Raw genomic sequence first — 71,592 nt, 5'->3', positions numbered from 1 at the left:
ATAACTTAACCTAAGAAAAACAACACATACATGGATATTCTTATTTTAAAAAATCACTTTCTAGCTACCATCCTTTTTAAGAACGTATCTGTGATCAGACTAGCTGTTTTCTTGTGTAAAAAATATCTGACATAAAAATTCCATATTATTTTACTAACATCACGAATTACAATTGCTGTTGTCAGAATATTGTGGTCGAGGAACGAGCTGTCAACAAAAATTTCTTTACGTTGAAATGCACAAATAAAATTCAGTTGCGCCGTGCTGTAGGAAAATTGATACATTGGGAATCCACTTTGATTTTATTTTCTGGCTATTCCAAAGCATATTTAGCAAATGAGAATTTATAGAATTTAAGCAAAGAAAAAGAGAAAAAACAAGGAAGCAGTACCTTTATCCCAAAACAATAATTTGTACCAGGTTACATGGTCAAAAGGAAACAAGGCTCAACTTTGGGTAAACTATGTACGCGGAGCACATACATCTGTTATTATTATGACAACCGAACAACTGAAACATCCCCCCCCCCCATTGAGTGTTTACTACACTCACATTGTAGATATGTATAATAAAAGTGCAATTCCTGGGAATAACTACTTTAGATCTACATAGTAACTTCAATTACTCGTGCAGACACCAACATTTTCAGTGTCACTAAACTAGAATTTTGAAGGTTTGATACCAAACTGAAATTTTGCTTCACTCTTTCTACACAACTTGATATTGATCCTTGAAACGCCTATGGCTTAGAAAGTCATTTTTTAAAAATATAGTTTCTGAAAGAAACACTGCTTACCAGTGGTTCCAAAACATAAATGGTTTCTTTATACGACAGCCATGCTTTGCTTTAATGGTGGACTAATCAACCTCCTCTTCGATGATGTCAGAGGCTGCTCATAATTTTAGCTCCACTGTCCTGGCAGCAATCCACAAGGAATTTCACTCACTTATTCATTTTTTTGAAGTTAAGAAAGTCCAAAATGCCACTCTAAATTACTGACACTATTAAACTTTTCATTTTATTAGGTTTTATAGACGATGACAAATTTTGACGTCTAGCTTCTAATACTGCTTTTTGTAAAAGACAAAAGGTAAGAAGAAAGACACTAATTGGCTGTTTTTATGACGTAACGATAGGATGAGAATTTCTAACCTCTTAAGATCAAAGGTGCCGCTAATCTACAACGCAACTCAGATTTTTATGATAAAATCACAAACAATTTTCACCTAAACAAAGGGATGTGCCAAGAAGACATTATGGTTGAATTTCTAAACTCAGAATTTTCGAAGAAATTGCTAAATAAAATTTTGAAGTTTCCTTAACAAGATTTCCTGTACCAAAAGTCCCTTGAAAATAAACTGAAAACCTCTGAAAACTGCAAAATATCTCTTACTACCTAAAATATATCAATATCATGGGCTAAATAAGCAAAATTCTGAAAAGTAATATTATTACATGTATTTTATGAAATCTTTACTTAAATATTACTCCTTTGACAAAATAAGTAAAATTTTGCGAATAAACTCTGCTGTACCACAATCATTTTCTACATATTTCAAAATCTCTACTTTTGTTAACAAAATGTGAATATATACATAGGATGTCCAAAAGATCTCGGACCATGATACATTATACCAAGGTATAATGTAACACTCTTAAAGGGCAAACATGACGAAAAGGTCCCCACCAACTTGACGAGCTCCTTCTCAAACAACGTGGCCTGTTTCGCAATAAAAATCCAGTAGTAATAGATGTTAAATGAGCGTTTTAAAACAATACACACGTATGGTATATATATATATATATATATCATCTAAACAATTTAGGGAAGGCAAAGAAAAAGTTAAGGGAAGCCAGTTTTCCCTAGCCACCCCTTGCTAGGGCTCTGGACTTTATTTCTTAGAGTTCGCTATTTGTTTATGCAAGTAGCTGCTAAATTTTCTCCTATTAGAGAGGGTATACTAATGGAACACCGTATCAAATTTGAGCCTATGTTTACACAAAACACACGTGTTTACTTTTTTGCTACGGAACATATTCCTGGATCGAATAAGGAACATCATGCATTGATTTGAGGTTGACTGCGTTCATGTACACTCATGTTCTAAATTATTGTCGCATATCTATAAATATGTTGTTCTAGGAATATAATTTGATAACGAATTTGTCCGGTATTTCTTATAATGTTAGTATGTGTATAATCGACAAAGGCATGTATGTGTTAAATTTCATGTCAAAAGAGCAGTAAATAAGAACAATAAAACGAAAATAAACCTTTTTTTTGTCTATTTAGCAACATTTTGTTTTACTCATTCTAATTTTCGCATTTATAATTCTTTTCCTATGAAATTTACCACAAATATACATTTCCCGATTACACACATAGTATCAGTATTAAAAGTACCCTGCAAAATCATTATCAAATTATATTCGTACAAGAAGACAGTTATAGATATGCGACAATAACTTTGGACATGAGTGTACAAGTGGTCAGCACAAAGTTCGCTTTGCACGGATTGAGATCGAATTAGGGACCCAGCATGTAGAAGAGGTGATCAGATTATTCCTGATGAGGTCACATGTGGTTCGAACCACCCCATAAAGTAAGCCTTAGAGTGGGAGCTGATGTGCTTAGCCCTTGATTATAAGCCTTATTTTGTGTCTACGTGGTTACGAACTATTCGTAAATTTTACGACTCAATTTTAGTCTTTTTATTATTTTTGTCTATATTATTAATTTTTAAATTTAAAAATGGGCTTGTTTATAGAATTATATCGACAATAATATTGGATGCCTTTGGAATACTTTATTGAACAAGTACATGGAAAAAGTTATGTATATAACTTGCTAGCTGTATACTTGAATTGAAAATATGACGTCATGAAGAAATAGTTACATTTATGTGGGTAAATTGTTTTATAGATATTACAATAATAGATAACTAAAGTAAAAGGACCAAGGCAACTAAAAACGTAGCACTTTGCATATAAACTTCAAATAAACTAATTACGTGCAAAGTTGAAAGGTTCTCATTCCAAACTTTTTCATATTTCCTCGTCACACACAGCTCTATTTTCAGCACAAATCGCCTTCCTCCAGTACTCACACAAGTGTGTTGTCATTCTCCTTTTCTCTGAGGGTCAGTAAAAGCAAGTTTTTCTTGTTCCTTGTGGTGGGTTTGCCATAGGGTTAGTGACGGGGATGCGCTTCATCAACAGTATCACTAAAGTCTTCATCAGAAAATATTCGTCTCATCCAACAACCTTATTTGATTATTTTTACGTTCTTCCTCACTGTCACCCATAGTTTCTCCACCAACGAAGACAAGAAATAGTTACATTACTATGACATAACTCTTTGCACTGTTTATAGTAAAAAAAAAAATACTCATTTAATGTTAAAAAGAAGAAAGTAGATTTGTTAAAATTTATGAAAAAGAAGCTAACGTGGTTAAAAACATTTCGTAAAAACTACGACAAGACCTTCAAAATATGTATGATAAAAACCGACTGACACGGCTGTAAAACCAAAACTAGCCTCTGCTGTGAGATCTAGGAAGGTATTGGGGAGGAGGGCGACCGTGCATTCTCGGTTCAGCGAATTCAAACAATTTTGGACATGCTGTTTCGTAAAATTTACGAATGGTTTGCAATCCAGGGTTAAGTAAGATTGCACTTAAAGTGTAGATTACGTGTTATATAGCTTTGACATTAAATTAAAATAATAAAACAATTCGAAGCATAACTGTTCTTCTACTCCTCAGCATTCTTAGAATATCCTGACAATAGCAAGTGAGCATGCGAAACACACGAGTAAAGATAAATTTATTTATCACATAAAACTAAAACGTAAATTTCAGCTATCTGTTGATGAAAAAATTCAAAAGTTCGTTTTTGTTCAAGAGTTGTACAGCGCTTACATCTGGTGCGGTGATCCCTGATTCAATTCCACAGCAAGTAAGTTTGTGGTAGACAATATCGTATCTGTGGGTTTTCTCAAGATTTTCCTTTTTCTTCCATATTTTTTATTTCACCAATTCTTTCATAATCAATCACTTTCAATAATCATCTGTGTACTTTACCCTAGAGGGCATAAGGGTAAACGTAAAAACTAAATATTTTATTTGAAGTAAGTTTCATTACGTAATAAAATTAAAAAAAATAAACAACGAAAATTGGTTTTCGTCTTGTACAAACTCCTATAGATGACTTATAATAAAAAGGCATTAAAGGAAAGAATTCCAAGCAGTGTTGAATTCAGACATTTTCACCCGCGGGGGAATATGAACTCGGGGCAGGGGAGTTTGGGTGAAGTAATTTCTACATTTGGTGATTGAAATTTTGAGAGTTTCTCCGGGAGGGAATAAATTTTCTTCGGGGGAGAAATTTCCCCCGGGCTACCTCCTGAATTCATCCCTGATTCCAAGCTTAACTGTTTTCCTTTACTCCTCAGCTTATTCTTATTGTTAGAACATTTTGTATAAACTTGTACCAAGCGAACATGAATCTACGAAACACGCGAGTCATGTTCAATTTATTAATCAGATAAAATTAAAACGTAAATAGAAAAATGAATTACGTACTCAGGTAAAGAAAAAGTAATTATGATTTATCTTAGTAAAATCGTTTAAATTTTAAATGATGCAAAGCACTTCATAAAAAAAAGATGTGCATTACTTCAATAATAATAATAATAATAAACAGTAAGTTCCTGGAGGATATTGTGCGCTTAAAGCTTTTGTTCTCGACTCATGTGTGACGTCAGATACAATCGTCGGACAAATTGTAAGCATACAGTATAATCAGTCAGTATGAAATATTCAAATTCACTAAATGAATTTGTTCTTTTATAAGGACCCTTAGTTCATCTCGCGAAGTGAATGAAGACATGACGAAGCACTGTACTCTGAGACAGGAAACGTATCTAAAGAAACACAAGATAACAAAGAATTCGAAACTTAACAGTTCTCCTCAAAATAGTCTTCCAACATCCATATTTGATACCGTGACGTACCAATAGAAGTGTGCAAAGCGGTCTACTACTGAGTCTCCTTACCGAAAACTTATTCTAAGGAGTGTGTTTTTTCAGTGATGAAATAAAAAAGAAATGATATTCTTAATTTTACGTTTCATGAATATATCACCTTGATTAAAATATATATACAAACGATCCTTTAACTTAGCATGCATAACTGTCATCGAGTGTCCACATCGGGAATCGAAGCCAGGACCAAGATGTTAAGATTTTTCTAAAATTGTTACGCGTGAACACGGTTTGATTCCCTACGGAAGCTCGTGTGTTTCGGAACACACAAAAGCTTTACTCTCAAAATAAAACTTTTTTTTTCTTTTTTAGTTTTCCGTCCCACGATTGTCCCTTTAAATAAAGAAGACGACGAATGATTAAGTTAGGATTTACGATTGACATTTCTAATTTAGGCTTTAAAATTGACATTTCTGGGCTTTTGACATCTACGGATATTTAGATCGGCACGTATGATGAATGACATCCCTCAACGAGCACAGGAAGCATAGAAGAAAACAATCTGTGACGTATATGCTAGGCACCATTCCGACATTTGTCTGGTTGAAATGAGGAAAACTCATTTAGGATGACTGGTCAAAAAAAAAAATCATATTTTTCGATCGAGTGCGTAATCGAACCCTGGACAGCCGTGTTGAGTTTTCTAAAAAAAAAAAAAAAAAAGTTACGCGTGACCAGCGTTCGATTCTCTACGGAACAGTGTTGAATTCAGGCATGCAAGAGGGGCTGAGCCCCCCTCAGAATATCTATACACATGCATTGAAATATTTGCTTTTTTCTGTTTAATTTTTTCGGAAATAAAAGTCTTAAAAGCAAAGATTCTTTCTTTAAGAAAATTAGTTTCTTCTTTTGTCCAACCTAATTGTTCCAATTAACAAACCGCGTTCTCGTATAAAGTCGAAGTTAAATAAAAACTTGGGAATTAGATACAGACGCAAACAAATGGTTTACAAAGTTAGTTAGAGAAAATGGCAATATATTGGTTAAATTTTTATTGCCCCCCTCAGGGGCAGATATAGCCTGAGGTCGGGGGGCCTAAGCCCCCCAGTTTTTTGAGTGACAAAAATAATTGAAGCTTTTATTTACACTTTTTTGAAAGTTTATAGTAAATTCATGACATACCTATCATAGTCTGTGTTCTGGTTGCCCCCCCAGTTTTTACCTTCTACATCCGACTCAGCACCCCCTTAAAGTTTTATTGCCCCGCCCCCTTGTATAAAAGTCTGAATTCAACACTGCTATGGAAGCTAATGTGTTTTGGATTCGACATCACATTAAACTTGTATCATTTACACGCAAAACCTTTACTATTATATATATATATATTTTTTTTTTAAAAATTGTCCTACGATTATGCCCCTTTAAATAAAGAATGATTAATTTAGGATTCACTATTAAGATTTCTGGTTTTCGTACAGAAAAAAACTTTTTATCTTGTCTGCAATTAGAAAGCTCTGTTTTCTTGTCTGAAATTTTTTTTGTAATCAACTAATAAGTCTTGGAGTGCGAAAGTCACATAATATAGGACACAATACACTAATTTGATGTTACACTACTGTGTTTTACCTTCCTTTGTGAACTGCTGTGCTAGTTTTGAAAAATGACCATCACATCAGAAAAAAATGTTCATATTAAAAACATTGAAGAAGTAATCTTTCTTAGAAATCATAGTTGACGAAAAGCAGATCTGTGGGGTTACATAAGAGAAAAACCTTTTTTAAAGAAAGAAATGAAAATCTTTTTTAAAAAAACAAAATAATACAAAATATTTATTGATGATGATAATATTTACACACAAGAGAAAAATCTTTTTTCTAAAAATACTAACAAGAAAAAAATCCTAAAGATTATACATAATACCACCTCATGCCCTTCACATCTGATGGATACAACAATACTACATGTGGGCAGTGTTCGGATTAACAGGGGAAAGATAGAGAAATCCCTCTCGAAATATATCATCCCCAGTTCGTATCACAGAAATAACATCCTTGCCTGGGAAAAATATTTTCCTCTTGTATATATACCGATATTATACAAGCATCCCCCTCTCGTCCGGAAGATTAATTCGTACACTGCATGTTGATATATGCAAAGGTTATAGCGTTCTTCAAAGTCACTTTTTGCCACAAGTTCACATGTGACAGTTTGGTTGTTGCTATGTGAGTATGTGCTTCGATCATATCGTTTGATGGGTTCTTTCTGTTTCAAAGTCACTTTTTGCCGAAAGTATTCCTTTCCACGTGACCAGACTCGGTTCAAGTTCCCATGGGGAAGCTGACTGTTACTATGATCATAGCGTTTCATGGCTATTTTTGTCAAAGTCACTTTTTGCCGGAAGCATTAGTTCCCACGGGAAAGTTGATTGTTGCTATGTCCGTATTGGGTCACGTTATGATGGGGGCTTAGAATACACCCTTTGGTTTTGTTTTGGGTGATAGTCGTGTAATGCACCCCTTAATGACTTCCGAAATTTTAGTTTTTTTCCCCTTTTTTTGCTTATTCTGATGGAAGCATTGGGTCGCGTCATGATGGGACTAGATGGGGGCTTAGAATCAAGGGCGCCGATCCTGGGGTGCCTGGCCCTCAAAGCTCATGTATGCCCACCGCATTGCAATTATGAATATACAATATTTGGCATAAATTATTTTTCTTAAAATCCTCATATATGATTTGTGTATTTGAATGCCCGCCAAATTTACAAAGAAATCGGCCCGGCGCCCTTGCTTACAATATACTCCTGTTTCGTTTTGGGTGATAGGTAATCGTATAATGCCTCCGAAATTTTGGTTTTTTTACGTACTCTGACGGAAGTAATGGGATTAGATGGACCTAGAATACACCCTTTTGTTTTGTTTTGGTGAAGGTATGACCTTGTAGAGACACCATGTCCGTGTCTTTACTTTTCATGTGGATTTATGTGGTCTTATTTCTTTTTTGGGGTAGAGTTATTTTCTTTATTCATTATCGGTGTAACTTAAGAAGCGAATCGTTGACTTGGCGCTGGCTGAGATCGAATAAGCAACATTATGCATTGATTTTACGTTGACTGTGATCATGTACAAGTGATCAGCACAAAGTTCACTTCGCACGGATTGGGATCGAATTAAGGATGCAGCATGCAGAAGAGGTGATCAGATTATTCTTGATAAGATCACATGTGGTTCTGATCCCCTCCCTTAAAGTAAGCCTTATAGTGGGAGCTGATGTGCTTAAGTAAGATTGCACTTAAAGTGTAGGTTACGTGCTATATAACTTTGGTACTGAATAATAATAATATAAATAAAAGGATTCGGATCTTAACTGTTCTTCTACTCCTCAGTATTATATTAGAATATCCTGACAATAACAAGCGAGCATGCGAGACACATGAGTAAAAATCAATTCATTAATCAAATAAAATTAAAACGTAAATTTCAGCTATTTGTTGACGAAAAAAAAATCAAAAATTTGTTTTTGTTCACGAGTTGTACAGTGCTTATCTCTGGCGCGGTGGTCCCTGACTCAATTCCACAGCAAATAAGTTCATGGTAGACAATATCGTGTCTCACCTGGCAGGTGCATTACCAAAACAAAAGGGGTATTCTAGGTCCATCTTATCCTATTACTACCGTCAGAATCCGCAAAAACACAAAATTTCGGAGGTCATTACCTCATTTGTACATTACCAAAACAAAACGGCGTATTCTAAGCCCCCATCATCACGTGACCCAATACTTCCACCAGAATACGCAATATTATATATATATATATTGGAAGTCATTGCTTGAGGGGTGCATTATACGACTACCTATCACCCCAAACCCAACATCTAGTTCGATCATCACGTGACCCAATACGAGCATAGCAACAATAAACTTTCCCATAGGAACTTGGACGGAATCTGATCACGGGGGAACCAATACTTCTTCCCCCGTGTCCCAGTGTCCTTGAAAAAAAAAATCGAACGATATGACAATCACACATACCCACATAGCAACAACCAAATTTTTACGTGTGAGCTCGTGACCCAATACTTCGGCAAAAAGTGACTGAAAAAACAACCCATTCATTGTTTGGAATATATCGACACTATAATCTCTACATTGCAGAAATTTCGAAGTAAGGCTAGTTTTAGACGGAAGCATTTATCGTAGCATTTCTTGTTCAGATGTGCTGCCAAACATCTCGTATAATATTCTACAGTATCAAAAATATATGTTGCTTTTACACGGTAGCATTTTGATAAGCATCTTTACTATACGTAGCAAACGAAGCACTGAAGAACGCAATTATGGCTTCAAAACTAAAGCGTGAGGTAGCTAAAGCTATAGTGGTTGTAACAACAGTTCTCGCCGGTTATGTTAAAAAGCGAAAACCACAAAGAAGTATGTGGGCAAAGAGCATCCCTACTCCAACTCATTTTTCTTTACCACAATTCAATTTCCCACACAAAACAAAGAGCATGGATATTTGGCACAAAAGCTTTCGCTTCCTTTTAACATACCACGGCGCTGCAATCGGACCAGAAATGCTGGGGAAAATGCTACAAAATAGAGCAGGTTCTATCGACAAGAAATGCCTTAGGATATACCATGGCATGAGAAATGCTATAGCATTTGCTACTTTACACGGTAGATATCGATGATACGATTTTTACTACGAGAAATGCTTGTCTAAAACTAACCCAATGCAAGTGAATCTTTTAGTAAAAATTTTGCCTCTGCTGAATTGATTGCTAAAAAGTTGCGTTGGGTTTAACGTTCCGTTCATCAGCAAGGCTAGAACCTACTGATTAACGTGGAGTCCGAACCATATGAGCTCCCGTCGGGAATCGAACGCGGGTCTCCCACGCCCTACATCTTACAAAACAACACATTTTAATAGAGTACAGTATTTTTGCCTTCAGGTGGTATGTCCATTCAGTGTTGATATAATTTTACTAACCCTGTACACACACACACACACACACTATATATATATATATATATGGGGTGTTTCAAAACAACACCGACAACGTTTGGGAGGTGATTCCTGACACCAAGATAAGACGAGCAGTATAGACCATCCTGGGTGCACAAATGCTTCCTTTCGGAGTTATAGGCTGCCGAAAACATGAAAAAATGAATTTTGAAGGTCCATACCTCCAAAACTTTGGGACCTACCGTAGTCGGGTCAAGACTTCACTTAGGAACTACTATGTGCCCTATCCAAGAATGCATGTTTCAGAATCCTAAGGCACTCACGAAGCAATTTTTATAGACGGAGTTTTGCTACGAGCATATAATTTGAAGTACTCTCAATAAAAATTGTTCTGGAAGTACCGCAGGATTCCTAAACTTGGATATATGAATAGGGCACATATTGGTTCCTAAGTGAAGTGTTGACCCAACTACGGAAGGTCCCATAGTTTTGGAGCTATGGGCGTATAAAGTTTGTTTCTTCGTGTTTTTGGCAGCCTATAACTCAGAAAGGAAGCATTTGTGCACCCAGGTTGGTCTATACTTTTTTGTCTTATCTTGGTGTCAGGAATCATCTCCCAACCGTTGCCCGTTTGTTTTGAAACACCCTATATTATATATATATATATATATATATATATATATATATATATATATATATATATATATATATATATATATATAGTGTGTGTGTGTGTGTGTGTACAGGGTTAGTCAAAATTATGGTAACACTGAATGGACATACCACCTAAAGGCAAAAATACTGTACTCTATTAAAATGTATTGTTTTGTAAAATGTATTGTATTGTTGCATTGTTTTGTTTTGTAACATTTTCAATCTCTTTCGTTTCAGTTGATACACAATGGCTGATCGATTAACACTGGAGCAAAGATGATTTGTAGCAAGCCTATTGAAATGTACGATTCACCTACTCTGGTCCGTGAAAAGTTCACACAACGATTTGCACGTAATGCACCAAGCCATTTAACAATGTACCGCACCTACAATAAGTTTGTGGTTACATGATCAGTAGCAAGCAACTATAGAGGAAAGGACGTCCAAGATCAGGACGATGTGAATAAAACATTAATGTTGTACAGCAAGCTATGTTGTATAGTCCTTCGAAATCAAACGTTCGATGCAGTTTGGAAACAAAAATATCTCAAGTAACAGTGTGGTGCATCTTGAAACTTGACCTTGGAATGAGACCTACCTACCACATGCAAGTCACTCAAACTTCAACATTGGCGCAGAAACGTAAGCAGGTGGAATGTTGTCAGATTTAGCTGAAATGGCCATATCCAGCAAGATGATGTGAATGTAATGGCATTCAGCGATGAAGCCACTTTACACACCGGTGGGTTTGTGAACCGACATAATACGATTTTCTGGGCCACCGAAAACTCACGGGTCATTCGGCAACATGAACGTTACTCCCCTAAAGTAAATGTGTGGTGCGCTGTGACCGCCGCTGGAGTTCTTGGACCCTACTTCTTTGACACACAAACAGTAACCGCAGACATGTACTTACGGATGTTAAAGCACTACACCCTTGATGACCTACCACTAGAAATCCGCCGTGCAAGATATTTCCAACAAGATGGCGCTCCACCGCACTGGGCATAACTGTTAGAGACTATTTCAATGATACGTTTCCTGGTCGATGGATTGGTCGTGATGGACCATTGCGCTGGCCTCTACAATCCCCTGATTTAACACCATGCGATTTCTCGTTATGGGGCATGGTAAAGGAGCGCGTTTACAGTACCGAAGTTCGCGACATTAATGACCTAAAAGACCGTATACGGGATGTAATATCATCCATTCACCGTTAAATGTAAGCACGTGCTTTAAATGAAACTGTTCGTCGTTCGTTTTTATGTTGAACGTAATGGTGAATAGGTTGAGGCGACATCTGAGTTCGCAGGTATTTAGCATCAGTACCAACCTAACCTGGCCTAGTCCATCAAAAATATAGAAACTTAGAATTTTAAGCAAAGAATTCTGCCCCCCATCCAAAAATCCTATCCTGACCTAATCTAAACTAACCCAACCTAACCTAAACCATCAAAAACCCAGAAAATACAGCAAGAAAGTTCGAACAGTAAGCAAAAAGTTCTGGCCCCCCAATATCAAAAATATGCCTACGAGGTATGGCAATTAAACAACGAGACTGCCCACCTCCTGTCGCGCAGGATCGTGGGGGGGGGGGGCGAGGTAGCTAATGATGTGTTGTTGATCTTGAACCTTCATGAGCAGCCACTGTTTGTTTCATGATTTTGAAAGCTTTTCTTTTCTTTGCAGGCTTGCATAAAAAGGACAGTGCCAGAATCATGGTGAACAGTAAAGTTGAGCAGCGCATTAACATCAAATTTCTGGTGAAATTAAACAAAACACCGACGGAATGTTGTGCAATGTTAAAAGAGTGTATGGTGATAATGCTATGTCACATGCCCAAGTTATCGAATGGCACAAACGATTTTCAGAAGGTAGGGAGGAGGTTGAAGACGATGAACAACCCGGCCGCCCTTTGAGTTCAAGAAAAGAAGAAAATATTCAAAAAATTAATGAACTTGTGCGGAAAGACAAACGTCTGAGCATTCGGATGATCACAGACATGACGAACATTAACAATGAGACAGTAAGACAAATTTTGCATGAAAATTTAAACATGACAAAAGTTTGTGCAAAAATTGTTCTGAAAAATCTCTCTCAGGAACAAAAAAACATTCGAAAGATCATTTGCTGTGACGTCACGGAGCGAATCAAAGCAGAACCAGACTTGCTACCACGTGTCATCACATGTGATGAAACACGGATTTTCCAGTATGGCCCCGAGACTAAGAGTCAATCCATGCACTGGAAGACTCCCACATCGCCAAGAATGAAAAAAACACAAATGATCAAGTCGAAAGTGAAGGCAATGCTCATGGTTTTCTTCGATATCAGGGGTATCATCATGACTGAATGGGTGCCTCAGGGTCAAACGGTGAATCAGACCTACTACAAAGAAGTCCTAATCAAGCTGAGGGAAAGAATAAGGAAGAAGAGACCGGATTTGTGGAAAAACGATGCATGGATGCTCCATCAAGACAATGCGCCTGCCCATAATGTCCTTCCTGTGAAGCAGTTTTTAGCAACCAAGCGCATTCCTGTGCTCAACCATCCTCCATATTCCTCAGACCTGGCTCCCTGTGACTTTTATCAATTCCCAAAAGTGAAAAGTGCATTGAAGGGAACACATTTTCAGTCTGTGGAAGAGGTGAAACGAAAAACGGCAGAATTGTTGAACAGTGTGACATCTGATGAGCCGCAGCATTGCTTTTAAAAATGGAAGGCACGTATTCAGCGGTGAATAGATAGGGGAGGGGAGTATATTGAAGGGATAACAGTCAATTGTAACTTTCTTTGCAATACATGACATTTATGGCACCAGTTTCGTTATTTAATTGCCACACCTAGTGTATATATATATATATATATATATATATATATATATATATATATATATATATATATATATATATATGCCTTTCTTAGCCCCGATAATATTTTTCTGGCTAAGCCCCTGGCGACAGCATGGGGTTTACACTAAATTACACGATTTTATGCCTAATAGTGCCATATATCATCTGGAGAGCGGCACAAAAAACCTTCAAATCATCCTTTAGGGGTCGTATTTACAAAATCTTGCCTTATTTGCAGCCTAGGATATAAAGATGTTATTAATACGAAATTTTAAAGTTATATGCTTAATTGTTTCAGAGACTCGAGAGCAGGAAAAAACTTAAGGCACTTTCTTACCTCTTAGAAGTCACATTTCGTAAAACTACATTATTTATTCGGCATGTTTAGGATATTTATACAAAATTTCAACAACTGACCTTGTTCTCAACTTCTTACATGCTCCCACCCGTGTCTTAAACACTTGTTGTTTACACCAAAACTACGCAGATAGTAAGTTGTTACCTTCAAGTTCATTTGATGGGAAATTGACCTGCCCTGGAGGGGAACTCTGTGTGTGAATTAGCTACAATGAAGGCACCAAGGGCCAATAGTGCGCAAAACAGGTGCTGACTAAGTAAGCAAGTAACCATGTTATAATTTTGGTGGCACATGAAAAAATTTGTTCCGCAAACTTGATTCTCTTACAGTCAACACATAATAGTAGGTCTTTATTTTTTAAATATAATAATTATTTCAAACACTGAGTACGTGATATTACAAATAATTCATTTAGTATTTCCATCCGAATTTGTGAATTATAAAATGAAATATTATTTCCTTCAATTCTTTTAGTGGTTGTTTTATAGTAAATATACCTATCATTTAGAAAGTGATTTTCAATATGAAGATCCTAAAGTAAAACGGTTATTTTATATGTCCATGGATTAAAATTAAGATACACAATAACATTGTTGCAAGCAGTATTAATATGCATTAGTTTGCTGTTACCTATATTATTACTGCATCTTGATACTAATGATATGATAGCGGACGGGAAGGCATGACAACTACCGTCGAACGTTGTGCGTGTGTTTCCCTAGTTTGACGAAAAGATCTAGTAATAGACATACGAGACAAGACTGGGGTGGAATCTATAGTTACATGTGCGGTTCTTGTAACCACTTAGTATTGAATCGCGCTTGAAGTCTACAATGTATGATGCCCTGTCATAGATTCGAACCCAATAACTACTCTAATACGCCAGAGTCGGGTGTAAAATCCGCTTCTTACGAAACTGAACCCAAGACCCATAGTAAAAATTGGTGCGTTAGCTTCATTCCCCCACCTTCAACATCCATAATGACATCAACAGTAACTTCAAGCTGTAGCATACTTGGTCCTTTTCAGGAGGAACGTTGCCAAACTACTTGAACATGTTCACAGAAAGATGGGAAGGACGTCCTCTCTGTGCTTCTTTCATGAATCGATATTCGCGAAAGGCAACCGAGATGTTATTTTGATAGAACAGTTTCACCAATAAAATTCTATTATTCTTGTTCAAGATTATTGATTAACTGACGACAGCAGTACACAATTTTCTTGTCTGTATCAACAATGTTGTACGAGAGACGTTTCGAAAGTAAGTGTCGTATTTTTTTCTCACACAAATACACCGTGGCATCATGAACTATACACCTTGCACTATTTTTCGACATAGTCACCACCGATATTATCGTAGCGTGCAATCAGTTTCAATAAACCACTCTGGTAAAACTCGGCACCCTGCGATGGAAGGAACTGTCGATCAGCCTGCTCCACCTCAGCATTGTTTTGGGAGTGCAGTTTTTAATGCAGAGAACAGGTGAAAGTCCGATGGGGGCAAGATCGGGGCTGTAGACAGGGTGATCCAATCTCTCCATCCGAAGTGACGAATCTGATCTTGTGTGAGCCTTACTGTACGTGGTTTTGCGTTGTCGTCCAAGAAGACAGCACCTTCACTCAAAAGCCTTGGTCTCTTTCGTCGAATGGCGGACCTGAGTTTGATGAAGGTTTCGCAGTAGCGTGCCGATTTGATGGTTCCTTTATGGAGGAAGTCAAGGGGAATCACACTTTCCACAATAACCTTTCTTGAGAAGGGTAATACTTTGAATTTCTTACTTACTGGTGAATTAGGATGCTTCCACGTCATTGACGCGGTCATCATTTTCGGCGTAAAGTGGTGCGCCCATGTCTCATCACCTGTGATGATTCTGAACAGGAACTCATTTCCTTCTCGCGCGTACCACATCAAGTGAGGCTGATTCTCATTCTTGTACTCTTGTGATCCGGGGTCAGGTTTCTCGGCAGCCATCTTGCAGACACTTTTCGGTATTCCATCATGGAGCATGTGATGGGCCTCAGTATGATCAATACGCAGTGTGGATGCCACGTCTGACACCGTTATGCGCCTGTCCGTTAATACCTGTCATGTACTCTAGCAATGTTGTTTTTATTTGTGGATGTGGAGGGACGCCCACTTCGACCTTCATCCTCAAGATCTGCCTTCCTACACTGAACATGCAACACCAGCAACCAATCATTTGCCGAGACATGACCTCTTCACTATACACAGTCTGTAGGCATTCATGTATGACGGACACACTAGTCCCACGTATCCATTCATACCGGATAAGAGCACGCACTTCTATGGTGACCACGTTGTCAGTACATATCTGTCTCTGCCATCCTGATTTGTACTCGAATAACCGCGGGCACGCCGCGGTCTGCTGACATATTCTTCCTCCTCCGGCGCTCTGCACATGTGCCATTCCACTCCGTTGATGCTCTTCCGTCGTTGAATCAGCAACGCGTGTGGTTTCTTATGGTGATTGTTTGTTTCATTTGGTGTACTATCTTCTCGTTCAAAACAAATGACGATTATTTACTTTCGGAACGTCACTTGTAGCAATGACTGGTAGTGAGTCAAAATAAAGTTCGTTGCATATCGTTTGCCGAATATTATACACACATATTAGTGTCTATTAGAGTCAACAAGAGTGGGCATAAATATTGTAAAGAAAACATTAAAAGAAATGGGCAAGTAAAAGGAGAAGATATGCTAGGCTTATCTCAGGAGCCAAGGCAGGTTATTTGTAAGTGTTTAGTTGCCTCGTAGGAATCACGAGGTGTTAAGTTCCCTGGGGGCCACTACAACAGATAAAACGGACACTTTCCTGATGCCTTCAACTGGTTATGATCTCGATACAATTTGCGACATCTATTAATCCATGCTATTTATTTATTTTATTTTTATTTTTTTGTCAACAAAGCAAACCACTGAGCAATACTTCATAGACATACATGCCTTTTCCAAACTTTCAACCATTTCCGTAACTCTTTCTGGCTACATTTGTTTACTGATCTAGTTTGTAAAAACTCTGATACTATACGTTGTACAAGTTACCCGTAATCACAGAAGTGCACTGCTTGCTCGAAGAGTACTTTGAGCATACAATATTTCTAAGATTCTCCTAGTGTAAGTTAAGGATGTTTGTACGGGAAGGTTAATTGAGCGAATTTTAAGTAAAGAAATTTGGAGTTACCAGTATTGCAAATTATTCACTGCTGCAAATCTATCAGAATAAAAGAATTTCTAATTCTTTCTTTTGCTCATGTGTATGACTCTTCTCGTGTCCTAGTAAAGCTGATCTAGAAGTAAAAGCTTTTTCACAGTGACTACAGTTGTATGGCCGATCACCTGTGTGCGACCTCTTATGAATTACAAGGTTCTTACTCTGCGTAAAGGATTTTCCACATAAGTTACAACTGAACTTCCTCTCACCCGTATGAGACACCAAGTGTTGATCATGAAGGTTTTTAGTTCGAGATCCCTTTCCACATACTTCACAAATGTACGGTTTCTCCCCAGTGTGTATTCTCTGATGCTCAATCAATGACACACGACTTTTCACACTCTTACCACACTCATCACACGTATATAGTTCCACTTCTTCGTTTATCCTATTGTGAACTGTTTGATGTCGTTTCAAATGGTGTTGCAACACAAAGCTTCGACCACAGATATCACACACAAAACCCTTAGACTTGTGTATTTGCAAATGGGCATTGTAACTGCCGTATGAATAAAAATGTGCATTGCATGTTTCACAAATATATATTTTCTCTTTCGTATGGATATTTTCGTGATTTGCAAGGGTTAATTTTTCATAAAATCCTCGATTACAAAATCTGCAGTGATAAGGAGGTTCTTCTGTGTGTCTTCTCTCATGAGAAGTCAACAGAATTTGGGATAGGAACCCTCTTCCACAAATGTTACACACAAACTTAAATTCTTCCTTGTTATGGCGTTTGGCATGTCGTTTAAGATCTTGCAAAGTCTTATATCGTTTCATACAAACTTCACATTCATGATTTCGTTCTTCAGTGTGCCTCCTTTTATGTTGAAGGTAGTGGCTCGAAATTACCAACTTATTACAAATTTCACATTTACGACGACGACGAACCCCTTGAGATTTCTTAACATTGGTGTTGTCTCCGCTAATTGTATTAAGATGAGAACCCGCCTCTGCAATTTGTGAGTTCTCAACACTGGAATTCCTTGTACTAATTGCTCTAAGCTGAGAAACTGCCTTCTCAATATGTGACTTATCAAATAGGCTATTATTGGAAAGACGATGACATTTCTTAACATTGGTGTTGTCTCCGCTAATTATATTAAGATGAGAACCCGCCTCTGCAATTTGTGAGTTCTCAACACTGGAATTCCTTGTACTAGTTGCTCTAAGCTGAGAAACTGCCTTCTCAATATGTGACTTATCAAATAGGCTATTATTGGAAAGACGATGACATTTCTTAACATTGGTGTTGTCTCCGCTAATTGTATTAAGATGAGAACCCGCCTCTGCAATTTGTGAGTTCTCAACACTGGAATTCCTTGTACTAATTGCTCTAAGCTGAGAAACTGCCTTCTCAATATGTGACTTATCAAATAGGCTATTATTGGAAAGACGATGACATTTCTTATAGTCTTGTACGAGCACAGGCACGATCGACTTCTTGCACTTATCCAAAATTGGTGCAGAACCTCTCTTAAGTAACAGCTTCCTGTAAATAATACAAATAATTATTACGTAAATAGTCATCTAAATTTATACCTAAAATTGGAGAAATGCGCTCCTCAGTCCTCGCTCTTGACCATTCTAAAGGATATTTAACAAATAAATAAAAATTGCATTAAAAAAAAAAAAGCATTTGAACTCGGATCTCCGGCTTACCAGACCGGTTTTAACCACTATCCGGACCGTTCCCTGAACTGTCATACATTTAGTCACTCATGAAATCGATGCTTAACCACTTAGACGGCATTGGCTGTTCCACTATTCCTACAGTCTTGGATAGCCTAGTCTTTACATTACAAATCTTCTACTGGTATTAACTCAATGATATACAAAGAATAAACAATCACACACTGAGTCAAACTTATTACGAGTAGTTTACGAAGAATTTCCAAATTTCACAGAAAATCCAAATCACATAGAAGACAAAAAATTAATACACTGATAAAACTGACTTTATTGTGCCGGTATATTTATTATGTGAAAAATTTTAGGGACCTTTTTCCCTTTCGTTAGTGAAAATGTACGAAGAAAATTCTAAAACCAATCCAAAACTTACATTCTAATAATTAAAATAATTAATGCACAGATTTTAAAACTTCATCGTACTAAAAGATAGTACACGTGTAGTATCACTCTAGAAAGCCTCACATATTTAAACTGTCAATCTGGAACACATAAAATTATAAAATGTAACTGCGAATGCAAGCAATTATAAGCATTCACTCACCAGTAATCATCTATCATACATCAGCATAAAAAGGGTTGAACTGCACACTTTCCGAAGATTCATTGCTCCTTTGACAGAGAAAAACTTTCGAGCAGTTGCTTTTTCAGAATAGCAAAGTGTGTTACACTTGAAGAGACTCACACTGAACTTATAATGAGACTCACATAATATAAACGCAGTAAGGGTTGTATTTCACATTTACCCAAAATTCATTACTCCTTTGCTCAGCAACGTAGGGAAAACTTCAAGGTAACTTACAATTGTTTAGTAAAACTGTTGATGATGCTATCGCAAATCGTCTTCTGATTTCCTTCGTTCCTTTGAATTGAAGTTATTTGTAGATAATCTTAACATCCTTACTAGTATGGTTGAGCATCCCTAAATGTTTAGATAAGCCTGATACAGAATAATTCTAAACCTTAAAATCTCCTATATGTTCCATGATTCTGATATCAATACTATCATACTGGCTAATTTCTTAATAGTGCTTTGCATGCTTACAATTATTAATATAGTACTTTCTAATTGACTAAGCTGATTTCCAACGTTAAAGGGTCATTTGTAGCTAATAGAAGAAACACCCTGCAAACCTTACTTATTAGCAATTTTATTCAAACCAAATGACAGTTCGGGCCAAAATGGGAAAGAAATCATCGCATTGTTTATTTGTTACCTCATTATTAGATGTATTATTAATCTTATGACCTCGTTTTCTAAATTTTACCATGATGCACCACGAACAGCTATTAATCTTCCCTAAAACAGAAACAATTTTTCTTGATTGTCAACAGTTGAAACCAAACTATACATTTTGAGAAAGAAATTAATCTAGAGGTTAGTGTTAATTTTAAACAAGTATTTCGATCCGCTATGTATATAAAAATCACATGTATGTTTTCTGTAAATTTTGATGTGAATTTATTGTTCTGAGTACTAAACGTCATGTCTAGAAATTTCACCTAATTATGTTTTTTTAAATTCAATAGCAAATTTACAAGCTAACCGTTCGTGATTGTCACAAACAGATACACATACAGCGCATGACACTCAGTTTTAGGTCTCCAAATAATCTTCTTCAGCATCCAACACTCTTTGCCGATGTACCTACAACTGCACAATGCTCTGGCGATAAAACTCGGTGGTCTTGGGTTCGGCGGTAGCTCATTAGTTCGAAGTGCCAAAAGCCTCTCCGTTGAAAGGAACGCTACACCTCAATCAAATCCAATCAGCGATATTGGACGCAAAGAAGCTCATAAGCGCGTACCGCAAGTCTGCCTCACTTACAAATATTTTCCACGGAGTGGTTGTCCAAGTAATGGAACAATGGTAATGGTAATCTAGGCGTTAGGTTCAGCAAGTATGGATGGCGTTAGGGTGGGTAGCACATTGTATCCCAGCCAAGTTCCTGAATGATATCCGTGGGCGTCTTTGCCACATATGGTTTCAAACTGACGTGAAGGTACAGCACACTCTTGCGATTAGCCAACACTAGTTCCTTTTGCTACAATGCATGTTGTGATTGATACGAGTACATGTTTGCAGGAATAGTACGGCATGGTGATAGGAGTTTTCGTAACAGTGTGTTCACAAGACAGAGCATAATCTTGCATGGTGCAGACGTGTCTTCAGATAAGACAGTCACGTGATGACAACCAATGTTTAATACATCAGGAATGTCACTGGATCCGCTTTTTGTCACTCGACTAAATATCGAGCTTTTAACTAAATATCGACATATTAAGTTACCGATATAGCAACGACAAAAACGCTGTTATCCTTTGTTCCCTGTTGCGTGCGACAATGTGCGGATTATCCACTTGCTTATTTTGTACACAATCCATTCTGTGATTTAGGTAAAGTCTGACTGTTTTCTCAGAAACCTGGAAGCATTCGACGAGTTTCACTGCTGACTTCTCTACGGGTACCTTCAGGGTCTCGTCAACTAACACCCATGGGCGTTCACTTTGAGTTATCACAAAGTCTGAGATTTCTCGACGTAAACTTCTCGGAAGAATTTTAAGTAGTGTGTTTGTTCACAAAATCCTACCCAAATGCCGGACATATTTGACGCTTTCATGCGGCTGCTTACCGGCCTAGATTATTCATACAGGAAACAACTGCAAATCGGCTGCTTCCATACCTCCATTTCTTTTCGACATTGCACAAGCTGTGACTGCTATGTGCGCACGTGCCTCTATTGGTGCAGGTCAATCGACACACAATGCCCATTGCTTTTCCGGCACGTCAATCACTTCGTTTCCTCTCTGAGCACTTTATCAAATGGAACGTCAAAAGTGATAGAACGTTTTGGTTACCTTACAAGGGTTCTCGTTTATTTGGCAACCATGAATTCCCTGACTTTTCTAAGTTTCCCAAGTCTATAAAGGATATAAAAAGCAACTATATTTTTCTAATCTACTATGATTGTACATAGATAACAATGTTAAAAAAAATAAAAAAAAACTAATGTCTTTTACGAAATATTCCCTATCAAACAGCATGTAAGACAAAAAGAGAAATGAATTCTGATAAATAAGAATCCTTAGTAAAATTCTCTGACTCTTCCAAGCTTTTTTTCAGCTTTTCACGAAATTCCCTTCGTTCTCTAGGACATTTTGCAAGTAAGCTGCATTCTCTAAACTTTTTCAGGTATTCGAGGTCAGTGGAAACCCTGCTTGTAATTTCACGATGTACAGTCCGCAGCAAAAAACCTGCAACATGAGCATGTAAGTTTATTGTGAATCAACGAAGTCTTTTGTTCCAAAAATAAATGTGCAGGGGAGGACGCCGAGGTTTCTCCTGGTGTGAGTCGTGCCACTTAGACTTTATGTTGATTCCCTGCGCTGTTATGTGTAGTTTCTCAATAAACTTACATGCTCATGTTGCAGGTTTTTTGCTGCAGACTGTACAATTATGTCGAATATTTTTTCTGAAGACTTTCTAATTCTAACTGTTCATTTGTTTTATAATTAGTTACGACACATTGATATAACAGTAGTATTTGATAAATTTAAACGGTTTCTTCTTTCAAATATTAATTTCAAAGATTTTGATACATTATTGGTTATTAAGTGACTACGATAAATAAACAGGGGCATTAAAGTCAGTTTTATCATTAAGTTAATAACAATAACGCGCCATACATTTTTCTCATTACAAATTAATATGCTGATTTATATTTTAATACAGATCTGTCAATAAGACATACGAACATACATAAGCAATAGCCTGAGGCATTAAAATTATGTAGGCCCATGACAGGATGATCCAAATTAATAACAACTGGTTACTTACCAATAAATCCTCTCGTGTGAAAACTAAATATTCTCCACACGTATCGGAACAACAAGCTAGTTCCAAATTCAGTGTTAAGATAACAAAGATACAACCGGAGGAGAGGAAAAAACACACTGAAGAACCTGTCCTGTTTCTGTCATCCGTTTTTATCCTTGTTACCTTAACAATGAAGACGGAACTAGCTCGCTGTTCCGATATGTGTGGGTAATATATAATTTTCCCACGGGAACACTTATTGGTAAGTAACAATGTTTTGTTGATAGCCTAGGGTCACTTATATTATCAATTTTTCAAGATTCCATCTTACTTGACGTAAAGATTCTAGAAACAGAAATGTCGAGTAGTCAGAAATTTAAATCACTACAATACTTGCGTTTTTTTTTCTTTTGGGGGTTAAAATATTACATTATTAGACGTATATATTATGATTATTTTCAAGGACAAGTTAAGGAAACCGTTTGTGTAAATTCTAGTATACAGAATTTCTCAGCACTATTTTCATTTTTGTTTACAAGTACGTGGTTAATTTTAGATATAATCAACGTTTGTAACAGAATACAACCTTGGTAGTTGGGAGCAGATTTACATATTTATACATTTATTAATTTATTTATATATTTTGCAGACAATTCAGAAACAGAAGCGATGTATTCATTTTAGAATTAACAATACTTTTGGACTGGAATACTTTCCTGAACACAGAAAACTGCCTGTATTTCATTATTCCGAGTTTCTTGCACTTCGAATTACAGACAACTCATTGTAATGAGGCAATCATCATTAAGTATTCTGCCAGCATTAGTAAGTCACGTCCACTGCAGCCCTCGGCTAGCACACTAGTATCTTCTAGTACCTTTTGTTAATTGTAATTTTCCTTTTTCTTTCCTTCCATCAGTCTTGTATCATGTCGCTCAGAATATAATTCTTGCCCAAACCACATCCTGACCATTTTCCTTCCCTTTTTGAATTACATCACACAAATTGTATTCCTTGCACTTCCCCATTGGCAATGCCTCTTGTCCCTGATTATTTTCTCCACTTTTCTCTCAGTCAGATTTCATCGCGTTTGTTACGGCTTTTGCATAATGAGCAAATTTCTGTTTCGTGAAGAACAATATTCTGCATGAAATCTTTTTGGAGTGTTTTCCTTAACATTTTATTTTAAAATCAACAAAATATACATTCCTTCTCCCTAAATTCTTATTTTGCCATTCCTTTCCTTGCTTTTACTTCACGTTCAGACTCATTCATAACTTAAGCAGTAATACCATCTAGGTATCAAACACAAGACTCGTCCCTTGGTCTTTCGGAAGCAACGGACAAAATATGGGGTAATCCATTCAATTTGAAAATCCTGGTTTTAAACTAAAAAATGTTGAATTATACTGTAAATTTACAGCGCACAGGTATTTTACATTGTCAGATTGAATAGTGTGCTTGGTTAAAAGTACACTGCCTACTACGTATTATTCCTTTTTGCTTCTTAATGTAGTGGTAGATAAGTATTACACACAAAAAGTAAATGTCCCGACTTACGAACCATTGGCAACCTCGGACTGATTTTCCTGCTTTTTATTCGTTAAAATGAGGAGTGACTGTCTATCATCTATCGTACTTTCCACTCTGCTGTTTTTATTGATACACAGTGCTTGTTTCAATCAACATTGCTTTCGTCTTTTTAGCAATTATTTTAATTTCATATTCTTTCGATTTATATTTTCCAATAAGATCTATAATGTCAGCAAATCGCATATATATATCTAATCGTTCTACCTGCAGTGAAATGCTGTCTTCCCTCTGTAGGCCCTCCTTTACACTTTCCAAATACACTTTCTCACTTCTCTCCATAAATCTTTCACAAGTATTCTTAATAAGCCAATACCACCATGCGTGCTCTTACCTGTACTAAATTCAAACTGTTCCTTCTCAATTCCCTCATTTATTTTCGTCCTATGCCCCATTTTCGAAAATTCCGCTCTTATGGGGGGGGAGGGGGATTATTATATTTTTTGTCTCCACATTTGAAATTAACTTTTGCACGCAGTTTGTGCCGTGTTGTTATATTTTGTTTCCATTACAATGTGTATCCTAAGGGAGAATGAAGGGTGCTACGTGTATAAAATAATGAAGCTCAAAAAATTCCATCAAGTTAGATTGACGAAACTTTGTATTCACACTTCCTTTCAACAAAGAAACATTCCATCGACGGATGAACTGTTTAACTAATTTCGAAACATAGCACTTCGGTCGGTTTGGGCTTTTACAATGTTGCTTTCATCAAAATATGTATCTTAAGAGGGAAAAATTCAAATATAAACCTTTCAAATATTTTCCATAAACGTGATCTCTCAGCGTAAAGAACAGACATTTCAGGGTTAAATAATATTAACTTTGGCTGAAATCATTGATTTAAAAAATAATCATCCGATTTAAATCACGTTCATTTATATCAACAAACCGTAAAAATAAGCAATTTTATTTCACATTCCCCGGTTTATTATCACGCGTCTAATACTTACATCTGACCTGCTAAAGCTGCTGCAAATGAAAAACTGTCAGCATTACTAGATCCTTCTTTTTCTTCCTTCTTATTAACAACTTTTCCCTGTTCATAATAATCTCTTACAAGTTCTAGTACGAGATCTTGCTTAGGTACGGTACTTTTAGGTGTACATAAAAGAAACGGATCTGTAGATAAATGTTCTTGTATTCCCACGTCTTCATTAATGTACATTTCACTACATTCAGCTTCACACATAACCTGCAAAAATGAACACAAATTTGTATAAACAAACAAAGATTAAAAATTGATATAATGATTTCAGATTGCCTCTAATTAGTTTTGTCAGACATGCTGCAGATTGTAGAGGAACACGAATGTTGCACATCTTAAATTCTTGAACCGGTATTTTAGTAATCACTAGACACAGATTATTGGAGGCATTTCTAAGTTATATTATTATACACAGATGGTAACCATTTTTTTTTTTTTAGGACTGAAAGACACATGATAACTTTTTAAGTGAAGGTGGCAGCTGTTTCATTACTGATATGTACCACACTGTTTCTCGGTATCATGTTCATGCATTACTCAAGTTTGAACCTTGTACTGTAGTAAATGTTATTTTGTATCTGGAGCCAAGTGGCAAGCTACACGCAAAGTTGCCATGGAAAATACATAGTTACGAGTATACATTTACAATACTAATAGCTATTCTACAATTTCTATAATACAATTTCTAATAGCTATTTTCATTGGTAAGTTAAAATATACGATAAAAAGAAGTCTTGTGTGTTTTGGACAACATTTTAGTGGAAAGAAATTATAGTGGTTTTCTTCCAATAAGTAAAATTCACAGACCAGTTAAAAATGACAGCCACGTTTTTCATTATTCAATAATGTTAAAAATAACATTAAGAGGTGACATTCTTAACTGAAATTTCCACAAATGAACAAATTCTATAAGTGAGTGAATATGAGTAGTTACAAGTGATAACCAAACTCGATTACTGCTCGGATGACAGGGTTTGAAAAAACCCGTTTTTTTAAAAAAAAAGCCCATCCCTTCTGGGCCCATATGGGTTTTTTCGTGTATTTTCGGATTTAATTGTTTTTTTTCGGGTTTAATTGGGTTTTTTCGAAATATTTCAATGTCTTTGGGCTAAAGTGTTAAAATGTGATTTATATTTCAAGATTATCGTTGTCCCAACTAGCAAAAATTTCATATTCACTACTGTTTTGAAAAAATGGCCGCCATTTTGAAATTTTATGTTCGATCGCCGCCAAAATATATATACAGCTAATTTAGTGTGTCTCGTGCTTCTACTCTGAAAATTTCAACTTAGAAGACAGAAAATTGCGCTTTGTAGTGTGAATACCCGCCATTTTGAAATTTTACGTTGGTATGCAGTCAACCTGTACAGGAAATTTAGTATGTCTCGTGCTTGTACCCTGAAAATTTAAACTTAAAAGACTGAAAGTGGTACCCTGTAGTATATGTGTTACAGGCAGATGAACGAACAAATGTAGATTGAATCATCCCAGGAACCTCAGTGACGTTCGCCAAATATGAATACCAAGGGTGGCCTAAAAGTACACCCCTGCAGTGATCAAGTATAACATTCTAGTTTATAGGTTTGTTTCGGCTCTTTCTAGCTTAAGATGTAGGTAAAAACACATTAAGAATGTAATCTATCTAATATAAGTAAAATAGAAGAGTTTGTTTGTGTGTCTGTCTGTGTGCGACCTGGGAACCAGACGAGTGGACCGAGAGTTACCAAATATTGGTCAGGGGTTCTTTGGTACAGTCTCTAGATGATGATGAAGCGTTTTTTTTTTTCAAATTTCGAACCAGGGGGGTCTCAGGGGGGCGTTTACCGGAACCGGCTTGGGAACCAGACAAATTGACCGAGAGTTACCAAATTTTAGCCACGAATACCTTGGTCCAGGCTCCAGACCATAGTTAAACGTTTTAGTCAAAATTTGAACCAGGGGTATCTCAGGGGGGCGTTTACCGGGACATGTAAAAGTAGTAGAAAATGACCGATATTAGTGTCGAGTTCATAGTTTTCGCGGTCGCTGAAATCAATGGAGAAACTCCGATTGCATTAACTTCCAAATTCACGCTATTAGGCTCTGGGCCGGAGGTCACCGGGGAGAGGGGATACCGAGACATGTAAAAGTAATCCAAAATGATCGATATTAGTGTCAAACCATAGTTTTCGCGGTCGCTGAGATCAATGGTGACACTTCCATTAGCGATGACTTGCAAATTCAGCTACAATTTTATGCGGGCCGGGGGATACTGAGACATGGAAAAAATAGCCCAAAATGACTGATATTGGTATCAAATCCATAGTTTTTGCGGTCGCTGAGATAGATGGTGATACTCCCATAGGCGCTGACTTCAAAATACAGACTCCGTGCGAAGCATAGGTATATTCAACTAGTAAATAATAAAGCAACATGAATAACAACAAGAAGTGGTATAGAATGCAATAAGCTGATCAGGACGGTACTGTATACCTATTTTGGGCCACCCTATATATTAATTTAAAACAAATATATAACTCATATTTTACAAAATAAATGTTTCAAAATGTCTTAAATGAAATTAAATATTTTCCAATGTAAAATAAATGGTTTTATTGTTGAAGTTCACTTCCGATACTTTACGCGTTCAATTACGGGAATTTCCCGAGCACTTGTTGCAAGACAGTTCTTTCCAGAAAATTAATTTAAAACAATTAACAAATACATAATTCATATTTTGTAAAGTAAATGTTTTAAAATGTCTTAGATGAAATTAAATATTTTCCAGCGTAAAATAAATAATTTTATTGTTTAAGTATTCAGTTACGATCTTTATGCGTTCAATTGCGGGAATTTCCCGAGCACTTCTTTCATAGCGTTTCCCCCCCCCCCCCCTTGAAAATGCAAGCTTTCTTCAGTGTACATCGAAACTTCCACTAGTACTTAAGTTTTGAATCAGCACTTGAAATAGTAAGTGTTACGTGGTTTCCGGAACTCTGAGTATTACGCTTCTTAAATTTGACAAGAATTTTTACGCTATTGCTGCTGTTGATTCTACATAATGCTTATTTGAAGAGTAGCAACAAATAACTGGAATAAACTGTTGTTTTGGAAAACCAAATTTTACTGAAGAATACTTGTGTTACCATCAAAGGTAATAAAAAATAATACTAATAGTTTTACTAATGCACTACATATTTACTGGTAGTACCTGTATCCATAGCCCTAAACCCATCAAACGTATGAGGGATAACGTCCCTCGGCGTCGCCGAGCACATTATTCACGGAAAGTATTTTCTAAAATATAAAATTGCATATTTTATTTCGAATAGGCTATAAGCATAATTCATACATTAATATGTTCTATAATTATCTGAAGCTAAGGTCAGTTTTTTTTTTTTTTTAATCCATTCAATGCATTCAGAACTTTATGAAGGTTTTATGTTGAATGATATTGTAACCTTAACGTAAAAGCATTTAATCGCATCCATTACACTTGTAGTAGTCATAGACACAGTACTTTGAGCCACACCAGAATCTTCTGACACTCTGACCTGGAACCCCGGATCACTCACGTAACGCACGAAAACTGGCATCCTTTCGTCATTACTTAATGCATCACCCCAAATTTCGGTTGATTCTCCTAAAAAATGTGCTAACCACTCTACATTTTCTTTCATGAACTTATAATATTTTTTGTAATCTCCATTTGCTACATTTCTATACAGTTTATACACTGGTGCCCCCCCCCCTCATATCCATGACGCATCCCCCCTCAATTGTCTATCCGTAGGTGTTCTTCCATGAAAAAAAATCTTCTCGATTAATTTTTACACCCCCTCAAACATATTTATATGTATTTTAACCACCCCAAATATTTCAATGACGCAGTTTTCATCATAGCCCCCCTTTGTGGGCAACCTTGGTTTATAAGTTTTTCTACGTAGCAAAACAATCATATACTCTGCCATATTTCGCACGGAGTCACCTATTTAGCTTGCTCCACAAATTTGGAGAAGTTACTAGCATCACAGGGGAGTCTTTGATTTTTATTGATATCAAACGCGGAGTAGTTACTCGGCTCGAGAATATAGGTGTAGTTACTTCAAAAGGGCGGGGCTTCTCCGAGGTTAGCCGAGACGATTAGTGCTCAGTTCTCTTTTTATTGATACCAATGCGAGTAACTACCATAAAATTGGGAATAATGAGTTAACTTCTCCGTTTTATTGATATCACCCTATATCATCTCAAATTTAAGTTTCTATGAATTGTAGTGTACGAGATTATCTCCTACTGAGTGCTATGCCTTAACAGCGGCAACTTAAGGAAGGTGGAAACTGTTATCTATAGTTACTTACATGTTTGTAATTATCAGATTACCATGATCTTGAATGATTAGTAACCAAACTAGACCGAAGTTTTATACATTTAACTTTAGAATAGTTATCGTGGTCTAGTTTTTTGAAAAACAAAGATGAAAAAATTAGATTCCTACATGAAATCTGCAACGGGAAACTGACGACGCCTCCATGGCTGAATGTCACAATATGATGTAAACTAAAGCCATTATCTATAAATACTGAAAATTCAAACACTTCAGATTTTAGTCAAATTTTTTTTCCTACTATATTTTTCATTCTGTCTTCTCTAGTTTTTCACTTATCACTAGCAGAAGTGCTCGTCCTTCGCACGGGAAGAAAGTAAGGAAATGATTGAAATATATAACGACGAGCAATGCCAGCCAGCAACCTACCTACGACACGAAAAGCTGTTGGGTTGCCTACCTCACAGATATGGTTTATTGTACACTTCTCCAAAATATAATTGCGCGTCTTAATTTTTTAAAAGTTCGTTAAAGCTGTGTTTGGCAACAACGCACCCGAAGTAATGCGTTTATGGTATGTATTATATATTATTTACATATTTACATAGAATGGGATGTACGCAAGAGATATTGTAATCATAACAATAACTAACTTTCTTAGAAATCTAGACATCGATAATTCGTACTACAATATTCATGAACATACTTTTTCTGTTGAAATGAAAGAATAGCATTTTGGGGGAATGTTTTTAATGTGTATAATGTTACGTTTAGTAGTGCCTGTTGAAAACTTTCCAAGCACAGGTACATACCTCAGACTGTTGATGTAGAAAATAGATGATCGATAGAATCCAATACAAGTGGATCAGTTATGTATGGTCTCAGCTCAATAAGCACGTCTTCATACTAGTACCACGTCGCAACTACTCTCGACTTAGGAAAGCCAAGTAGGTTTTTTTATTCATGAGCAGAGGTCATGTACTTCCTGCACTTGTGGTGAAATCTTAAGTACGTATACCTACGAATCTACTTCCCTCACCATATTTATCAATGAATGAACCTATACGATGACTTGTGAAAGGTACAAGACTTCAGTGCTTGGAAACGCTTTCAAAGACGGAATTACATTGCAGTTTTTACAGATAAAGAATTCATTAATTAATCACAATTAACTTTCGAAATATCAATTTCCTTTCACTGTTTTTTGAAAATCATTAGAAGGTAATGAACTTAAAATACAATCATGGACAAAAGCTTAATAATTAAATTGAACAACGTCCGTAACAGTAATAGGAAGGGAAGTTGTAAGATAAAAAGGATAGTAAAGCCTTTCCAACCACACCATGTTGCTTGCTTTTTGAAATATTTAGGCACTACCCCATTACTTATACAAAGTTAATTTCACAGCAAAATAGTGAATTGACCAACACAGAAAACTTTGTTTAATTAAAACGAACACGCGCACGTTTTAACCCAAACAAATGTATAGATGGATGATTTAAGGAGTTCCCTCGCTATTAATACAACTGAAAAGTACTTCTACAGTTTATTTCGATAGCCGTGTGCGTTTAGTTATATCCTTCTGTTGAAATTTCACTGGGTGCTTTCATTTAAAAAAAAAAAAGAAAAACGCTGTTCTTACTTCACAGTGTATCATCCCTGAGAAAAATGTATGGCCGTTGAAAAAAATTTTCATCCCTGGCACGGATAACTTTTCCCCCTCTATAAGTTTCTCGAATCTTATGAGGATAGAAAAAGGAAATAACTCATTTTGTAAACTAAAGTACGACAAATTAGGACAAATCTTGATAAGATATTGGTTTACCAGAACTCTGTTATATATTTACCCTGTCCGTGTATCCTTCCGTCCGCAATATGAAAATATCTTAAGAATTATTCGATGGACCATTATCAAATTTGTTCGATATGTAGAGGATGAAAAGTTAGGAATCGAGCTGATTATGAAAGCAATATTCAAACTCGCAGTAATAAAAATAAACATTTGCCGGTTTTTACGGTGATGACTATAGAGCAAAAACGGTAACATATGTATATGAAGAAGCAGTTTTCTGGAATCAATTAAGCATCCCAAGAGTACAAATCATCTATATTCTTTACTCTCTACTAAAAACCGGAAGCAGCAGAAGTTCACTACAACTTTCGATTTCAATATTGATCTACACAAACCGAAAATGATAAAAATTAACCTTTGTCTCAACCCCTATTCAAACCGGAAGTTTCAGGTGTAAACCGCTTTGGGTTTAATGTTGATCACCATAGGATAAAAACCGTAATAGATGGTGAAAAGAGGTTTCCTGTGCCTTAAATCAACCACTTCCGGTTTCAGTCGTGATCGCTATAGAGTAAAAACGGTCATAGATAGCAAGTTGATTTTCTACTATCAATTATGCGTCCCAAGAATATATTATGGCTCACTCTAACCCCTCTTCTTCAACCGGAAGTAGTAAAATCTACTACCACTTCCAGTTTCAATACAACGGCCACTATTTATATTTTGAGCCTTGGCAAAATTGATTGTAGTTAGGCGCCATTTTTCGTTTGCATAGAAACGTTTGCCATTGTTGACCATAACGTACTTCAAATGTTGTCAATAGCTTTATTTGTGTTGTTTACGTTCACTTGAAGATTGCGTAACAACAACAACAACAACAACAACAACAACAACAAAAAAAAAAATAACTTGAGAAAATTTTCGTGCGATGATTTATTACGATTTTCGACGTAGATTATCAAGACAAGAGTGCATCGATCAACTTACTTCCACATTTATCGATGAAGCCCCATCTTTTGCTACTGTGAAACGCTGGTATAACGACTTTACTCGTGGCCGCCATTCGCTTACTGACGAAATTCGCGAAGGTCGTCCAAAATCAGTTGTTATTCAAGAAAACATTAATGCTGTGCAAAACCTAATACTAAAAGATCGTCATGTGACATACTATGAGATTAAGGCAACCCTAGGCATTTGCTTCACAAGCATATATAAAATATTACATGATCATTTAGCTGTGAAAAAGGTTTGTTCTCGTTGGATCCTACATAATTTGACAAAAACTCAATAAGAAGCTCGCGTTCATAGGTGCACACAAATGCTCAATAAATACAATGGCGGTGCATCTCAATAAATATTCAAAAGGCATATATAAGATTGTAACAGGTGACGAATCATGGATATATTCATGTGAGCCGGAACGTGAACAGCAGTCGATTGTATGGGTGTTTCAAGATGAACCAAATCCAACAAAGGTTGTTGGCGTACCTCAAAACAAATGGTCGCCTTTTTTTTTTTTTTTTTTTTTTTTAACTGGTCATGTGGCAACTTGCCTTTAGAGGAACGTAGAACGGTTAACTCTGAATGGTACAAAACAATTTGTTTGCCGGAGGTCTTCGGTCAAATACGGAAAACAAACAAGCGCCGTCGGATCATTCTTCATCAAGACAATGCGAGTTCTCACACATCTCGCCTAACAACCAACTATTTGAACACGCAAAAAATCGAATTGATGGGTCATCCGCCGTACAGTCCTGATATGCACCCAATGACTTCTTCTTGATCCCGAATGTCAAGAATCAATTGCGTGGACAATGATTTTCATCGGCGGAAGAAGTCGTTGATGCGTTCAAAAACCATATTATGGAGGTGTCATCTGAAGACTGGAAAAAATGCTTTATCAAGAAGACTGGAAAAAATGCTTTGACAAATGGTTCGAACGAATGCAAAACTGTATTGATCATAAAGGAGAATATTTCGAAAAACAATAAATCAATTTTCAATGACAAATACTGTTTTTTCATTGTTAGGCTCAAAATATAAATAGTGGTCCTCGTATTAACTGAGAAATATCACGCCACACAACTTCTTCAAGTGGTGTACACGTGTCACTATATATAGATCAAAGAAGTAAATGATGTTTGCCTGTCAAACTCAAAAGTAATAGTGACACATGTACTCCACGAAGGTATGGTTTATGATGGCATATATGATGTTATAACTGGGCGTATATGGGTGAATTCATTCCCCTTGGGGAAAATATCCAATTGGACACTGATTTTCGGACGTTACCGTATGCCAAATAGTTGAACTTCCAGCGAGTTGTTCATCTTTCCCTCCTTCTTTTTAACGTTATAGGGTCATTCCATCTCAAATCACCTAGAGCACTGTGCTTCAATGTCAGATTCCCTTCAAAATTTTTTCATTCATAAATACCAATGAAATTATGCTAAATTAATTTTTTCCGATTTTTTGGATGAGAAATGCGCCGGGGAGAAATTTTTGAAAAAGGTGAATTTGGCGCCAATTTCACTTTCTGGCATACTGCATCATGGAACTAAAATTACCATAACTTTCTTATTTTTGAAGTTATTGGGCTCATCCAGGTGTCAAATGAAAGCTTAATTTTTGCTCTTTCAATAGATCCTAAGAAACTTTGCAAAAGATTACACTGTCAAACACTAATGGGCATACAAAGCTTTTTTTTTTTTTTTTTTAACATAACAAATTGTGCCATTGCTCAAAAGTTATAACTATGAAACTTTTGAAACTTTTTTGTACATTCATCTTAACACTTACATGGGATGGTGGAAAAATAAAGAGGGTGTTTTTTGTATTTTTGTAATTATATTTTATTTATATTTTACATGTACGGAAATATAGTTTTAAGTTTTGTTACAAATTATGTCATAACTCGTAAGTTACAACTATGAAACTTCTGAAATTTTTAAAATAGAATCATCTTAGCACATACATGATATGGTTAAAAAATAAGAAGGGTGCTTGTTAATTATTATTTCTTGCTATTTAACATGTACGGAAATATACAGTGTTAGATTTTGTTACAAATTGTGTCATTGCTCGTGAGATACAACAATGAAACTTCTGAAATTTTTAAAATAGAATCATCTTAGCACATAAATGATATGGTTAAAAAATAAAAAGGATGCTTTTCGCATTTTTAAATTTTTTTTTTATTTTACATGTACGGAAATATACAGTGTTAGATTTTGTTAGAAATTGTGTCATTGCTCGTAAGTTACAACTATGAAACTTTTGAAAGCTTTTTTTTATAGAATCATTATGGTTAATATATACATGTATGGCTAAGATATAAAAACGGTGCTTTTGGTATTTTTGTAATTATTATTTTTGTACCTCGGAGGGCAATTCATGAATCGCTCTGGGAATTCTCAGTGGCCAGAAAATGAAGACTTTTATTGGGTACCTTTTGAAAATATCATCTCGGAAGTTCCTGTTTCATCTCTTACCAGCCAATCAGTCCGAACTTACGAAACTGAAAGCAAAATTAAAAGATTATATTATAACCGCTACCAGGTTGTAGAAGTATTTTTTATGGACGCTCTGTATATTTCGTAAACACAGTGTTTATTTTTTCGATTTATACTTTATTCTGCGCCGCAAGTAAGTTCTTTCTTCGGTGGGAATTGCTTCCTTTCACACAACTGGACAAAGAAGTCTTTCATCGCTTTTTCATATATATATTTAAAACATTACTTTTTGGTGAAAACATTTCAGTGAGCGACGAACCTTCTCAGTGTTTCTCCCTGACTTATTAATATGCACAGTATATATTCTGCAGTTATTTTGAACTGAATTGAGTGCTTTCTTTAGTCATACTAGCTGACCAGATGTTCAAGTGACCAGAGTGACGCCAGTCACATTGCTTTTGCAGTTCATTATCTGTATTTTCACACGCTCGAGTTATCATCGTGGCTCGAGTGTCTCGTACATCGTGGCCAGTGGACTAAAATTAACATAAATTCTATTCCGTATTCTGTTTGCATGTGCATACAGGTGATTTAACTGAGGGGTTTTTAGAATGATCTGCCAACACTCTTCAGTCAACCATTGAAGCTTGTATCTCGAACCTTTGCGCTCGAGGAGTTTGACTCTGGAATTGTGTGCAGCCACCATGCACATCGCGTCGGGAATCCAGTATGACTTTGTGTTAAGGGGCACAAGCTATTAGCCGGTGAAGGACGTTTTCTTACGGTTAGCCCCAACTAGTGAAGTCCCAGGTTCACAGCCCATGTGCGTGTAAATCATAAACGCGCCCTCCCAACATTAGCATTCCACTTTGGAAACTTTTTTGCTGAAGACTCTTCTTAACTCTTTAGGATTGTTTGGAACAGCAACTAGATTGCTACGTGGATTATCCCGGCAACTTTTTCCCCAGTGCTAATCCCTCAAGTGCGTCAATGGTGTGAAAAAAGCATTTATAGTGAAATTTCAGTCATAATCTCCTATATATAAATCAAAGTGATAAAGGGCTACAGTGCATTAAAAAAGGCAAAGTGTGATTTTAGTAATAAAGACTATTATACATATTCTGTGTTAAGTATTGAGATCATTTCTCATTGTTATTTTTTTCTCTTAATAGTATTCTAATAAATAAGTATAGAGTCATTTAACCCGGTGTGTTTTCGTTATATGTGTGAATGAGGTTTGTATGCGTTATGGTCTGGATGACCGTCTGATTGTCCATGAGGTTTTCGAGACGAGACACCCGAACCTCTCGGCGCCTAATGCTCATCTAATCAGTGAAACCGACGAGTGATTTGGAAATAATTTGTAATTCCTTCTTGGAGAGGTACTTCAACGTCCTACCCAGGTAAGTTCAGGTCTCCAGCAAATACCCATTGCCAGGACCACGGAGGACAGACTACTACCCGGGTGGTTACAAATAAATGTCGCCCGAACAGTGACCCGACACTTGATTGGTTACAAATAAATGTCCTCCCGAACAGAGACGACGAATTGGCTATAAATAAATGGCAGCCCGAACAGCGACCTGATTTCCCACTGGTTATAAATAAATGACGCCCGAACTACCGATCCAAATCGAGACGGTTGGTGCTCGAATATACTTATAAGATCAATATTTTAATGTATCATTTCTTTTTCAGCTTAGAACCAGTAATCTGAAAAAAGAAAATCTCTTTCAGGTGATTTTAATCATATGTTTTTGTGGTACTTTATTTTATTCTAACTGTACGTTTTAAGCTTATGTTTGTCCAAGATGCCATATCAGGAAATAGATTTGGCTACTAGATTAGATTCATTCTTTCAAAAATTAGAGGTTGGAGAAAAAAAAAAAAGAATCAAGAGAATTTCGCTCGCCTTACAGATAATTTTCTCGCACTAAGGAATGAGAATAAAGAAAAACTAGATAGATTAGAAAAGAAAAATGAAGAGAACAAGGCAGTGTTTAAAGAGAATTTTGCTAGATTAGAACAAAAAGTAGATGAGAATAAAGATAATTTTATTGAGTTAAAGAGCGAATTAGGTCAGAAGTGAGACGCCGTGCAAAAAGAATGTCGCGAAAATAACGAAAGATTAGACGAGAGTATTAGGTCTGTAGAAGCCGAAAGTAAACGTAAGCACGAAATCCTCGAACAAAAATACGATGGCATAACACTTAAAATTCATAACAAGCTTCGCGAAGTTAGTCATAGTACGAAACAGGCAATCGAACTCGCCACACAGACCAGCGTCGAAGTTAGGCAACAAACTGAGGAAACTTGTCATCGCGTAGAACTAATAGAAACAAAAGTTTGTAAAATCCAGGATCATTTAGGAGGTTTGCACGAATGCACACAATCCTTCCAGGGTCAGTTGGAATCAGCTCGAGATGTGTGTCAGGCTAATAAGGAGCGCTGCGTTAGTTTACATATAGACACAGTCGATAAATTAGATGAGATGCATGACCGTATTGAGGAAATTTCCGAACGCGTAGAAAGGCAAGGAAAAGACATTAAGATGGCGTACGAAGAAGCGACATCATAGATTATAATATGAAAGTAAAAACTGAATCTAACGCAGAATGTCGCGCTGAAATACGGGCAATAGATAAGAACATAAAAGAAATTAGGCGTGATATGGTAGAGCTCGCTCAGAGAATAGGAAGTACTGAAAATAAAGCGCCAGAATTTGAGCCCCTAGTAGAGACAGATATTCCTAGACAAGTTAGAAATAGGCATTATAGTGATTCGGCTTATTCGGAATGTAAGACACCAGTAGTACTGATAGTACAAGTAATGATTCAGAAATCAAGGTTGTATACGACCGAAGGTGCAAGCGCAACAGAAATGTTACTTTCACAAATCGCCAGAAAAAAAATACGAAATTAAAAGACGACGTCATGCTTAAGGAAATTCAGTGTTTTCCTAAACTTCAGGGTGATCCTTCCAGTGAATCCTTCAGGTCGACCAGAAAGTTGTAATGTCGTTGACTATATTTTCATGTTTGTATCCCATGGTTTTCTTTTAATAGGTTTCATGCATTTTGTCTTATAGAGACATATCTTTACGATGCTAGAAGAGCATTTGTATTTTGTGTGTTTACACATCTTTTCTAGGTGGAAGACGTACGTTATGTTCCAGGGAACATACGTGCATTTTACTGAATATCAAAGTGTTTATATTTCAGTTATGTATAGAAACATTTTTGTAAGTGCCTATGGTTGCAGGCCTTTTCACGTTTCTAGTTTTGCATCGCAGGTGTCGATGGCATATTTTGTGTGTAAGTACGTGTAGTATTACACATTTTCCCCCATCTATGGTTTTGGTCAATTCATGGCGTAATGACCGTTCATTTTTAGGACTGTTTGGACTAGTGAGTCAACTCCTCCTTCAACTTCCAATTTGTAACTGCGGAATATCATAAATGTTGTAGGCAAAGCAATAGAAAAGGTAGAAGTTGATTCTTATTACTAGAGACCGGATGTTTAGGCATTAAAAACCTGGAAAATAGGCAGGCAAATAGGCACTTAAAAATTCAAAAATAGGCAGTAAAATAGGCACTAAAATGTGACTCGAAACAATGATGATAAATACTTAATACAATTAAAAAATAGATCCAAGCCATAGATAATATTCAAAGAATATCTTCTTTTACTATATATATATATATATATATATAGTAATATTGTAATGTTATCACATGCTTGTGTTTACAAACACCTAATATATGTGTGTTATTTATATTATATAAATTATATCTTTTTCCAATGAAGGCTTTTTTTAAGGAAATGCGTAGAATAGGCAACATTAGGCACTAAAGTAATTATTTAGGCAGTAAGGGGCGATATAGGCAAAATAAAATTGGCTTAAATCGAAACTATAAACCCCCATATAAATTTTAAAGTGTTCTTTTGGATCACATCTTTAATATTAAAGAATAGGCATTTTGCCTAACATCCGGTCTCTACTTATTACTCTCTTATTAATCAATATTCCTTACTATTAAAAAGAAGAAAAGACATTTTAGTGACTCGATTTTTGTGCAATTAAAGAATAACTTGTGAAAGACTTTTTTTGTTTTGCAAAATGTTCTCTCCATTAGTTTCAAAGCGGCTGACACATCGAGGCCTTGTAACAAGAAATGAAAGTACGCTCGAATTAATGCGCTCCAAAAGGTTAATTTTTATGCCATTCTCCTTGACAATTAAAACGCAATTCATGTAGCTCTCTTAATCGAATAACCATTATGTACTCACGCCATGGGAAATATTATATGGCGGCAGTTTTTCTATGAACCAGTAATACGTACAAAAACTTTACATTTTCAAATGAAACTATATACATTAAGGGGTCATTTCAAAAAAGAAAAGGGGCAAATGCCCCCTCCTGCCCTTCCTAATCGCCGTCCCTGGATACATATAATGCAAACTGTTACTACCGTTACACATTTTTATTGTTTAAAAAATTACGCGTGGTGAACCAGGTGTTGTGTATAGCATAAAAAAATAAGAGGGTTATTTAAGCGAGGTCGAAAACGATAAAACTACTTATTAACTTTAGAACTAATTGGTTTTAATCAGCAAGTAGGAGAAAATAATGACAAAGTGAGCGTCTTGTGGGTTTCTTCCATAACATTTTCTTCTGAATCGAAACTTTTGTCTCGTTTAAAATTCAAATGACGAGTCTGCTATTCTGATCATTGGCGCCCGAAGGGGGAGGGCAGGGTGAGGCCCGTATCCAAGGGGTCCTAGGGAGCCGGATCCCCCCTAAAATTTTCACGGTAGGCTTGCAAATGAACTATATGGTTGGATCGATGTCCCCCCCCCTATGCTTTTGGGCTGGCTACGGGCCTGGGCTCGGCCCCCTGGCTCACGAAAATGTATCCGTACTATAGCAAACCACGTATATTAAATACCAGACGTAATATAACAACCATGGAATGGGCCTTCCTTAGAAAACTTTCTTCCGGCGCCGATGATCCTGACTGGGGACCTTTGGCTTTCTTCACGAGTATTTTGGCACGGAGGGACTAAAAACATCAGTTGAGTACGAGTAGGGCAAATCAAAGGCGTATACATGCATAAAAGAAATCAATTGTACAATTGATAATAATTTAGATCCTCTTTAAGTCTAAAAGAAAACTATGAAATATAAGTGTCACTGTTAATACTAAACAAATTGAAAAAATCTGGAAAATGTATCGGTAAATATCCATGACCATTGGCCGATACCGATACAACCAGAAGTGGACGATATCACCGATACCGATATATCGGTACATCCCTATAATTATATGAAAATGTTATCTTATTTGGTCTAGGAATTAATTCGTGCGGTTGGTACGCACACATTGAAGCTGTAGTACAAACACAAAATACATAAATACCTTAAGAAAAATATTGTCCATCGCTAGCCACCACTTTCGCCCATCTGTCAGGCAATGTACGGATTCCGTGGCGAAAGAAGTCCTCATCCTTGGAAGCGATCCAGTCAGAGACCCATGTTTCGATATCTTCTGAAGAAGTAAACCGCTGTCCAATCAAATCGTTGTTCATGCAATCGAACACGTAGTAGTCCGAAGGAGCAACGTCTGGTGAATACGGCGGGTGGGGTAAAACTTCCCATCCGACATTTTCTAAATAGGTTTTGACCGGTTTTGCGACATGTGGGCGAGCGTTATCATGTTGAACAATAAGTTTATCATGTCTGTTCTCCCATTCTGGTCGTGTTCTGACCAGAGATTGCTTCAAACGCATTAATTGTCGTCGATAACGTTCTCCATTCATAGTTTCACCCGGTTGCAGAGGCTCATAGTACACCACACCTTTCATATCCCACCATATGCACAGCATAACCTTTGCATAGTGAATATCTCGTTTTGGTTGTGATGGACCTGGTTCACCTGGTTTCACCCAGGCCTTTTTTCGTTTAGGGTTCTCGTAATGGATCCACTTCTCATCACCCGTAATAATTCGATGCAGAAACCCCTTTCTGCTCTGTCGTTGAAGCAGCAATTCGCAAATGGTTTTTCGTCTTTCAACGTCTCTGTCTTTCAATTCATGTGGAACCCAATGTGACACCTTTTGAATCATTCCCATGGCTTTCAAGCGTTTGGAGACTGTTGTTTGATCAACGCCTAATGCTGCTGCAAGTTGTTCCTGCGTTTGACACGAATCCTGCTCGAGCAATGCTGTCAATTCTTCGTCTTGAAATTTTTTTGGCTGTCCAGCTCGCTCTTGGTCTGCCAAGCCGAAATCACCACTTCTAAACCGTGCAAACCACTTCTGACACGTTCGCTCAGCTAGAGCATGGTCACCATACACATCCACCAAAATACGATGACTTTCAGTCGCACTTATCTGCATGTTAAAGTAATGCAGCAGGACACCCCGCAAAAACACTTTATCAGGCACAAATTGCGCCATGTTCACTTAACTACAAACTGGTGTTGTTGACGCTTTAATCCACTGCCCTATACTACGAACGATACGCGATGACAGGGGTTTGCAACACATGTGTGGATACACGGAACTGTGGGACGCTCCGTTCGTTGCGCCATCTCTTGTCCACCCGCACGAATTAATTCCTAGACCAAATATAATTTTACTATGTCATTACTAAAATGCGTGCAGAAAGTTTGTGGATTATTCGTAAGCCGTCACAGAAAGCTGACAAACTTTTTGCTTTGGGAACAGAGGTATCATCAAGAACTGTATATTACACTTTTTTTTTGTGTGTGTGTCAAATCTCTCATAGACTTGAGCCGGAGTTGCAGACTCTCCATAGGGCCTATTTGAATATTATATATATATATATATATATACGAGGGCTAGTCAAGAAAGACTTGGACTGATTTTTTTTCTAGGCAATTTATTATTACTCAGCAACAGGCACATGATCCTTTTCAAAGTAGTCCCCGCCCATTTGAATGCACTTTTTCATTCGAGTCTTCCAGTCCTCAAACACGTGTCGCAGGCCATTCTTTGAAAGGTCCTTCAAAACCGCCTCCGATGCCTTCAGAACCTCAGAATTATCGGAGAAGCGGCGTCCACGCAGTCTGGATTTTAGGGCAGGGAATAGAAAAAAGTCGCACGGTGCGGTAGGCGTCTCCACCATCCTCAAACCTTTGCAACAGCTCCCTGCAAGTCTCCACTCGAACGGCCTTTTGCTCTGGTGTCAGGAGTCGCGGAATCCATCGCGCACACACTCGGCTCATGTGGAGGTGGTCATGCAAAATTTTGAAGGCACTGCCATGAGATATGCGTAGTGCGGCTGCCAGATCGTCGATACTGATGCGGCGATCTTCTCTAACAATGACTGCTGCCGTGTTAATGTTCACCTCAGTAACAGCTGACGCTGATACACCTGGTCCACCAGCTTTCGTGATTGTCATTCGACCCTCTTTAAACTCTTTGAACCACCAGAACACGGTAATTCGTGGCAGAGCGTCATCTTTGTAGGCTGCTCTCAACATTCCTAGAGTTTCTGTTGCACTTTTCCCCAGGCGATAGCAGAACCGTATAGCTGCAAATTGTTCATCTCGTAATGACTCCATTTCTTCTACAGGCGACTTCTAGAGGCGGCGCAGAACATCACCTGAAATAAAAAGTCGTGGTTACCAAACATGCAATGATTCCTTAACAACATTTTATATATATGCACAGCAAGACCCTTCTACTTGTATGCCAAACTATGAAGCTCCAGCGTTAACAGAACTGCCGGGAAAAAAATCAGTCCAAGTCTTTCTTGACTTGCCCTCGTATATATATATATATATATATATATATATATGTGTGTCTTTATATTAATCGGGAAGGCATGTAATTTTTGTGACTATATTATACAGCCGTCCATGGTTGACTTACGTCCTGAAAGATAGTGTTGTTTCTTTTCATAAAGAGAAAAAAGGGAGGAAATAAAATAATTTTTATGTATGTACTAGGACGGAAGATTACGTAGTATTAAAAAGGAGAAAAGGAAAACTCTTGTGATTAAAAAATAAATAAATAAATAAACACTAGCAAGTATCTCATGAGAAAGGCACAATAATTGATCACGCATACTAGTTATAATTTGATCCTACTAGTCACACATATTGAAGTTTTGAACTTCAAAATATCTCATATTGTTCGAATTATATGCGTGACGGCTGTTAATTATGAGGAAGTGGTAACAGCATATTCTACAACAATCTCTACATAACAAAGAATATTTACATATGATAAAGGAATCTGTAATCTCCACATACCCGAGATGGGGATGTCCAAAATTATTGTCGCATGTCTATAAATATGTTGTAGCCCAGAGCATATATTTTAGTATTTATTTTGTTTAATTTTTTATTTCCATTTAATAATTTTATGTTCTAGTATAATTCAGAAATTATTCATCGAATCATTTCAGTAAAATGAAATTAAGAAAGAATTGGATAACAAAAACCATTACATAAACACATTACATCGTAGTCAGTTTTATGTAATAAGTTATATAACTTTGGTATTGGGGAAAACACGATTTGGCGAATTGTTATAATTGTCATAAATGAGAACAAGAATTTAAAGTACTCATTACTTGAAAGAATTAAAGAAATTTAATGTAAGGAAATCTTGTAAAACGTTTGTTAACACGGACACAATTTCGGGTATGTCAAAACTGTCAGCATTGCGGTCACAGGCATTCTGGGGATTGTAACCGCTGATCAACAATGAGGAAACTGAGAAGTTTCCTGGAGCAGAAAGGACAACGCACCTCTGACGTAAGGGTGATGAAGCAGATTCCAGAATCAAGGAAGCGGTACAAAACGAGAGGGTCGCTGGTCTCGAGGAGGAGTGAGAAGAGTTAGAGGAGTTGGAAGCAGTTGAAAGAAAGCAGTCAAAGGCAGTCGGAGACAGAGTTAGAGGAGGAGTGGTAGTCGTAGTCGAGACAACTTCAGAAAGTCAGATTCTTACGAGAAAGAACTAACATCACGATATTCACCAAAACGAATTAGACCACGATTACAGAGTAGTTCTAAGTTAAGTGAAAGTTGTTTAAAGGATATTCGCTCATTGATACCACGAAGAACTGAGAAGTCACGAATGGCTGCCTAAGGACTCCAACCCAGGACACGTAAGACACAAGGAGAACGTCGAGCCCGCTGACCATCTAGGACTGTGATTACAGAGCTTTACCATCATCTCTACGGAGGAGGACATCCAGGGACTCAGAAGGTATGTGTTTCTGAATTTGTTGTCAGCGATACAATGTCTAGAAATACCGTACTTAAGATCTGGCAGGAATGACTTACCAGAACTCTAATTACAAACACACTACACTATAAACCACATTTTCAAATCTAAAATACATGAACGTATCTTCTGTTAAATTTGGTTTATTATTTCAATCATTTACCTCTCGCATAATTTATGTTAACTTCCTTATTCCCGTTCATTTTACATGGTGAACGGAAGGGAACTTTTCTATGTCCAAATTCATTTCGTCCCCACGATTTAGGCCCGGACACAGGGGAGTTCGCAATGTTGTTGTAGGAATATAATTTGATAACGAATTCGCCCAGTATTTCTTATAATGTTAGTATGTGTATAATCGGCAAAGACATGTCTGTGGCAAATTTCATGTCAAAAGAGCAGTAAATAAGAACAAAAAAACGAAAATAAAACTTTTTTTGTCCATTTAGCAACATTTTGTTTTACTCATTCTAATTTTCGTATTTATAATTCTTTTCCTGTGAAAGTACCATATACATTTTCCGATTATACACGTAGTTAGCATCAATATTAAAAACACTCTCCAAAATCATTACCAAATTATATTCTTACAAGAAGACAGTTATAAATATGCGACAATCATTTTGGACATGAATGTACATATGAAATACGTACTCCGTAGTCTACTGGTTCGTTCTCGCGCCTTTGGTGCACGGGATCCTGATTTCAACTGCCAGTAGGATAGGTTCGAAGTTTCAATGCACGCTGGTGCTACAATTCCACCTTCAACTGTAGGACCATGTCTTATATATAGCCTTGCTGGTCTTAAAGGAACATTATACTCTACCTACCCAAAATAAACAAAAAAATAATACTCTATATCGAAATACAAACTACAATAAAATCGTAGATCTTAACTAAATTCCAGGGTAAGAAAAACAGTAGCCTGTTACTTTGTCAGGAAAGAGACAAGAAAATAGTGAAAAGTACACAATGCTATTAGCATTTACAAAACTTAATGAAGATCAATCTCCCTACTTATAATATAAAACCAACAACTCACCTCTAAAGGCTTTGGCACTATATGCTGGGAGTCCTTTTCCAAAGAATCATCTTGAGGTGTCGCACACTGATCCTCGCTCATCTTGCCTTTTCCAGCACCTTTCTTCTCCCCTAATAACCTCTTTGATTGATATTCTGTTTCCAAAGTTAACTCTATGAATTCATTCAATGCAACTTTAGAGAGTTCATAAACTTTTCGTAGTAATTCATCCACATCTACGACCTGAAATAATATTAATATACAAAAAGTATACATTAACTTAACTTAGTAAAAAAGTAAAAATAACTACCACTCAATATTGAATGGGATTCTGGACGACAGAACTGCAAAGTGACACTTTTATATTGGAAATTTCCCACCACTGAGTATATGATAGTAACATTCAGTAACTATTTACACATCTTATGCAAGGCGCAGTGGCGCAGCCGGGGATGAGATGACCGTACTCAAGTTTCCCTTCTTTTCCCTCAGTGGAATTATATTGAAAAATGGATTCTGCTTACATGTATTCATCTGTGACCCCGATGTTACAACGTTGTATATACGTATATATACCCCGTGTAAAAAAAGTCCGGAACACTTTTGAAAAAATATTGACAAAATAGAGTGCAATTCATGTCCAAAGAAAATTTACGATGAAGTACGGGAATGCAGCCACAAGCAGGAAGGCAGTCTACAATTGGCATGTAAAGTTTCCGAAGACTGAATATTTGTGTGGTAAGAAGAGAACTGTCGGTCAGGTGTGGTTTTCATGCCGTATGTGCACACGCTGTAATTATGGTCAGTCAGCGTGGAATCAATCTGGACCTATTAATGAAATTCCTCCCGTAACACGTAACACTGCATTTCCTGAGAAAGGAAATTCACATTCCTTGTGTGTCAATCTAGTACAGTTACTTGGTACGGGGCTCCGCCCCCAATCCCCTGTAGAAATTATATAGTACTGAAGTAGGTTTTTGTTTGTAGTCCTGGCTGGAAACATGAGAAGGTAAGGATTCAGTCTTTTCGTTATTTCTGAATAGTGCGTGCTTTCAACGCTTACCAGTTGAAAGGTAGTAATTTTGCGAACTAATACAATACAGAAGAGGGAAATGAAAGAGTAATTCTAGGTAAGGTATATTAAAAGAACAACAAACAGCAATATAAGTTAACGTTGGAAACAGATTCATTTGGATCTAATCTGGAGCCGCCATCTGCGGAAGAGTAACCAAACCAGCATTAGTAATTATGTTACATATTCACCTTATACTTGTAAACATGAAATAAAGCTATGTTACTTACTATTTAAGGGTAAACTTTACTATACACGCTCCAGCTGTGCATCGATAAGTAGGGTTGCTTTACAACAGTGGTTCTCAAACTTTTCTATAACGCGGACCCTTGCTCATTCGGGAAGTGATCTGCGGACCCCCTTACAATGCTATCTGAAATTTCAGATAATATTAAAAATATACTATTTGAATTATGACCGACAAGAAAAAGATCAAGAAAAATTATGCAATAAGCAATTTATTCTAAAGATATATGATTGTTTCCTAGTGAACGAAATTTCAATTGAAAATACTATAACTTCCAAGACTAAAAATCAATTTTTGTTTAAGGGAAATTCACTTGATAAAACAACTTTCTCAAGTGTGGGGTCACTAATGTGAGGAATGTTTTCCCATAATTGCATTCAAATCTGGAATAATTTTTGCCACCATCAATCTTAGGTCCGATTCCACATTAAGACGATTTCGCTTTAAGGTTTTAATTCTGCTAAGAGCAGAAAAAGTCTGCTCACATAAGTAAGTGGTAGGGAAAGGCATCAAATGTTTCAATGCCTTTTTAGACATCTCTTCGTACTCACAGTGCACACGCAAATTTGAGTCAAGTGTTACTCGCAGTGGCGGATCTAAGAACATATTTTGGGAGGGGTTTATCATCGTTTTCTTAGAAATCCCAGAATTGGGGGGAGTCTTGATGTTTATAAGCACAAGAATGACTAGCATTTACTTCTTTTTTTTTTTTAATCTAGAATTGGTGATAGTAGTGGAAGCTTTCCGTCACTTGAATATGAAATGCATGAAATTCCGAAGCGTCAAACAGTTAATGCACAACTATTTTTGAAAAAATGTCCTAACAAAAAAGAAATTTCCAAACTTTAAGTAGTCCTATATAACGGTTGACCTACTTCAAGGCAGAAATTTAGTTAAGTAGGAAAACCTTAAAATTTACAAACGTAGGCAGTGGCGTAACAATGGTCTTTGGCGCCCCTAGGCAAAATCATTAGTGACGCTTCCCTCACACACCGAATAGGACCATGCATTACCATCTATAATTTATAAGTACACGCAGAAATGGCTATAAACCGAAAATTATCAGTTGGAGGGTATTGACTGTTTTCCTTTTTGTATTGTTGTGGTATGTCTTTGAAAAAACGACTTTGGGCGTGATAACTAACATCGTGGTTGAAGGAGGAGTCGCCTGAACTTAGCAAAGAGTGATAATGAAATATCTACTACTAATTGAAACTGTAAAAAAATTTTCTAGTAAAGTAAATTTTGAATAAATTATATTATTATTCTTAGTCTCTATACATATTCATTTTAGAGGTAATTATCCCAAATCGGACTTCCGAAGAAACTTATCGAATCGAATTTTTTGACCGTGCTGATAGCGACTACTCCCAGTCACGACCTAATTAGTTTTTCAGTTTCGTTAGAAATAAGAAAAGAAAGAGTGAGAAGGGAAAGGAGGGGAGAGAAGTAGAAAGAAATAAGAAAAGAAAAGGAAAAGGAAAGATTGAGGATTTTAAAGGAGAATGGATTACTGGATGATTTAGGAGATATAGTAATGAATTCGAATGGTTATTATCCGTTAAATCGTTACAAATACTATTAGTGGAGAATCAATTTTGAAGTGATGTGGAATAGACACATGTTCCCTCATAACACCCAGACCTAGCTCCAGGCACCACGTTCGTGGGGTTGCCCAGACCTAGACCTGGAAATGAGAAAAGTGAAATTTAATTCTCTGTAATTTAATCTCAAACCATAATTGATAACTATCCAATATCTGAACTCCATGATCTGAGATCGACCACACATATGAATTAGTTAAGAGAAAGAAAAAAAATAAATATAAACTCAATATAAAATTTATGTATCGTCTCAATAAGAGTTTCAACTTCCTGGAAGAAAGATGTCGTATTTATGCTCATCCCGTTATTTTCGTCTCACTCCTAGAGCCGACTTTAAATTTGTTAGTAGCGGTCTTTCATGACCTAGGTTATTTACCTTAACACATATATTAAAACATGACACATATATTATAGATGTTAATATGACAAATGATATTACTAAAATTACTTAAATTAAATCTATCATGCATTCACTCGCTCACTCAGTCAGGACAGTGTATGTATGTTTAAAGGAAACCAACTAGCTACAAGGGTACAAATAGTTTATTACATTCATAGTGAAAAGGAAAAATAATTACAAAGAAAATCTTAAAAGCACAAGTTCTTGGTTATATATTAATAGAATACATAGAGTTATATTTTAGTAAATTTTTATATATTCAATCATCTTGACAAATAAAAAAAATAATTACATATATTATATCTTAGGCATGCTAAAGCAAATTATGATTTGCGACATACGCAAAGAAGACACTTATTTCACTTAAAAAAAATTTTGGACAAAGAGGAAAGAAAAGAAAAAAAAGTTTTAGGTGTATTAGAACTTATGAGTCTCTACCTCACGTCGAGCAATAAAATATTAATAATTCTGAGCGTTCAAATTACAAATCACGCACTACTCGTAGTGTCCAAAACATTTCGCTCCATTTAACTTAGTTTGTGTATATATCTATATATATATATGACTATTGGTTTATAAAACCATTCATCAACTATTTTCAGTTTGTGACAGTACTCGCATACTACAACGTTTATACCCATCTAGGGATTTCACCAACAACATTTGGTCAGAGGAGAATTCTCCTCTCGGTTCAGTCCATTCCAGGTTACTAGTTAGTCATTCATCACTGGGACACATCATAACACTTTATTGGTGAATTACTTATAACTTTTATTCATAGTATTTATATTTGAGGAGATCTTCACTAGTTGGGAGGATTGTGGTGATTTATATCGTGGTAAAACACTGGTTAAGTCATAGGATACACATTGGAAAACAGGGGGGATTCTAGGTACACTTTCAAAAAAAAGAATTTCTGGTTGATCACTAAAGGATAATATTTGTCGAGGGATTGGATTATGTTTTAGACCTGCCGTTATTTCGAAATGCATGCCATTGAAACTGTTTACATTATTGATTACTAATTACATTTATGCAGAACAAAAAGAAATTATTTAAGTTCGCGGCGGTATTCCTTAAAAAAAAAATTAGACTACATCATTCCATTCGTCGGAAAACATTACTTAAAACCCATGGCAACCAATAAACGTATGGGGCAGATGCGGTGCTCTTACATATATCCATATTATAAATTTAACATTTTACATTTCACTTTAATATTCTATATTTCATACATATTTACATTTCGACGTCTCTCTCTCTATATATATATATATTTAATACACGCGCACACATTTAATTACATAACCCCAACACTAATTTGTCCAAGAAGGTTGCAACATTACACCAAGAAACAAAACTTCCGACGTATCATCATAAAATATTATTTTCATTTATACCGCGCGTCTAGTAATTTTAAATTTTCACATATCCAATTGGAGAGTAGATCAAGGAAAGAAAAAAAAAACTTGTGAGGCAGGCACGTAACACAGAACATTCTTAAATACATGAATATATATAAACCAAACAATTTTTATCTTAACTTTGGGCCCAATATTACAACAACATTCACGGAAATAAACTAAATGGAAAGTGACCACTGGATTAAAAAAAAAAAAAAAATCCCAGATGGACAATGGTGAAGGAATGAAAGTGGAAAATTACGGTGTACCGAATCGTTACTCACCCCGTCGTTACGATGGGTCAAATATAATGTAAACCCAGTCCCTAACTATTTCATCAAACGAATCGTGTCTTGAGATGTCTCAGCTGGTCATTTCGGTTAAAAAAAAATTATACATTAATTCATTGATATATCATACTTCAAAATCGGGGGGGGGGGGAGGTTGAAAATTAAAAAAAAAAATCTCGAAGTAAGAAGGAAGAGACAAGAGAGAGAAAGCGGCGCCAACGAAAGAAGAAAGATTAAAGTACTACTCACTACACAGAAGAGTGATCGAATTTAAATATATAACAACTCATAGCCAAAAATATTCACATATGCCGAAAAAGGGTGGTTTAATTAAATACGTAAACTAGGAGGGAGGCCCTGCTGCCAAGGATGCAAGTTCTGTGTCCATCAGATCCCAATCCCACAAGAGTTTGCTTGTAAGATTGAAATCCGAGCCCCGTATCCGGTCCAGACCAGCAGGATAAAAGGAGAGGGGGAAGGGACCAGGTAACTGCGTCCCCAATTTTGAAATCTCTAAGTAAGAAAAAAAAAAACATTCGACCCCTCAGAAGAACTAAGAAGGTTCAAGGACAGTAAAGAAACTAGAGTAAAAGTAATAGCTAAGATATCCCTAATTAGTGATTTGCCAAAATAAAAAAAAAATAAATAAACTGAATTTTGGATCGGTGATTTCAATGACCAAACATCACCGATAGCTCCCCTTCGCAGAATGCGCTAAATTCTGAGGCATCTATTAATTTCCATCACTATCTAGTTTGAAAACTGAGAAAAGAAAACGAAAATATTCAAGGGGGGAGGGGACGATGCCAGGGTACGGAATAATAAATTCCAATAACTAATTGTTTTAATTCTGTAACCCTGTCAGAGCTGTCGCCTCCATGAATATTGTAAACTAGCCCGAGTAGGTAACGTGAAAAAAAAAAAAATCTCAGAGTCATAGGATATTCTCTTTCATAACCGACTGTAAACATAATTTACAACAGCCCAAAACGCCAACTATTTGGTATCGTAATCGATGAACAATTACATTTAGTTAGCCATTACATGATGCTATCCCTACCCTGCTGTCAGACGAGATTGTTATAAATAAATACTACTGTTATGGCTCAACTGCGAAGTAATAATACATTCTGATATATAACTCGCCTACCTTGTCGAGTGATGTCTCGGTGTGGAGGTCAGAACTCGAAACGATTCTCACCACACATTTACGTTTCATATATATATATATCATCATATGGCTAAAATACACCGGGCCCATGTATACACTATACGGGTGTCCTATCATCTATTCACTTTTACTACAATATTCATATTCATATTCAAATAAATATTCATATATTCATATCATCATTTTTTTCCATTTACTACGACGTTATATTTTAAAAAGAAACACCCTGTCTCCTCTATCTACGCCCAGCCTATATACACATTTCATCATAATACTTAAAAAAAAAAAAAAAAAAAATCTATAAATCGCGTCCCGACCAACACGCAAGAAACATTACTCGAACCCAAGACTTCTTTGCCACACAAACCATCCTATATCTTACTTCGCAGCTGTTTTAAAACAATTCTCTATATATAAATATTCACAAAAACAATAAAATATGTGCGATAATATTGCTGAATGTGATAGCATTCTGACAGCAACAATGAAAATTATTCTGCAACTACAAGAAAAGAATTGGAATTCAATATCTTAATTTCAGAACGGAAATAGCATCACATTGGCTGACTTCGGTTAAGAATCTATGCATAGTTTATTTACTTAAATATTTTCATTACTGGATTACACAGAATGTTGTAGTTTTCAGAATATTAAAGTGTCAAATCACATTATCCAACTATCTGTTCATATGGGCCGAAAATTATGGTTACTCGGTTATAATTCGAAAATAAAGGTCAATTTTGTGAAATCTAAATCACTAACTGGGTTCAATGGTAAAATATGCACGACTGATAGTACGAAATTTCGACACAAGGGCGCTAGTAACTATTTGTTCGAACTGTAAACCACGAAATGTGACCTTGTACTCAGGATTATTGTACTATATTACGTTCACTTTCAAATATTGTTTATAAGTTCATTTAATGACGGAATATGAAAATCGCATGGTAAATACTACACTGTCCATATTTAATTATCTCACACTCCCAATCACTCACTACCACAATTACTACTACAAGAAAATGTTTACTACATTACGAATATCTACATGCCACATCTATACTACACACTACATTAATATATGTTATACTAATAAATGTACACAAACAACCTTCAGATTTTACCATTTTAATTCGGCTCTATCGGTTCACGAAAGGAAAGGGAAAGAAAGGAACAGGGCCAATTGGCCCTTGTATTCACTAAATCACATTCTTAATGCAAACTATTCAGTTAATACCCAAACTATTTATTGGAAAATATATAGGCCCCTTTCCTGAAGGGAAAAGAACCTTATGATAACTATGCTTTCAACCCATCCCTGCTGGAAGCTATCCCAATTCGGGATGAAAACAGGAGCCCTGAGAGTTAACCTAAGCCATCATTCTAATGTTACCAAGATTGCAAAACTCAAGATACCGCCATGTGGGTTAGTAAAAAAAAAAAAAAAAAAAAAAATCACTATCTATATTAATAAATTACTACACGGACAGGTCTTGACTGTAAATGATATTGGGAGGGGTGAAAAGGATAATCACTGAATTGAATTTACTGAGTCAAAGCAAATGAAGATTTTATCACACCAAATTAACCGCACTTAAATGTCGAACCTATCCACACTAAATATTTACATCCGGCATGGCGTCCTATGTATCCGGCTACATTTCACTAAGATTTTATCCTGTTTTAACTGTTAAAATTTTCTAAATTTGAGCTCCTGTGCTTCCTGGTAATGTAGTTTTTTACCTGGATATACTATTTACCTATCTCACACGGTTTTACTGTTAAATTTCTTTCATATCTGCTATCCGATCGAACGCACAGCTTTCTTTCTTCGGTCGACGAGGTAGAGTGAAGATGATCGCGCCTTAATCTGTAGCGTGGGTAACTGCACCAATCAAAGTAAAACTTTTTTGGCGGTGGAGTATTTAAAACGAATAAAAAATGGTAAAATCTGGATTGAACCGGTTCTTTAGATGAACATTGGTACCAAAAGAGGGGTGAGGAGAGTCCAAAATATTGTGCCAAACTTTAGATTGGTTAATTATTCTAAACTTCCATCCAATGGTGGGACTATATTTCCGAATAGCACTGACACCGTGAGATTTGTAATCGTCCATTTAAAATATGCATATATAAGATTTATAATTAGTTAATAGATAAATAAAGATATGAATCCCCAAAATACGATTCCTAAACAATTTTTTTACCGTCTTCCATGTTAATTTGGAATAAAATAACGAACAAATAAATAATTTATATGGATCGAAAGAAATTTTTGCTAAATAGGAAGTACAGTCGGTGCAAAAATTTCTGGGACCCTCCCATCAAAAATATCATTACATTAAATTGTAATGTTCCATTACATCTTTTAAAATTAAACTGCACAGAGTACCCTGTTCATTAAAAATATACTCACGTAAAATTCGGACATTTTGCATTGGTAGTATAAATGAAATGTAATGTATCAATCAGTATCACGAAAAGAATTTCAAATGTATATAAATAGTATGTTACGATTTTACATAATTATAAAATAAATAATAAACCTTGTGAATCCGCTTATATGTATTGTTTCTATTTTCATTTTTTAATCGACAAATTGCATACAAAATTAGAAGTGTTTCTTTCTCACTTTTGTTTCTGCAAACTCTTTTACCACATCTGAGATGTCCAATTCATGAGCTCTTTTTCGCTCAATACTCAGCATGGCCACGGCCCAAAGGCGTTCTTGGGTCATTCTGTTGGGACTAAGGTCAGCATCGTCCTCATCTATTTAACATTACTCATCTTAGTATCACGAGTGGACGAAGGCAAAATTTTCACCCGACCAAAATGTCTTTTAGACCCCGTCCCCCATCTAGTCTTAGCCAACATTTTACGTTTTATAACAGTGATATTAGAAAATACGTTCGAAAACTTATTTTGAGTGCTCGTTTGGGCACCCCCTGACGTTGGCGCCCGAGGCGGTTGCCCGGCTTGCCCGACACTTGGTGCTTGTGCTTGGTTTCGTGTAGTCGCGTTACGTCGCAATTGCGCTGTGCCTCATAATCGTGGCAACATTTTCTAACTCGTTTTATTCCAGATTTTATAGATCATGGAATTTGTCATTATTGCCGAACGCCTGTTGTGCAGGGGAATTTTGTTTAAAGTTAGTGAGTCTAAGCTCAGTACAAGCAATATACGACTGATATCGTATTGATACAGGAGGATTAATTTCTTAATCATACAGTGCCATAACCTCGACAAGTTTACAGTAATGCAAATAATTAGATACGCAAGTATAATAAACTGCGAGCGAAGCGAGCATGAATTTTTATTCTTGCCATGTTTGGAAATGAAGACTGCGAAGAATTGGGGCTGCATTTATATAATTTGCTTCTTTTCTTATTATAAACCTGAGGCACCTCGTAATACACCGAAATCCATTCACTCGTAGGCAATACCTACACTGCCTACCCTATTGCTACGCCACTGAATATGTATAATTTCTAATTGCTTTCTTTTTAGTAACTGAAAAAATATTTATTGCGTAACAGCTGTGAGTTCCATTTTATTACAACATATCTCAATTTTTAAGTTTCGCGGACCCCCTGACTAGGACCCACGGACCCCATTTTGAGAACTACTGCTTTAGAAGAATATAGTAGAGTAGGGTAGGGTAGAGTAAGATAAGGATAAGTAGGGTAAGGGTAGGAACGGGTTAGCTTAAGGTTACGGAAGTTTTGATCCATTTCCATAAATTTAATCGAGTGTAATTTCTCGTTTCTGAATGAGTATGCCAGCTGCATTGGGCATTGTAAAGTCAACTCTTATTTAATTCTGTCACACACAGAAATGTGTTCGTTACTAACAACTGTTCTAATGAGGAGTATTACATTTTACCTGTAAAATTTGCAAAATGTGGTGTGACTTAACCTGCACTGAAAACGGAGAATTTACTAATTTCTTTTTATTTATGTCCTCCAAAATATTTGCGCTAGACAAAACAATCACTACCGGATTTAGGTTTGATGGGGCTCTTTATATGTCAAGCCTTCTTCTTCAGCGACAAATGTAGTATCTTTTAGGATTGAATATATGCTATATGCTAATTTATGTACTAATCGATATCTAAATGCAAACAAGGGTCCATTACAATTAGGGCTGGGAAACGGGAGCTCCATTATAAACGGTGCTGGATAACAGGGGTCTCGTTATAAGTGGAGCTGTGAAAAAGAACCCTACTACTTGCTTCATAAAAGCCTAGGGTGCAGTTTTACTATACGGATCCACAGATTGTAAAATGTACGGAAAGTTTTGAGAAAGTCTTTAATTTGCCCATTTTATGTCGAGAACAGAACCTAACGAACCCCTGCGAAACTTCTAACCCGTTCCTATTTCTACTGCTACCTCTACCTAGAGATTCAAAAAAAGCCGGCTTTTTGAAAAAAAAAAAAAACGAGAATTTTGGAAATTTTGGCTTTTTTCATTTTCATGATTTTTCTGTCTAAATAGCTTTCTTATACTATACTCTATAGTTAGATAAGATTTCCATGACTTAAATTACATATTTCGCTCTGGAATTAACCATCAAGATGGATAAAGTACATGTTTTGCGAATTAAAGCAAACATAAAGAGTGTAGTATTTGAAGGCAATTTTAGAGGCCTTTATTTTAACTTTTGAGTTATCGACATTTTTTCTTCTCTGGATCAGATCTCTGGATCTGGATCCGTGTTTCATTTCTAAGAGTTTAGTAATCGAGCTTCTAGCGCAAAAGTTAAATTTACATTTTCCTATATATCCATCAAAGCGTACAGCTTTCAATATATCCGTCAAACCGTACTTCCACTTTTCCGTTATTGTAGCTGTGCAATGATTTAGCAATAATTTTCCGGATACAATCTTAAATACCATTTTATACAAATAATCATTAGCGGATTTAGAAAAGTACTTTCAGAGGGGTTTTTCTAAAATTTCCTAATTTTTATTTGGGAAGAGCTTGAAGTTTATGGGTACAGACATAACTAATATTTCGTTTCGTTTATATATTTAGCAATAATCTCCCGGATACAACCTTGAAGATCATTTTATACTGAGAATCAGTGGCGGATTTAGAAAAGTATTTTGGGAGGGGTTTTTCTCACTAATGTTTCGTTTTTCTAAAAATTTTTAATTTTTATTTGAGAGGAGCTTAAAGTTTATGAGTAAAGGCATAACTAATAGACAACGGCGCCGACTTTCCAAAATTCATGTGCGTGCATATCAATGGCGGAATTTGTTAGCCTATATGTTTACAGGTCAGTCTCGATGTTTGATTGATTTTAGTTAAAATCTTTTATGAACACTGTCATAAAGGCCTGTGCTGTGATAAAGTAAAATATACCGGTACTATAAGGATAAGTTGGGGCTGTCCTAGCTCAGTCGGTAACACGGCTGACTTAAACGCAATAGAAACGGTTTCAAACCCGGGTTCAAACTAAAAATCTTGTGGGTGCGCCGCACCCATAAGATTATTTGTGTGGGTGCCGGAGCCCCCACGTAATCGGCGCACATGCTAATAAATATTTCGTTTGTTTTAGACACTCTGTAATTTTGGGGAACAGGCTTCAGTTCGCAAAACCGTCACTGCTGGTAATTAGTAATAACAACGATTTAAAAGAAATAAGAAAGGAAATCGGCCAAGACTCACAGTACACGCACTATTTCTACATTCACAGATGCAATGAAGAACAACTTTTGTCAGAATGGTCGAATGCTGGGTTGAATCCCGGACTTCCCGATAGAAGCGCAAAAGCTAACCACTCAGTCATGTTTGATGTGCAGTTGTGTTTGACGTAAATATATTCCATAGCTTTTTTTTTTTGGGGGGGGGGTGTTCCGTCACATGAAGGGCGTGAGGCAAGAACATGGTAACCAGCAACTTTTCAATTGCTGAGTTATGCAGCACCAGATAGAGAGCAACGCATACCGTTTCGTTTAATCTTATCCGTGTAATCCTTCATGTATAGTCTTATGTGGAAAATGACTCAGCAGAAAATCTCTAATTTCTTAAAGCAGTAAAATTGTTGGTTACCATGTTCTTTTCTCACACCCTTCGTAGTGGTTATATAAAACTTAACTATAGAATTTCAAGAATATACAGAACCACCCAAAACAAAGATCTAGATGTGTAGCCTTTAAGTGTATCATATAAATATTTCTTTTATATTTTATTTTAATTTTGTTTCAAAAAGAGGATATGGAATATTTTGAAGTGAAAATACTAATATTTTGAAGTAAAAATACTACATACAATTTTGCTAGTTATTTGTGTATTTTTTTTTTTAATATTTACTATCAGGGTTGCACATATCAAACCATCTGCATTAGTTTTTTCTCCTTTTTACCTTTTAATCAAGGTGTTGAATGTTCAATTCTCGGTTGAACTACAACCCTTCTTTCATGTGTAGCGGTTTGGATATCACTTTAAGCGAGTCTTCTCCTTGATAACCTCGGTATTATGTAAGGTTGTTAAGGTTAAACATACGGAAGAAAACCAAATTGTACATTTCTGCTTGCCTGTTGTTTTATAAAGAAGCCAAGGTTGTAAATATATTGTTAGAAATTGGCACAATTTATCGACTGCCTACGTAGCTCCCAACATTAGCTTGCATTGGACTTTCAATGATATTTACATATTAAATTTGTAATTTAATACCTCAATTTTATCGTACTGATTGTGATACGTTGACCTTCAGATTTTACATGCAAAGCAATAACAGGATTTTTCCGTTATTGTTTTACATTTAAGGTAATGAAGAGATTTTCCCGATGGCTAAGGTAGAGTTTCCCAATTTAAGAAATTTACTGACTGGACTTCTTTAAGTTTATGTGATCCCTTCCAGCGTAACCGTGTTGTTGCATAATAACACCAAGGCGAAACAAACTTATTTCTGTCAATATGTAATATAAATACATAGAGCAAAATATTTAAACCAAAAAACCTGGTTTAAAAAAACAACAAAAAACTGGTTTAAACCAAAAAAAGAACTGGGTTTTGGCTTTTTCAAAAACAACCATGGTTCTTGCCAACCCTGCTTACTTTTGTATGTAGGAGGTTAAAAAAAAATCTTATTATATACATTGGTTAATCCTTTGGAATTCATAATGTAAATATGTTAAGATTAAAATTGTTTGAAATATCTTTTCGAAATTCATGGCTTATTTTCGAGATTTTATTATTATCGGCATCAACCACTAATTAAATAGAGTTTTTGTATTATAGAAACGCGAAACAAAGTTGAGTTGATTTTGAGTTTAACGTCCCGTTCAGCAGCGAGATTATGTGAAACATGGACCTACTGATTAACGTGGAATCCGAACCACATGAGCTCCCGCCGGGAATCGAACCCGGGCCTCCCACGCCAAAGGCGCGTACGCTAACCGCTTAGCCACGGAGGAGCTCAAAAGCAAAACAAAGTCTGCTTTATCAATTCAAAGCAGAATTTTGAAAAAAGCCCAAACATTTCCCAAGCAAAAAAGCGAAGCAGAAAAAAATGAGTTTTTTTCCAAAAAAGCCCGTTTTTTCCGAGCCCTTGCATCTTTACCTCTACTCCTACTCCTATTACTACTTACACTCTGCCGTGTCGTGACAAAACGCTGTAACTTTGGCGGAGCAGTTTTGCGAAAATGAGCCGTAACGTTTTCATCCGAAAATGTGATCTGTATCGTGTAGAACCAGTGTATCTTGACTTTGGAAACACGTGGTTACATGTAATGTTACGTAAATGCATGTTGTGTGATTAAATTTGGTGAAAATTGATTGGTTGACCATTATTGCCTAGTTACACTGGTTTTACACGATACAGATCACATTTTCGGATGAAAACTTTACGGCTCTTTTTCGCAAAACTGCTGCGCCAAAGTTACAGCGTTTTGTCACTACACGGCAGCACTATGGATCCGTATAGCAGAACTCCACGAAGCCTAGTACATAACAGTACAAAACACCATTGTTGTATGTGTGTTTCATGTTATTTGGAAATCACATTACAATCTATTTTTTTCTTTAATTTTTTGGGGGCCCTAAGCTATAGCATGTTTAGCTTATACGTAAATCCGGCACTGAAAACAATATTCCACATAGATTAGATCAACTTCAAGAGGCAACCACATGTAACTAATTTTTCAACAATTAGTTCTGGTGGCAGACTTGCATTTCATCTATATGCAATCAGGTATTGTTATGTCGTCACGGCAAATATCTTAGAGACAACAAACGAAAAGTGAATTATTTTTTCAATTCTTTTGTTTCTGGTTTCTGCGTGAGGATACCAACTGGAGAGACGCTGTAAAGTTAACTCCTTGCACCCAACTCAGTCCACAAATTTTGTAAACTATAATGTAACTACTGCCGTGCCGTGGAAAATCAGCGCCCGGGGCGTGAGTATACGACGGTGCCCCTATACATATATTCCAAGTAATGTTTCCTTTCTTTTGTTCCTTTTCTACCGATTTTTTCGCTCCCGTTACTTCGGGCCCGGGGCTTTCCTCCCCCGGCACGGCCCTGAGTGTAGGTAAACTTGACCTGCGTGATACTGTTCTGTAAATTTTGCAATATGTAGTGTACTTAAACATAATTTGGACCTCGAAATATTGCAGTAGTGTTTGTATTATCAACAGCACAAAAATAACAAAATTTACGAAAATGTACACCGTCCGTTTGACAAAGATACATACAGTACTCCTTTTCTTCTTAAATATATATCCCATTAGGCTACTTCATTTCCTTTTGGGAAGGCGACCCTCCAGCGGTGACGCCTTGAACATGAGGTGTATTAAGAAAGGTAAGCACAAGGGGAAATTGGTGATAAGGTCTGTTTAGAGTAGGAAGTCATTTAGCGCAGGTGAAGATAATGGAGTCTACTGTGATTACAGATCGAGCTTATTAAGAAGAAGCTTAAGATGATGATAAATCACTGTGAAGTTGTTAATGGATAGAATGGTGCACACTGGAATGGAGACATAACCAGCATGGAGTGCAAGGAAGTAAGAAGCACTGGTCAGTTGTGCTGTGTGTATGAACAGGCATAAATTGGATGATTCAAGGTGCCTAGATCTTCCTGGCAGTAGCAGAGTGGTGTCCCGAAGGCTCTGACGATATTTTTGCACCGGAGTCTGTACTGTGTTGAGTCGAAGTCGACTGAACAGGACATGGTGAGCATAAGTCCATTTAGGGTGATATACAAAAGAACGTAGAATTAGGTTCTATTCGCCAGTAATATTTACCTGGTCCACAGATCAACATACCCTAACGGTCCACCTGTAGCCTGATGCTCTTTAGTAATACTCTATATACATTGACTCTTAGTATCGCCACTCGCTCTTGTCTTGTCGTAGACCATGATCGGTCAAATAGGAAGGTGCACCAGCTCACTAGTCATATGTGCTACTAATGCAAAAATGGTCAAATGTGTACCTCAAACAGAGGATTTATGATTCAAAAGCAAAATAGAATAAAATACAGGACATAATCGGGAAAAGGACACAAGACGGGAAAAAAGTCAAAGTCAGGAAAAAGGCAAAGTCAAAATCGGGAAAGCAGTTCAGACAGGGAAAGAGGGCGAAAAGCCAAGGTGAACAGGGCAAAAAGTAGAGGAAAGTGGGAAGTATAATATGAAAAGATAGAGGAGAAATAAAAAGTGTAGAAAAAAGAAGGGAATGTATGTACGTGTAAATGGAACAGAAAGTGTATCACGGGGCCCACTTAACCTCATTCCTCACGGAGCAGCACCAACCACGAGGCACTCACTAGCACAGCCACTGTCGAACTCCCTCTGCTGCCAGTGTTGCCAACAAGTTGATACAAAAAGTCGCTAAATACGAGACGAAATGACTCCAATTTTGGGTGAAAAGTCGCTAAAAAATTTTCGTGGAATTTTGCCTCTTATACAGTCTATATATATATATATATATATATATATATATATATATATATATATGTGTGTGTGTGTGTGTGTGTGTGTGTATGTATGTAAGATACGTGATCAATTCAAGCCATAGTACTATTTACCAGGGTTGGCAAAAACCATGGTTTTTATTGAAAAAACAAAAAAAACACGTTTTTTTGTTTAAACCAGGTTTTTTTGGGTTTAAACCGTTTTTTTTTTTGGTTTAAATAATTTACTCTATGTATTTATATTAGATATGGACAGGAATTACTTTGTTTTGCCTTGGTGTTATTATGCAACAACAAAGTTATGCTGGAAGGGGCCACATAAGCTTAAAGCGGAATCCAAACCGCTTCTCGACTTACATCCAAGATAAATTGTCCATTTAGACACGAAACCGGGACTAATTGGTTACAAATGCGATTGCCGACTCACTCACGAATGACTCCTGATAAAAATACGTTGTACTGATCTTTACATAGGCCTACTTGTTAATACAATTGTCAAGAGTCATTTCAGAAGGGCAAAAAGATAAACAGTTACACAAGTAAAAACATTATACCAGAATTATATATAAAAATCGGGAAACTCCCGCCTTAGCCATTGGAAAAATCCTGTTATTACTTTAAATATATTTGTATGTAAAATTTTAAGGTCAACGTATCATAATTATTAGGCTAAAACTGAAGTATTAAATTACAAATTTGGTATGTAGATATCATTCAATAAAATTAAAACAAAGTCAAATCCAAGTCGATGTTGGAAGCTACGTAGGCAGTTGATAGGTTTTGCCAATTTCTATCAATATATTTAAGCAACCTTGGCTTCTTTATAAATCAATAGGCATTCATTCAAGTAGAAATATATAATTTGGTTTCGTTTCGTATGTTTAGGCTTAACATCCTTATGAAACACCAAGTTTATCACGGAGAAGACTTTCGCTTAAAGGGGCACCTCGAATCGCTATTTGGTTTACAATTGAAAGATGGGTTGTGGTTCGACCGAGAATTGAACACGAGACCCCTTGATTAAAAGGTGAAAAGTAGATAAACGTAATGCGGATAGTTTGATATGTGGAAATGTCACCATGAAGTTCACACGATTTAAAGCATTTTTCGTTTTTTTTTTTTTTTGATTAAACCAGTTTTTTTGTGTGTGGAAAAAACCAGCTGGTTTAAACCAGCTATTTACGCTAAAAGAACGTATATGAAATGCTCGAAGACCCATTGTATAACTAACAATAATTTCACTTTTATATATTTTTAACATTATGATCAATTTTGCATCAACGAAATCAAAAGTGAGATTAGAGAAACGAACAAAATTAAAGGTCTAGAAAAAAATCTTACTTCACTTCTACTCACGCTTTTATAGATAATCTGTTTGCTATCATTAATGCATTATTTGTGCCTCTAAACGGAACCTCTGTAAACTAAAGGACATTTAAAAGCTGGAGTTGGTCCCCGTTAGAAGGTAAGAAATAACAGCAATCAAAGCGGGAATATAGAGATAAATGTTACGTACCCTACTTTCCCAGCTCGTCAACATCTGAACTGATTCAAGTAAGCAAAAGGAAAATAAACATATATCTGAACTGATTTGAGTTAATAGTACTTATTTTATGATAGGTTTTTCGCAGTACAAAAGTCGCTAGATTTGTAAGTAAGTCGCTAAATCGTCATTCCAAAATCACCAAAAAAGTCGCTAATCGGAAAAATTATTTTTTGTCGCTATCCTGGAAGGCGAATCCCCTAGATTTAGCGACTTTTCCCCCAAATTGGCAACACTGTCTGCTGCAGTGATGCCAGTCTGAAACAATATGAAATCCCACGTCGAGGCAAACAATACCATTTTACGTGTGAATTTCCCACGTTATACTATTTAAAAGTATGCTATCAGTGGCGTCGAAAGTATTTTTCAGCTGGGGAGAAAACTGTGTCTTGAAAATAGACACGGGAATGTAACATAGGTAAGGTAATACGAATATATGTTTGTAATGTAACAATAGTTTGATTTGATTGGTTAATAATAATAATAATAATAATAATAATAATAATAATAATAATAATAATAATAATAATAATAATATAATGCAGCTGCAAACAGTTTCGTGAGAGTGAAATTTCCATGTATAAGAGGCATCTTAATTTATATCTTGAGATTAATTAATCTCATGTCAGTTTTGTGCTAGATTTTGGTCTGGTGCAGAAATTTTCAATCACTGAAATCAGAATCAAAAACATATAAAATTGTAAAATTTCTACTGCTCACAATGACTGTTCGTAAGTACAAATTTTACCATTTTATATACTGGTATATATTTTTTAACTGCATTGGACGTGGTCACACGGACACTATTAAAGAATCTTAAAGCTACTTAAATCACTTGGAAACGAGGAAATTAAAATTATATTTTTAAAAATCCAGTTTAGTGTTGCAGCGCACTGTAATATTAGAAATTGCTATTTACAACTACAAACTTTGTAGCACTTTGTAGTAGAAACTAACTTGAACGTTATAAAACAGGCTACATACAAGGGCACCGATTTCTCTGTAAATTTTGGGGGGGGGGGCATTCAGATGCAGAAGGTATATATATATATATATACATGAGAATTTTGAGACAAATTGCATTCAAATTATGCCAAATATTGTATATTCATAAATACAATAGGGGGCCCACATTAGCTTTGGGGGCACCCCCCGCCGCAGGATCGGCGCCCTTGGTTACATAATCAAGTAAAAAATAAGAAAATATATTTTTTTCTACCTACTTGACTTCGTGCCAGAAATGGAATAATGGAATTTTCACTAAAGACTTCATAAAATTTATATAGAAAATTCAATTACACTAATTATCCAAAGTTATTTGTATTTTTTACTACACTTACTTCAGTATACAGTTGTTATTACATTCACCTCCAGTTTGTTATTACATTCACCTCTCTTCCTAATGTCATTATATTCACTTCACTTCACACTAATAAAGTACAAGACAATTAACAAGGAATAATTCAAGTTTATGTTGAATTTTAAGTGGTATTTTGTAATTTAAATAATTGGTTATATAACGCATAACATTTTCACTTACGTAATTCTAAACTTATTTCTTTTCAGAATTGCCCAAAAGTATCTTTTCTTTCGCTTGTCTTTGATATGAATTCTCTTATAATGGTGTTTAAGTCTGGTCGCTACACCCTGTATGCAACAACAGCAGATGAGCCAATCTTTCCTGCGTCATGGACGTCCTCAAACATATCTTTAGACGACGCAAATAGCTTAATGTTGTTTCGTAAATTCTCAAGAAGCTGGCATAGTGAGAACGAAAGTCCCTAGACGCAGTGGCGTCGGAAGTATTTTTCAGCTGGGGGGGGGGGGGCAAACTGATTTTGAACTACTGTCTTGAAAATAGACTGGGGAATATAATAGGTAAGATGATACGAACATATGTTCGTAATGTTAACGACAATTGGATTTCTTTGGACAATAATAATAATAATAATAATAATAATAATAATAATAATAATAATAATAATAATAATAATAATAATAATAATAATAATAATAATATAGTGCAGATGTAAACAGTTTTGTGAGGGTTTCCATCTACGAGAAGCATCTTGATTTACATCAAAAGATTAATTAATCCAGTGCCAGTTTTATGCCGAATTTTGGTATGGTGCAGAAATTTTCAACCATTTAAATACAGTTAAAAACATATAAAATGGTAAAAATTGTACTATTTACAAAAAATGACTGTTTGTAACTACAGTTTTTACCATTTTATATAGGCCCTACATATTTTTAACTGTGTGTAACTGTGTTGGAAATACCCACACGGACATTATTAGGACATTAGAGTTCGCTTTTCTAATGTGCTCTGAATCTGTCAGTGGCCTCTTTCCAGTTCTTGAACAATATGGCGAGAAAAGTCAATTCAGCTCCTTGCATCAGTATTTTACCTGTCAAATGATATGCCTTATACAATCAAAATAAAACAATTTTGCCTGTATCATAATGTAACCCCGCCGTGAACGGTCCCAAGCCCGTGCTGAGAAAGGGGGAGGGACCCCCTGTGTATGGCCGGGTCACATGCCTTGTGGTGGCCCGGTAACCCTCAGGGGGAGATAGGGTTTCGGGAGCAGCGTGGAAACACGCTTTACTCTTGTCTATCCTGTGCTAAAAGCTGGCAACGATTATTTTGTTGTCGGTGCAAATCAGGATAACAACCTACCAGCGGAGGTAAGGATTCGGCTATCCTCCGAAATGGACAACTAACTAGTGCCATTGGATCTGGGAGAGGACGTGTGACCTCATCACGTCCTCAGTGAGGTAGGTAGACTTGACTGCTGTACCTATTATGCCGTTTAGGCTAAAGGAGACGGTGACGATGAGAAATGAATAAATTGGTGGAAGAAAATTGGAGTATCCCGAGCATAATATTGCCCACCACAAAACTACTTTCGCGGGGTTTGAACCAGGGACCCCATACAGCAAGGTGAACGCTCTACCACTGAGCCACCGCACCCCTACTGGTATGAATGAATTAGAGATATTTGGTGCGAGCTAATATGTTCGTTTGACGTCACTGAACTGGGATTTTTAGCTTGGAGGTTCTGATGGTTTTCTCGTTCCCTTTTATGGGTATAAAATTACTAAAACAAGTTTTGATCTCTTTCTTGATGATCTATTACATTATGAATTAGTAGACCCCAGTAATAGTATAAATTAGTATTAGTATTAATATGAAACTCGAAAACTTTGGAGTTCCTCCGTGGCTAACCGGTTAGCGTATGCGCCTTTAACGTGGGAGACCAGGGTTCGATTCCCGGAAGGAGCTCGTGCGGTTTGGCTTTCACGTTAATTATAGCTTCTATCCTCGCTGCTGAACGGGACGTTAAACTCAAAATCAACTTAACTCGAAAACTTTGGGAGGAATAGTTGATTTTGGTTAAGGTTTAGTTTTCATTCATGGAACTTATGGGACTCGAACCACGATATTAAATTGTCAAAAAGTGTGTCCAGAAAAGCATACATTTATTTGAGACGCATAAAAGAGGGGGAGGGGCGATCCCGGACTTGGTTAACAATAATAATAGTCTATATATTGTATTCGTTTGTGGATTAAATAAAACTGTTGGAAAGATTTAAAAAGCTTCTTTCTGCATTGACTTATAATCATATGTTGATAAGGAAACGTCAACTATATCGTGTTACATATGCTTACGTATTCGTTGTCACGGTGTCGTTGGCATTGTTTGTTCGAACAAGTACGGTGTTTATTCGTCAAATAGTGTGTAATGGTTTACTTTGAAAAAATATATTCATTCTTTGAGAAGGAGGAAAGGGATGAGATTATGTTATTTTGGACCTAGTTAGTACCTCTTGTTTTCGTCTGTGACGTCACATTTACGTTTTGTTTAAATCTGATTGGTTCATTGTAATAACGATTAATCATACTTCTGTAACGAGATAACGTTGAGAAGTTATTTCTTATGACAAACAAGAACATTTATGTGTAATGGTTTACTTTGAAAGAATACATTCATTCCTAGAGAAGGTAAAAGAGGGAAGTGATGAACGGAACCTAGTTACTACGTTTCGTTTCCGTTCGTGGATAAATAATAATGACATCATGAGTAAAGGCTTTTATAGGGCATGGGTACATAAATGAACATGAAATTTCATGATTGGTGGATTAATTTGGCAGAACCAAAGTCATGGTCTCCAGAACTAATTTTAGTATTTGATTACCTAAAATTGCTAAAGATATAATTTGGGAAGCTTTCTAACCTCATGTATTTTCTTTATTACGTTATAGGCATGCACAGGCTAGATTTAGTTTCCGAAGGTCATGAGTTTGATTCTCGATGATGGCTTATATGACTGATATTAACAAATTTTTATGCTGTTTTGGATTTATGCTCTACATAGATGTTGTGTGAGCTCTTCAAAGTAGAGTTTACTATCACTTTATTTACATATAATGAGGATATGCGTACCTTAATGCACTCCTCTTAAGCTTTTTTGATAAGAGAGAACCACGATACTTTAACGTTACCTTCTTGGTCTTGGTGTTAGTTCGTGTAATTTATATCTTAAATAACATTGACGGTTTAGTTAAAATCATCATCTCAAAATATTGTAGCCAAAAATTTCCAGAGTGCAAAGAGGGAATTGTTTCACGGTTAACCGTCAAACCATATCCGGTTTTTAACTATTCGATTAAAAATAAACGGTTTTTTACTATTTTATTAACAAATAAACGATTTTTAACTATTCAATTAACAAATAAACGGTTTTTAACTATTCGATTAACAAATAAACGGTTTTTAACTATTCGATTAACAAATAAACGGTTTTAACTATTCGATTAAATTTTGAGTCCACTAATTTCCAGTTATTTCAAAAGTTCAAGTGAAAATTTGAAACTAAAATTTCTAGAACTCAAAAGTTTAAAATCAAAAAATTTGAACTGAAATTTTCAAATCACAATTTTCGAACTAAAAAAGTTGAAACCAAATTTTAGAAATAAAAATTGAAACTAAAATTTTCGAACAAAAAAACTTGAAATAAATTTTTTAAATTCGAAATTTCAAATCAAGGAAAAAATCAAATTGAAATTTTAGAATTAAAAGTTTTCGAAACAAATTTTGGAAAACTACAAGTTTTCGAACAAAGAAGATGAAATAAAAAATTACGATTTCAAATTTTATCAAACAATTTCTCACTGAAATTTTCGAACTTGAAATTCCCTGTGGTAAGTAACCTTCTTTTAAAATGGTCCCAGATTCTATTCAAAGTCTTGAAAATATGTTTGTTCAGTGGTAGGGATTCGGGTTTTCACGTAGCGTAACGTCTATAACTGTTCTAAGAAGCTTTGCGTGCTTTCAAGATGATACAAAAAAGTCCGATTATGGCTGCCAATTAGCTCATCACATCGACGTTATTCTGAAACAAATAAATGTTACAGTACACTAAAACGGTTCGTAAGTTAGAGCTGCTGATGAGATAAAGCTTGATTCAACTTCATTTCAAGCAATATCAATGTCTCGGTCCGGTTATGGCTTACCAAACGGTTCATCGTCTCAAAAACTTAGTCCCAAATATTTTTTCAAGACAATTAAAATTTTAAAATCAGTAAACGGCTATGAAATGAGTTATGACCAAACAGATCATTCCTTTTTTTAATTTTATGCAGATTTCTCGTCATCTGAAATGATAAACTTTTATGATTATAAAACTTGAATAGAGGATAGTTATTGATGAAAAGTTAACTTTGCCCAAAATTGGTTAATCCCTACCTCTAACTTCTAGTTCGATCTTGAAATCCATTCATTAATTTTACACTTTGAATTTTAAGATTGCAAATGTAGTCGAAAACGTTCATTTGTTGTGAACCGGTTATTTCTAAGGTGTAATCTAATTAAGTGATCACTTTCAAACCTCTGCTTAATTTTTTTTCAAAAAGTTTGTATGAAAATTTCGAACTATTTTTTGTTCGAAACTTTAAACTTTCAGTTCGAAAATTTTGGTTTGAAATTTTATGTTCAAAAATTTGATTTGTAAATTTCGTTATATTTTTTTTTAGTTTGACACATGTTGAATCTTTTAATTCGAAAATTTTAGTTTGATTTTTTCGTTTGAAATAATCTTGATTTCATTTTTTGTCGAAGATTTTAGTTTCAACTTTCTAGTTCTAAAATTTGGTTTCAACTTTTTGGTTCGAAATTTGTAATTTGAAATTTTCAAGTTATAAAATCTTTAGTTTGACAGGTTGAAACTTTTTATTCGAAAATCTCAGTTCGAATTTTTCGTTTGAAAAATTTTCATTTCATTTTTGTTCGAAAATTTTAGTTTCAACTTTCTAGTTCTAAAAAATTGGTTTCAACTTCTTTTGGTTCGAAAATTTTGATTTCATGTTTCGAAAATTTGTTTACTTTCCAGTTCGAAAATTTCAGTGAAATTGTTTGATTTGAAAAATTTGAAATCGAATTCTTTATTTCATCTTTTTTGTTTGAAAATTTGTATTTTCCAAAATTTGTTTCGAAAACTTTTAATCCTAAAATTCCAGTTTGAATTTTTTTCCTTGATTTGAAATTTCGAATTTAAAAATTTTATTTCAAGTTTTTTTTGTTCGAAAATATTAGTTTCAATTTTTTATTTCTAAAATTTGGTTTCAACTCTTTTAGTTAGAAAATTGTGATTTGAAAATTTCGTTATAAAATTTTTAGTTTGACACAGGTTGAAACTTTTAATTCGAAAATTTCATTTCAAATTTTTTGGTTTAAACTTTTGAGTTCTAGAAATTTAATTCAAATTTTCACTTGAACTTTTGAAATAACTGGAAATTAGTGGACTCAAAATTTAATCGAATAGTTAAAACCGTTTATTTGTTAATCGAATAGTTAAAAACCGTTTATTTGTTAATTGAATAGTTAAAAATCGTTTATTTGTTAATAGAATAGTTAAAAACCGTTTATTTGTTAATCGAATAGTTAAAAACCGGATAAGATTTGACGGTTAACCGTGAAACAATTCCCTCTTTGCACTCACTGGAAATTTTTGGCTACAATATTTTGAGATGTCGATTTTAATTAAACCGTCAATGCTATTTAAGATATAAATTACACGCACTAGCACCAAGACCAAGAAGGTAACCTTAAAGTATCATGGTTCTCTCTTATCAAAAAAGCTTAAGAGGAGTGCATTAAGGTACGCATATCCTCATTATATGTAAATAAGGTGACAGTAAACTCTACTTTGAAGAGCTCACACAACATCTATGTAGAGCATAAATCCAAAACAGCACAAAAATTTGTTAATATCAGTCATATAAGCCATCATCGAGAATCAAACTCATGACCTTCGGAAACTAAATCTAGCCTGTGCATGCCTATAACGTAATAAAGAAAATACATGAGGTTAGAAAGCTTCCCAAATTATATCTTTAGCAATTTTAGGTAATCAAATACTAAAATTAGTTCTGGAGACCATGACTTTGGTTCTGCCAAATTAATCCACCAATCATGAAATTTCATGTTCATTTATGTACCCATGCCCTATAAAAGCCTTTACTCATGATGTCATTATTATTTATCCACGAACGGAAACGAAACGTAGTAGCTAGGTTCCGTTCATCACTTCCCTCTTTTACCTTCTCTAGGAATGAATGTATTCTTTCAAAGTAAACCATTACACATAAATGTTCTTTTTTGTCATAAGAAATAACTCCTCAATGTTATCTCGTTACAGAAGTATGAATAATCGTTATTACAATGAACCAATCAGATTTAAACAAAACGTAAATGTGACGTCACAGACGAAAACAAGAGGTACTAACTAGGTCCAAAATAACATAATCTTATCCCTTTCCTCCTCCTCAAAGAATTAATATTTTTTTTTTCAAAGTAAACCATTACACACTATTTGACAAATAAACACCGTACTTCTTCGAACAAACAATGCCAACGATACTGTGACAATGAATAAGTAAGCATATGTAACACGATATAGTTGACGTTTCCTTTTCAACATATGATTATAAGTCAATGCAGAAAGAAGCTTTTTAAATCTTTCCAACAGTTTTATTTAATCCACAAACGAATACAATATATATTATTATTGTTAACCAAGTCCGGGATCGCCCCTCCCCCTCTTTTATGCGTCTCAAATAAATGTATGCTTTCCTGGACACACTTTTTGACAATTGAATACCGTGGTTCGAGTCCCATAAGTTCCATGAATGAAAACTAAACCTTAACCAAAATCAACTATTCCTCCCAAAGTTTTCGAGTTAAGTTGATTTTGAGTTTAACGTCCCGTTCAGCAGCGAGGATAGAAGCTATAATTAACGTGAAATCCAAACCGCACGAGCTCCTTCCGGGAATCGAACCCTGGTTTCCCACGTTAAAGGCGCATACGCTAACCGGTTAACCACGGAGGAACTCCAAAGTTTTCGAGTTTCATATTAATACTAATACTAATTTATACTATTACTGGGGTCTACTAATTCATAATGTAATAGATCATCAAGAATGAGATCAAAACTTGTTTTAGTAATTTTATACCCATAAAAGGGAACGAAAAAGCCATCATAACCTCCAAGCTAAAAACCCCAGTTCAGTGACGTCAAACGAACATATTAGCTCGCACCAAATACATCTAATTCATTTATACCAGTAGGGGTGCGGTGGCTCAGTGGTAGAGCGTTCACCTCTGCTGTATGGGTCCCTGGTTCAAACCCCGCGAAAGTAGTTTTGTGGTGGGCAACATTATGCTCGGGATACTCCAATTTTCTTCCACCAATTTATTCATTTCTCATCGTCACCGTCTCCTTTAGCCTAAACGGCATAATCGTGGGACGTAAAACTAAAGATTTCATTTGCACCAGTGTTAGTCCATCTCATCAAAGGAATAACAATCTCCAAATTTTATGCCATAAAAGGGAACGAAAAATAAAAAGCATTCGTAAACCTGTACTATTTCATAACGTAATGAATCATCAAGACCATATTTTTAGTAATTTTAAAGAGTCAT

At 35.9% G+C, this 71,592-nt stretch overlaps 1 protein-coding gene across 6 annotated transcripts; it reads right to left on the bottom strand.

Annotated features, from left to right (window-relative positions):
- Positions 1 to 13,027: 13,027 nt before the first annotated feature.
- On the bottom strand, positions 13,028 to 60,944 carry LOC145663088 (uncharacterized). 6 transcript variants are annotated; one of them, XM_081729352.1, is made up of 4 exons: positions 60,875 to 60,944; positions 44,978 to 45,199; positions 25,094 to 25,335; positions 13,028 to 18,536 (listed from the first exon to the last, which is right to left on the bottom strand). In XM_081729352.1, exons 2-4 carry the CDS (start codon positions 45,056 to 45,058, stop codon positions 17,048 to 17,050), a joined length of 1,812 nt encoding a protein of 603 aa, XP_081585478.1. In that variant the 5' UTR covers positions 45,059 to 45,199; positions 60,875 to 60,944; the 3' UTR covers positions 13,028 to 17,047. The 6 variants fall into 6 exon arrangements, with proteins under 6 accessions (XP_081585478.1, XP_081585480.1, XP_081585476.1 ...); XM_081729354.1 differs by having other exon boundaries at positions 60,834 to 60,935; XM_081729350.1 differs by lacking the exon at positions 60,875 to 60,944 and adding an exon at positions 60,392 to 60,827.
- Between the last annotated feature and the right edge of the window lie 10,648 nt (positions 60,945 to 71,592).

The sequence above is a fragment of the Thermobia domestica genome, chromosome 10, assembly GCF_964235325.1.
Source record: "Thermobia domestica chromosome 10, izTheDome1.hap1.1, whole genome shotgun sequence".
Lineage (NCBI taxonomy): Eukaryota > Metazoa > Arthropoda > Insecta > Zygentoma > Lepismatidae > Thermobia > Thermobia domestica.
Note: the sequence above shows the minus strand (reverse complement) of the source record. Positions and strands in the feature narration are given on the sequence as shown.

Bases quoted from the DNA above. Each gene is read 5' to 3' on its own strand.
- LOC145663088 (XM_081729349.1), bottom strand. From the start codon at position 59,875: ATGGGATATATATTTAAGAAGAAAAGGAGTACT. The intron at 45,200-59,842 runs GTATGTATCTTT...ATATTATTTCAG, and splicing joins TTAAGAAGAAAAGGAGTACT to GTCGTAGATGTGGATGAATT. The intron at 25,336-44,977 runs GTGAGTTGTTGG...TCATTTTTGCAG, and splicing joins TAGTGCCAAAGCCTTTAGAG to GTTATGTGTGAAGCTGAATG.